This window comes from Erythrolamprus reginae, chromosome Z (assembly GCF_031021105.1).
Source record: "Erythrolamprus reginae isolate rEryReg1 chromosome Z, rEryReg1.hap1, whole genome shotgun sequence".
In the NCBI taxonomy this organism is placed as follows: Eukaryota; Metazoa; Chordata; class Lepidosauria; order Squamata; family Dipsadidae; genus Erythrolamprus; species Erythrolamprus reginae.
Window position 1 is genome coordinate 140,280,836 of NC_091963.1, and position 52,204 is coordinate 140,333,039.

At 40.2% G+C, this 52,204-nt stretch overlaps 4 protein-coding genes across 5 annotated transcripts; 1 reads left to right on the forward strand and 3 right to left on the reverse strand.

The window, feature by feature from the left end:
- The first annotated feature begins 716 nt into the window (after window positions 1-716).
- LOC139154864 (protein KHNYN-like) lies at window positions 717-25,363 on the forward strand. The gene is made up of 8 exons (XM_070729893.1): window positions 717-987; window positions 4,851-5,105; window positions 9,396-11,224; window positions 12,721-12,851; window positions 13,549-13,645; window positions 16,632-16,739; window positions 20,729-20,830; window positions 23,823-25,363. The coding sequence occupies exons 1-8, from the start codon at window positions 937-939 to the stop codon at window positions 24,145-24,147; spliced, it is 2,898 nt and encodes a 965-aa protein (XP_070585994.1). The 5' UTR covers window positions 717-936; the 3' UTR covers window positions 24,148-25,363.
- Window positions 25,364-30,002: 4,639 nt separating this feature from the next.
- Window positions 30,003-33,913, reverse strand: LOC139154865 (uncharacterized). Of its 2 annotated transcripts, none has more exons than XM_070729894.1 (2): window positions 33,734-33,913; window positions 30,003-31,098 (listed from the first exon to the last, which is right to left on the reverse strand). In XM_070729894.1, the coding sequence occupies exon 2, from the start codon at window positions 31,088-31,090 to the stop codon at window positions 30,071-30,073; it is 1,020 nt and encodes a 339-aa protein (XP_070585995.1). In that variant the 5' UTR covers window positions 31,091-31,098; window positions 33,734-33,913; the 3' UTR covers window positions 30,003-30,070. The 2 variants fall into 2 exon arrangements, with proteins under 2 accessions (XP_070585995.1, XP_070585996.1); XM_070729895.1 differs by lacking the exon at window positions 33,734-33,913 and adding an exon at window positions 33,567-33,703.
- Window positions 33,914-35,084: 1,171 nt separating this feature from the next.
- Window positions 35,085-36,275, reverse strand: LOC139152936 (arylamine N-acetyltransferase 2-like). Its single transcript, XM_070726372.1, has one exon. The coding sequence runs from the start codon at window positions 36,014-36,016 to the stop codon at window positions 35,204-35,206; it is 813 nt and encodes a 270-aa protein (XP_070582473.1). The 5' UTR covers window positions 36,017-36,275; the 3' UTR covers window positions 35,085-35,203.
- Window positions 36,276-47,442: 11,167 nt separating this feature from the next.
- Window positions 47,443-48,366, reverse strand: LOC139154183 (olfactory receptor 2G3-like). The gene has a single exon (XM_070728614.1). The coding sequence runs from the start codon at window positions 48,364-48,366 to the stop codon at window positions 47,443-47,445; it is 924 nt and encodes a 307-aa protein (XP_070584715.1).
- Window positions 48,367-52,204: the final 3,838 nt, after the last annotated feature.

The window sequence follows — 52,204 nt, forward strand, 5'->3', positions numbered from 1 at the left end:
ATGTTTCCCCCACATCCACCTCCACATTACTGGGGCAGGAGCTGGGCCAGAGCCAACCACAACAGTAGGTAGGTAGGTAGGTAGGTAGATAGATAGATAGATAGATAGATAGATAGATAGATAGATAGATAGATGGAATATATAAAATATATAATAAATAGATGGGTGGCTATGTGGATAGATGATATTGATAAATAAGATAGATGGACAGACAGATAATTTGGGCAATCAAATTATTTCTGAATGAGTTATAACAATTTGCCTTATTCATTGGGCACAGAGAAACCCAGGCACCATTGCATGGTACGTTTGGGTATATGTTTACTTTTAATAATGGGGTTTTTAGCGTTTTTTAAATTATTAGATCTGTTCTTACATTGTTCTTGTTATTGTTGTGAGCCGCCCCGAGTCTACGGAGAGGGGCGGCATACAAATCTAAATAATAATAATAATAATAATAATAATAATAATAATAATAATAATAATAATAACAACAATAATATAATAATAATAATAATAATAATAATAATAATAATAATAATAATAATAATAATAATAATAATAAAAAGAGAGAGGGGAGAAGAGAGAGAGAATGAGAGTGGGGCGAGGAAGAGAGAGACAGAGATGCGGCACTCTGTGCATGTTCAGAAACCTCTTCCTCCTCGCCAAGGCAGGAAGTTATCGGCACACAGGAACCGCCATCCCCACCCCCCCTCGAGATGCGCCGCCCAGCTGGGAAACTCCGGCTCTGCCTCAGCCGTCGGGCGCTTCCGCTTGGCAATATAAGATGGAAGCTGAAACTTGAACAGCGAAGGGTCTGAGTTTGGGAGGTGGTGGTCTCTCGCGGGTGGGGTCAGGGCAGAAGAAAGAGCCCCTCCTCCTCGGTGTCTTCCCCCAGGGAAACCAGCGCCGAAGAAGCGGCAGCCATGGGAACGGATGGAGTGGTGGTTCACAGCGTTGTGGGGGCTCCCTAGGCGACTCCAACGGGTAAGGCGCCAGGCAGAGCGCACGATTAGGGCGCGTGTTCTTCTCTTTCGGAGACCAGCACCCACCACCCTTTCCTTGTAAATGGGAGGGTCGTCCTGGGGTGAAGGGGCGGGGGCGTTTGGGCAATCCCTGTTCCCCCCTTCACCAGGTAATGGTGGCGGCGATCCGAGCAGGATCTCCAAACGCCCATTGGGCTCGTGGTGGATCCCGTGTATGTTGGGGGGGAATCCCGTGGACGAAAAGAGAAACGAATGGAGGTCAATTTGGGGGGCACGACCCTTAACCGCAAAGTGAGGAGTAGGAGTGGCACAAAGTGAGGGTGGCCAAGTCTAGTTTGCCCCGAGTCTTCGGATAGGGGCGGCATACAAATCTAATAAATTATTAAATAATAATAATAATAATTATTATTATTATTATTATTATTATTATTATTATTATTATTATTATTATTATTATTATTATTATTATTAAGAAGAGATCATTAGGATTGAGAAGGATCCCCTTCTGGTTGTCGTTGTCTCTCTTCGTTTCTTTTTTCTTTCTTTTCTTCCTTTCTTTTCTTCTTTTTTTTTGAGGGGGGGATCTTTGCTTTAATGACGTCGGGTGGGAGCGCTGTTTTTCTGAAGATACTTAAGGTCTGTCCTTTCCATAAAAACACGCAGTCAACTTTTTTTTTTTGGTTTTGTTTTCTCCTTTCGATTTGCATTGTTTTGTTTCCTAGTATGATTTGATTGTTTATTTAGTAACCCATGGCTATCATTAAGTGTGTATCTTATGATTCTTGATGAATGCCTTTTATTTTTCTTCTTGTACATTGAGAGCATATGCACCAAAGACAAATTCCTTTTGAATTATAAGGAATAAAACGAATTCAATTCTATTCTATTTGCCACACAGTATGAAAATAAGTGAGAAATCCCCTTGGCATGGAAGTGGCATGTTTTGCAGTTCCTAGCTTTTTACTTTCCAGTTAGCCAGGATTCCTCCACCCCATCTGGGTGGGTTCCCAGTCCAGTGGGATAAAGGGCAGCTCTCCTTGGTGGATCCTTTGACCACCATGAATTGGACTAGAAGACTACCAAGTTCCCTTCCAACTCTGTTATTTTATATTATTCTGTGAATTGAAGGTGGCCTTTGGTGTTAAGTTTTGTTTTCCTTTTTACAATCAGCTGATCTTTTAACCCTTGACATCCCCAGCTGATTGTTTAACTGAGGCCTGGAGTTTGCCTTCCCTTTTGATGTCCATTAGGAAAGGTAAGATTATAAATCTGAGAAATATACCAAAATTTTAAGCTTAAAAAACAACCTCTGTGAGAGAGGTTGGGATGAGTTGAAACGATCGGCCCAAAGTCTCCAATGGGGCCTTTAAATCTGATTCTGTGCTTTAAAGATTATTTCACCCAGGCACTGTCAATGCATTTATGCCCATATTCTTTCCTTGCTTTGCAATTACTATTTTATACAAGAAGTCCTCAACTTACAACATGATGGAGCCTACAATTTCTATTGCTAAGCAAGACATTTATTAGGAGAGCTTTACTCCATTTCATGACCTTTCTTGCCACAGTTGTTAAAGGAATGACTGCAGTTGATAAATTAACAATCAGGTTGTGAAGTCAGTCTAGCTTCTAATTTAATTTAATAATTTAATTTATTAAATTTATAAGCCGCCCAACTCCTTGTGGACTCTGGGTGGCATACAAGTTTTGACTTTGCTTGTCAGGAGGCCTCAAAAGGTGATCACACAGGACCTTGGGCACAGCGACGGTCGTAAATATGAACCAGTTGGCAAGCATCCGAATTTTGGTCACGTGATTGTGGGGATGCTGCACTGATCATAACTCTGAAAAACAGTCATAAGCTACTTTCTTCAGTGCTATTGTACCTTTAAACGATCACTAAATGAATGTAAATCGAGCGCTACCTTTTATAATATAACTTTTGTCTTTGAAGTCAAGCTTTTCCCCCCCCTCCCTCTTCCTGGAAGATAAGATCAGCATTATGTAGGCTTTGGGAATCGAAACTTATTTCTTCAACCTAAGCATTAGAACACTGGTGCCCAATTTGTTCGCTTGTAAAATAGTTAATGTATACAAATATTTTAAAATTATTGTGGGGCTGTATAGGGTCACATATGGCCCATGGGCCATAGTTTGGACACGTCTGATTTGAATGAAGTCAAGTGTTTAGAGACTACTATTCATGTGGGAAAGACACCTAATCTGACTTCTACAGGATTTTCTTAATTATTTGCCCGTCATTTGCTATTGTATAAAAATAAGGGTTGCAGACCAGGGCCATTAGGCAGATTTCTTTCAAACTCAAGGGCTAATTTTTATGATAAGTGCAGCTTTATTTTGCATGAGCCCCTTATCACTGTAGAAGCTGGAGTTTGCAAATCTCTAGTTGCAGTTTGCAAATACAGAAAGAAGAAATTTAATGTATTTATTTATTTATTTATTTATTTATTTATTACTTAGATTTGTATGCCGCCCCTCTCCGAAGACTAGTATCCTTATTACTAGGGGGCAGCTAGTTACAATAACAGAGTTGGAAGGGACCTTAGGGGTCTTCTAATTCAACTATCAGCTTAGTCAGGAAATCCTATACCAGTAAGGGAGAACCTTTTTTTCATTGGGTACTGAAAGTGTATGTGCGCGTGTTATTATACGTGTGTGTGTGTTGCAATACCTGTAATACAATGCCCCCCATATGTCATGACCACTTGCACGTGACCAGCCCACAACTCCCCTCTCCCGTTCCCTGACTTCCAGTGTGCCCAGAAGGCCCATTTTTCCGAAGGCTTTCCTGTAGCCTGGGGAGGGTAAAAATGCCCCCCCTGGCCTTTTGGAAGCCGGAAATAGCCCATTTCCTGACTTCCAGTGGGTGTGGCAGGCCCATTTTGTTGCCTTCCCCAGGTTCCAAAGGCTTTCCTGGAGCCTGGGGAGGGCGAAAACACCCTCCACTGCCCCCTCGGAAGCCAAAAATGCCCTCCAAGAACCTGTGCCCAAGCTAAAAATCAGCTGGTTGATGCACACATGCACGCTGGAGCTGAACTAGGGCAACGGCTCATGTGCCGGCAGATATGGTTCCACGTGCCATTTGTGGCACACGTGCCATAGGTTTGCCATCATGGTCCTGTACTATTTCAGACAAATGGCTGCCCAATCTCTTCTTAAAAGCTTCCAGTGTTGGAGCATTTATAACTTCTGGAGGCAAAGTAATTGTTCTAACTATCAAGAAATTTTAACATTAGTTCTAAGTTGCTTCTCTCCTTGCTTCTTGTCCTACCCTCAGGTGCTTTGGAGAATAGTTTGACTCCCTCTTCTTTGTGGCAGTCCCTGAGATATTGGAACACTGCTATAGTGTCACCCCAGTCCTTCTTTTCATCAAACTTCTTTTCATCAAAACTAGTCAGCTCTTCTGAATATTGCCACCTCCTCCATTCTAAATCCTCCCTCCTTTCTTTTTTAAGTCATGGCACCTCGAATAACAATAACACTTAGACTTATATAGTGCTTTACAGCTCTCTCTAAGCTCTTTACAGAGTCAGCCTGTTGCCCCCAACAATCTGGCTCCTTCATTTTATCCACCTCGGAAGGATGGAAGGCTGAGTCAACCTTGAGCCTGGTGAGAATTGAACATTATTAAGCTGCTGTGCACATTCAGCTGGATGTTTAGACTGGATTTGGCATTTTTATCAGCCTGCTGCATCCGTCCCAAGACTGTGGGATACGCAGTTGTTGATGTTTTATGGTTACTAAGGGACTGGAAAGCTTATCCAGCATGCTTTTGCTCCCTTGTTTTCACTTCATCTCTCACCCAAAGGTCCTTTTAATCAGCCTGGTTTCTCTTCCCCACAGCTTATTAGCCACGTTGCAACTTGGGTCTTCAACAGCTGGCAAACTGAGGCTTCCATCATGTCAAATAGCAGGATCCTGGATGAATTTGCAGTGGCTGAGGAGACCCAGGAGATGTTGATGCAACACCGTCCCCAGATTGAGCGCCTCTTTCAGGTGGAGCTGAATGTCATGGGGGTGCTGGGATCGGACCCCCAAGGAGCAAGAAAGATCTGGTTGCAGTTGGAGGGAAACCACGAGAACCTTCACAGGGCAAAGGTCAGGTGAACTCTGATCCTTGATCGAGGCTTAATACCTATAAAATAGTTTATCATGGTCTTCTCTTGTTTGCCATTGGGAAACAAAATCTCCAGGCCAGCTGGAGGTATGTAATCTTCTCTAAATGCAGGCCAGTGTTGTTTCATGAGAAGGCAATACTCAATACTAGCAGCCATTTTTTCCAAGGCCTTGCTTGGTGGTTTTGTTTCCTAATTCCTGTAGCTAACACCAGTCATCTGAATCTGAAGTTGGAAAAACTTGGATCCTTGTTGGAAATCCGAGATCTGTAAACTAGGATGGGATTAGTCGTGAAATGCAAAGTTTTAAACTACCAGTTATGTAGATGTGGTTGGGTGGGCATGGTGTGGCTTGGTGGGCATGGCAGGGGAAGGATATTGCAAAATCTCCATTCCCAATCCACTCTGGGGCCAGCCAGAGGTGGTATTTGCTGGCTCTCCGAACTACTCAGAATTTCTGCTATCGATTCTCCAGAGCTTATCAGAACCTGCTGGATTTCGCTCTCATTGGGATTTTGGAAAAGCTGCTTTACCAAAATAAACGACATGGATTTCAGCCTTGAAGTCACTATGAATTGAGGTTGACTTGAAGGAGATTCCACTTAAGGTTTTGCCCTCGGTAACAGAACTAAATAGTAAATATGAGTTAGTGAGAATAAAGTAGGGCAGGGTAGGGTAGAGTAGAATAGAATGGAATAGAATAGAATAGAATAGAATTTTATTGACCAAATATGATTGGACATATAAGGAATTTGTCTTGGTGCATAAGCTCTCAATGTACATAAAAGAAAAGATACATTCATCAAGAATCATAAGGTACAACACTTAATGATAGTCTAGGTACAAATAAACAATCAAATCATATTTGGAACTAGACAATATAAAGCCAGAAAATTACAATCATACAGTCATTAGTGGGAGGAGATGGGTGGTGGAAATGATGAGAAGATTTTTTAAAATAACATTGATTTTTTTTCTCCACAATTTTCACATACATATCAGTGCACATACCATAGAATACATCAATGATGTACTTTTTATCAACAATTCTTAAATCAATATCTAATTTTGCACCTATTTTATATTTAGGTTCATCAGTCTATTATCCTACCCTCCCTCTTTCTCCATCTCTTCCCTCTACCTTCTTATTCCTTCTCCCCTCCATTTCTTCTTCCTTCACCTTTCTACTTTCCCTTCCTCCTCCTTTACCTTCCCCTGAGTGATTATTATCCTAATCCATCTCTTGTTTAACAAACTGATAGCTTATTCCCATACACTTTAAAACTGTCTCTTCTAAATTTGTAATTTTGATCATTTCTGTAGAAGCAATTCTTTATTTTAGATTTATTCTGCTTATCTAACCCTGCCTCCTCAAAACCTAATTTTGTCATCTGAGTCTACCACCATTCATTCTCCCTTTTCTTCTTTTTTTAAACAATCTAGTTTAATTTGTACAGTTTTAAAATTAATCTAAATTAAATTAAGTTTAGATTTAAATTAATTTTAATTTAATTAACCTAAATTTTAATTTAATTAAATTGAAAATAAGAATAGTAGATGTGGTAATATATTCATCTTAATTAGGGCTGTTCTACCCATAAATAATAATGGAAGCTTTTGCACTTTTCCAGGTCTATTTCATCCTTTTCTTTAATCTACAATAATTATCTTCTTTAATTGTTGTGTATCTATCTGTATATTTAATTTTCCAATTAATTCCTCTTTTGTTTTTCTAATAATATTTTTCACCAAAAGTTTAGTTTTATCCTTATTGATATTTAAACCCGCAACTTCTCCATATTGTTCAATCTGTCGCATTAGTCTTGGTTCTGTCTCTAGTGGTTCTTCTAATATATACACCAAATCATCTGCAACTGCTTGAAATTTATACTCTTATTTATTTATTTGATTTTTATGCCGCCCTTCTCCTTAGGGGGGCTTACAACATGTTAGCAATAGCACTTTTTAACAGAGCCAGCATATTGCCCCCACATTCCAGGTCCTCATTTTACCCACCTCAGAAGGATGGAAGGCTGAGTCAACCTTGAGCCGGTGATGAGATTTGAACCGCTGACCTACAGATTTACAGTCAGCTTCAGTGGCCTGCAGTACAGCAGTCTACCTGCTGTGCCACCTTGGCTCTTCTTTTTTAATTTTCATACCTCTTATGTCTTTATTTTGTCTTATGTTTCTAATTAATGCCTCTAGAGTCAAAACAAAGAACAAGGGTGATAACGAACATCCTTGTCTCGTTCCTTTCATAATGTCTGCATCCTTTCATAATGTCTGCATCCTGCATTTACAATTATTTTATCAGCTTATTTACTATAAATTGTTTCAATCACTCCAATAAATCTTTTTCCAAAGTCCATGTTTTGAAGTTGCATTGACAAAAATGGCCAATTCACGTTGTTTTATGCTTTCTGTGCTTTCTGCACTACTATTAATGAGAAAATTAATAGTAGTGCAGGCTTAGTACATAATTTGACAGTGTTGAGGGAATTATTTGTTTAGCAGAATGATGGCGTTTGGGAAAAACTGTTCTTGTGTTTAGTTGTTCTGGTTTGCAGTGCTCTATTGAGGGTGGGAGTTGAAGCAATTTGTGTTCAGCATGTAAAGTGTCTGTAAGGAATATAAATCTTTCCATTTCCCACCATTCAATCAGAATAGAAAAAGCTTCTTGAATGAGAAGCAAAACATTTTCATGAAAAACCCTCCTCCACTCCAAAAAATAAAATAAGTCCAGTTGCCTTTTGAAAAGAACGTTTGGGACAATGCTTATTGGTGTTTTTTTCACCAACTTTGGAGAGAAATGTTTTAATGTGAAAGGCCAAAGTGGATTAATCATCCATCTTAATTAACAGGGCATCTTATACTGGCCTTTTGAGAAATGGATGGATGGATGGATGGATGGATGGACGGACGGACGGACAGAAAGACAGATAGACAGAAAAATAAAATAATAAAATAAAATTCTTAAGAAATTTCCTCCTTGACCAAGCAGGCGAGAATCATGTCCTCAAAACTTAGCATAGTTTCCAATCTGCTTCACCAAAAGTGTTTTTAGATTGAACAATTTCATTTTATTTTTTCTTCACTGCAGGAAAAGGGCACAAAACTTTTGGTGAGCATTTTCTGGGGGGGGAAATAGAAGAATTTCCCATGCTCTAAATTCAATTGACTCAATTTCCTGAATTACACCATTTGCTTTATTTTGCTATATAAGCAGAGGCAGTTCCTTATTTACATAACACTGTACTTTGTAATTCTGTGCAGTCTAGTGTGGACAAAATTTGGCTTATGCAAGTATTCCTAGGATCACTTGACACAGTGCAATAGTATGCAATAGTCAATAGTGTTGTTTTATGTTTTCCTTAGTTTTCCAAAAATATTTTAAGTGACTATTGCTTATTTGAAGTAGTTGAAAAAATACACATAAGTAGATTCAAAGCTTGACTCATAAGCTGTTGTTTGTTGTTGTTAGTACTACTACTACTGCAGTATTATTGTTATTGTTACAATTTATTTGCTGGCTAACTTGCCATAGGTCTACTCTAAGTGGCACATACTGTATCCATAAAAAAGGTGTAGAAAGGAAGTTTATTTATTTATTTAATTGGATTTGTATGCCGCCCCTTTCTGGGGACTCAGGGCAGCTCAAAGCATATATAAAAACAAAACAATAATGTAAATCCAATTAAAGTTTAAACTAGGCAAAAGTAAAATAGAACAATAAAACAACTAAAGGGGGGAAAAGAAAACAAAAAAATATCAATATGATTTGTAAAAAAAGATGGACAAGTGGAAAGCATAGAACCAGGTGGGTGGGGAGGTGGCATTTGCTATTACAGTAAACCAGCAACCACCTTCAGAGTTATGTTAAATCTATATGTACATCTATAAACATATACTGTAATTATGCATACACACATAACATAAATATGATTTATTTAACTGCATTATTCAAAGCAGAAGCAAAATTGTGGTGCTGTGAGCTATGACTACGCCAATTTTTAGCAAACCTAAGAAATAATACAATTACATTGTTTTTATACATTTGCTCATGAACCCAAAATGCAGAACTGGGACACAGTAATCCATATAGTATGGGTTTATGAATAAATTACCTGTTTCCAGAAATTGATTATTTTAAAATTTTATTTCTTTTGGGTAGTGTTGGAAAAAGTTCTCTTCAGATGTAACTTTTTGTTAAAAACTATTCTGTTTCAGACATATATAAAATGACCATATTGTATGTTCTTGTGTTTTCCAGGAATACATCAAAGGTCTTTGTGATCCAGAGCTTCAGGAGGAAGTGCAGTATCCTAAAGACATGCATTGCATCTTCTTAGGTGCCCATGGGTTATTTCTGGATTGCCTCATTCAAGGGACATCAGCGAACCTCACCTTTCTCCACCCGGGTACCTTGCAGATCTCAGGGTTGGCAGAAGCTTTTGTCATGGCTCAGAGCCGGATCCAGGAATTTGTGGGGAAACACCAGAAGAACCCTAAGCTTCCAGAAGAACGTGAAATTCAAGTTAAACGGTCCTTCCGGGAATTGGTGGAGAAATACGATGACAAACATACCATGGATCTTTTGATCTTGCCCACCTCAGTCAAAGAGGAATTGCTTGGTTTGGTCAAGGAGATTCAGGAAGAAGACATGGAGGGATATAGGAATGGCTACAGAACACTGTCTGGTTTCGGGAGAAATTATTCACTGGGGTGGGAAGCCAATGCTGTGAATAGTGCCAGATCTAAAACTCCAGATCGGCCTCAATCTGTCTTTGACATATCTGAAGAACGCAATCAATTCCAGGAACAGAATAGAACTAGAGGCTCCAATCCTGTATGGCCTATGGAATTTACCAGGCCACAAGAATCTCTTCACAAAACTACAGATTTGATGCAACTACCTTACTCACCTAGGCCTTGGGATGCCAGGGCTGACTTGCCTACTGTGGATACAAAACCTCAAGACCAAAAACATCTTCACGTCCCATGGGATAACTTTCCCAAAAGTTCTGATGAGGTACAATTGCACACTAAGCCACAGGGACATCTGTCTGACTTGAATGGTCCTCAACATTGGCTTGAGACCATGATCACTAAGAATTCTGGGCTTTCCAAGAGCTCTAAACCAATTCCAGCTAGCTCTGAGACTCAGATTCTACCTGGATACAAAGGCCTCACAAAAAACTTGGAGGACCTTCAGGCAGAAGAGAAGAATCCCCTTTGGGCAACAGAATCGAGTCCCGTTAGTTTGCCTGAGGAAACCACAGAGGAGGAGGAGGCACCAACGTCTGACATTTTATTGTCATCATGGACTGAAAAAGAGTTCAAAATGAGGTTAAATTTCTTTAAAACGATGGGCTATGAGGAGCATGTGGTCAAAAAGATACTATTGGAGGGTGGAGTTCAGGAGGCTCCTTCGACTATCTTGGATAGAGTCCAGATGATGGCAGCACGTAGGGAAGATACCTCCTCGTCTCAGGGAGAGCCTGAACAACAAGGTATTGCTGCTTTGTCTCTGGAAGACACCTACGATGAAAACAGTTATGTCCAGGAACTGATCAAAACAGCAGTGGCCAGCTGTGGCCATTGTCCCAGCAAGATCCCCACAGAAATACAAGCAGGAGCCCCATTGGCAAGTCTCTTGAGGCAGCTCAACGAGAAAGGGAAACGCCAAGATGTAGGTGAGAATGCGACAGGGGGATCATCAACGAAGCCAGAACATGGAGGTCAGTTTGGCATCCAGAGGGCAGCCATTTTGAATAATAGGGAATCTTCTCCTCAGAGGACTCATCCGGAGGAAAGGTGGAATGGTGCACTTTCGAATCACAAAAGTGTCTGTGTTTCAGCAAGCAATCCCAGAGTTTCTTCCACTGCTAATTTTTTATCCTCCCCATCTGATACCGAAGAGATCCAATCAGCCAAAAGCACCAGCTTGGAAGCTCTTCACCAGGCTTGTGTTTCTACAGTAACTGGAGCTCAGCGCTTTGAGGAGGCTCTCCAAACTGAGTTCAAGCTCATGTTGACCAACACACCTGGGAAGAAAAATTTGCGGATGGTCATTATTGACGGTAGCAACGTGGCCATGATGTGAGTTGGGTTTGGGGAAGAAAGTCTTATAAAAATCCATTTTTCATCACTACAACGTCCATCCACTTCCCATTCTTCTTTAGGTGTCATTAGAGAGGCCCACTAAGACTGTCTAATAACCAAATCACACAAGGTTTTCAGAATACAAATAGCCCTTGACATACAACAGTTCATTTAGTGACCATTGGAAGATACAGTGCCAACGAAAAAAGTGACTTGTGATCACTTTTCACACATGAACGTTGCAACATTCTCTGGTTGGTTCATATTTATGGTGGTTGTAGTGTCCCGGGGCCATATGATCATCTTTTGCAACCTTCTGACAAATAAAGTCAATGGGGAAGGCAGATTCACTTAACAACTCTGATACTGACTTAACAGCTGCAGCAATTCACTTAATACCTATGGCAGGAAAGGTTGTAAAATGGGGCAAAACTCAACAACTGCCTCCTATAGCAACAGAAATTTGGAAATCATTGGGGTTGTAAGTTGAGAACGATCTGTATTCTTCAAATAAGCCAAAAAGCAAGTTGAAATGCCTCCGGAAGGAGATAGTGCTAGTATCCATAGTTTGAATCTCTTCTGAAGGTTAGGGATCTCCATTGCCTTATGCCAGGTTTCACAACCTTGGCAACTTTTAAGACCTTTCTAAGGCCGCAACCCCTTAATACAGTTCCTGATGTTGTGATCCCCAACCATAAGTCTAGTGCCAATTTTCCCAAATTGGGAGAGCTTTAAGCTGATTGGCAGAAAAGTCAGAGGGACACTCCCACTGTAGATGCCTGATTGGTTGGATTGTTAAAATATGTTCTAAGGTGCTAGAATAGAAGCTTTAGTTCCTAACGCCATGGGAAATTTGATCTTAGCAATCCCTGTGAAATGATCTTTTGACCCCCAAAGGGGTCCCCACCCCCAGGTTGAGAACCACTGCTTTATAGCTTAGACTTAATTTTAAGGAGAGTCTCTAGTTTAATCTGAAGTTGTAAACAGCACCGATATTAATCTAACCAGCATATTCCTGTCCCTTCTCATCTCTCTTTCCTTCCCTTCCCCTCCCTTCCCTGCCCCACTCCACTCCTCCCTTTCCTTCCCCTCCCCTCTCCTCCCTTTCCTTCCCCTCCCCTCTCCCCTTCCCTGCCCCTCTCCACTCCATTCCACTCACTTCCCCTCCCCTCTCTTCACTTTCTCTTTCCTCTTCTCTCCTCTCCTCCCTTCCCCTCTACCCTCCACTCTTAAACTACCCATTATTTTATGGGTAATCTGAGAAAACAGGCATAAACTTGTTCCCACTTTGTCAGCCATACTTTCTCTAATATACAGGTTTGGGACTAATTTCCTCAACTTTTTTTTCACAGAGTCCTTCCTGTTTCTGTTGTTTCTTGCCTCCCACATGCTGTCATTCAAAGGGTGTCCCATGAGTGACTCAATTGATATTTCCATGTTCCTGACCTTAGACTTTCATAGATCTAAATCTCTACCTTCTTCTCTGTTCTCAGGCATGGCCTGAACCAGTTCTTCTCATGCCGAGGAATTGCTCTAGCCGTGCAGTATTTCTGGGACCGAGGCCACCGCGAAGTGAACGTCTTAGTGCCCGCTTATCGAATGGAAAAAGATTCCAATGTGAAAGGTGGGAAGTTTCTTTGCTTTTTAAATATATTTTTTGTTTTCAAAAGCAAACAGTTGAACCACCATTTGGCTGATTCTCTGCAGGAATTTTAATCATGATGGCTGAAAAACCTATTGGGTCTATGCATTTACAAAGGAATAAAAAGGGGGATGCTGGTTTGTTTTAAACATTATGTGGAGGACTTTCACCAGCATTATGTAAACAGAGGTATTTTTATGGGTGTAATAAATCTAGGGAACGGGAAGCTACATGTTCCCACCCTGGCTTTTCTAGTAAATATTAGTTATTAGTAAATATTAGTTACTGATTTGTTGCAATGTGGAATGTCCAAGCATGTTTATACTGTGAACGAGCTCATCTATCTCCATGCCCTTTTCCATTTCCTTAAGAGATCAGGGAGCCAATCAGATGCCTAGATTGAGGGTGGAACTCATCAGCATAGACTGAGAGTGGAACACACCAACCAATCAGAGTCATAAATTGAAGGTGGCTAAAAATTTCAATCTGAGCCTCTGTAATTCTTCAACCATTCTGTTGTCTACTGCTACTATCCATGGATTAATTTAAGGAAGACATCTCATTGGCATCTAGTGGCATATCATTTGCGTTGAACTATAACCAATGAGCAAATCTGCTAGTGTATTTTGACCATTGTATTTTTTTTTTGCCTGCTTCCTTACCCCTTCCCCAATCACAGAGAGGCAGTTTTTGATTGAGCTGCACGACCTAAGTATCCTGTCCTTTACACCATCCCGGAAAATTGATGGGAGAGGCATTGTCCCATATGACGACAGGTGAGCTCCATTGTTGGATTGGTTACTAAAAGCAGCCAGTGTTTTCTGGAGTTGTTCATTCTTTCAAAGCTTGGTTGTTTGCTTGCAGGCATTTCATTAACCAACTAGGCATTGTCCTCAGTGCTAGTAAATGCGAGGATTGTTCCCTGTTTATATCCATTAACTTATCCTGGCAGTGTTGGTGAGAATGTGTTCTCTTCCTTGGCTGTTTCTTAATTGTGGTATTGTTTTCTGCTTGTTTCTCTGGTGTTAATTCCTGCCTCTTTGGGTTTTAATTGCCAGAAAGGATGTGTATTGGTTCAGCACATTAGTTTGCTGGATTTGAGCACATGTGCTGGTTGGGGATAAAAAACAGTTTCTAAAACACTTCTCTCTCACTCTGTCTCTCTAGAGAGAGAAACAATGAGAAAAGCAGGTAAAGGGAAGATCGCTTAGCTAGCAAAGCACCAAATTGCTTCACTTCATAGCATCTTGTTAGAAAAAGAGCTTAGTAAAAGCTACAATTTGGAGTATAACACGCACCCAAATTTTCAGCCTCTTTTAAGGGGGGAAATGTGCATCTTATACTCTGAAAAATATGATATTTTATTTGTAGCCCAGGGTTGAAATGAAGGATCTTTGGCGCTATCGAGCTTGTTTGTTTTCTCGCAGACATTACCTAATTTGGGCAAGAAGTAGTTAATCTCATTTGTGCTACTGAGGAATGGATCGATAGCACTGATGATGTCACCTAGTTTGGATAATGAAACATTTGCAAGAAAACAAGCTCAGAGAGCACCAGGGATCTGAAGTATTTGTTCCATCTTTAAAATATTTCAAATTGCTTCTTTGAGCAGGAAATATTGCTTGTGACCAAATTTGGGGAAATTGAGATGAACAGGCAGAGAGAGCATTTGTGTGTGTGTGTGTGTGTGTGTGTGTGTGTGTGTTCTTTTTTGAGAATCGTCCAGTTATTTCAACATTTGTGAGCAGACTGGTGGATGATAATGAAGTCATTTTTTACAGGGGCAGGTAATGGGATTTTCCCCAGGGCTTTCCCAGTTTCAAGACAGTGACTGGCTTCCTTCATTTTGGTTTTTTGGATCACATGAGCCTGAACCAATTAGACACACAATGCAAATTTAATTTTGGAGTCAAATTCCCTGTCGTGCTAAGGAACAAAAAAACCTGTTGCAGGCATTAAAACAGACAGCAGGATTGATTACAGTAAAATACTGTATTAAGCTTACTAAGTGGTACTTTGGTACTCAATGCATTTTGACATGAGTTTTTTTTCCTGGTACATGTTGGTTGTTTGGTACTCAATGCACAAGCTAGAACTTGTTGAGGTCGGCTGTCTTGTGATTCACTACATTATTCTTTGTGGGGAAACTTTTGTTTGGTACTCATCATTTTTGATACTCATCATGCCTCCTGGAACCAATTAATGAGGAGTACAAAGGAACTATTGTATTTATAATGCTTTATGGTCCTCTTGCCTCACAAATAATCTTAGAAATACAAATTTGGAATTTTGAGCAGAGGTTGAATTATTTGGCTTTGATAACCCCTCCTAACTCTAAAGTAGGAGTGTCCAACTGGATTTTTTTGAAGACCAGATGAGCATTGGACCTATGGGAAAGGAGGCAGAACAGATATCTTCTGCAGAACCCTGCTGGCCAAAACGGGATGCAGGAGTCTGTGTGCAACCCCCCTGTGCCTCGTTTTCATCCTCCATGGCCTTCTGCAGCAGGCCTTCTGGTCCATTTTTGAAGCCATTTAGGGTAGTTTGGGGGGGCTGTTTCCAGGCAGTTTTCCAGGCTATTTCAAGGCCATTTCTGGGACTGGTTTTCTGGCCATTTTTGGACTGGTTTTCTGGCTGAGTACTGGTATTACTGGTATGTGTACTGACTATTTAGTTGAACTAGTTGAAAGAAACTTAGTGTGTTGGATCTTGGATATTCCAGCACATGCTTATCTTGTTGGATACAAGAAAATATACTGTAGATCAGCAATATTTGGAGAACTACTCCCAGCTAAATGTAAGGTGTACATTCAACAGTTGAGATTGGTTAAAGGTCTTTAAAACATATGATTAAGTATGGATTTTATCCTTAGTCTCTCCCAAACTATAGATGGCCATAATTTTGCTAAGTACCTAACTTCCCTAGCACTGTCTTTTGCCTAAAGATATTTATCCGTGTAGTAGGGCTTTATTGCTATTATCCTTCTCATCCTCTTCATTGTTTTATCTTTCCTCCCATCTTCTCTTATTGGTATCTTATGATTTTATCACTTCTTGTTTCCATCTTATAATTTATGATTATTGTATCTATCTTATGATTTACAATTCATGACTTATCACTTTGTTGTTTGTATGTACACTGAGAGATTACAAATTCCTTGCATGTCCAATCACACTTGGCCAATCAAGAATATTACAATTACAATATACCAGGCTGCTATTGAAAGTACAGCAAATGGGGTAGCTTCCCACTTTTATTTTCAGCTGAGATTCCAGAAAATTCCTAGGTTGTTTCTTTATTCTCATTTTCATTCTCCATCATTCAGTCTTTCCGACTCTTGGCGACTTGGTAGGCAAATGGTCTCCACGCTACGCTGTCAGATACAACTTCTTTCAATTGCTGGATGTTCATCTTCATATCAGCATCTTTCATATACCTGAATTCATGGTTTCCTGCTTTCTAGCCTTTGTAGTTGCAGACACTGTGGCTATTCTCAGTAACTCATGGATCAATAATGGTCAACTGGTTCTCTGAAAAGAGATTGTCCTCTCTTGTTGATATGGCTGTAAAGGAGAACAAGTGTGCATTATTTATAGGCAAGACCTTTGTCCTTCATGATCTTTTGCAATTTAGCAAGTGTCCGTGATGGATGTGAAACTTTCCTCAAAGAAAGTTTGAGAATTTTGAAACAGAAAAGGTAAAATTATCCTAATTAATTTCTCTCTTGCCTTTTCTTTTACATGACTTTCATTGGACTGCAGAATGATGCTGAGACTGGCGGAACAGACCAATGGGGTGATTGTCACCAATGACCAGTTCCGGGACCTTGCCAAAGAATCGAAGGGATGGGTCAAGCTAATCAAGGAGAGGTAAAGATGGATTCTTGAATTTGGGGACTCAGTGGGGTGGAACAAGAGGCTTTTTTTTTTTTTTTGAAGGACCTTCTAGATCAGAGACAGGAAAACATGGCCCCTATATGATTTCTGAACTTCAGCTCCCAGAATTCTTGAGCCGGCGTGGTGGACTCAGGAATTCTGGGAGTTGAACTCTACATATGATACAGAGGCCATAGTTCCCCACCCGTGTTCTAGACAGTGCTGTTTTTTTCTGAGATGGGGAGAAATTGGATGAGACTCTGACTTCTTCCTGTCAAGTATTTTGATAGTTGATTGATATACAAAAGTTGGAGGAATCAAAAAAGCTGAAAAATTTGTCCTCAACAGTCAGGTTTCACAAACAGGCAACAGCCCAGAAAGAGGCATTTGATATGGTCCTCTGGGACTATAATATCTAGTTTGGTCTGAGGGAAAATACACATTTCAATGCCTTTCCACTAATTATCATGCCACCCATTAAAAACTAAGATGTTAACAAGGACAATTCCAGGAGTCCTTTTGAAATGTCCAAGTTTTGGAGGGGTGGATTTCTGTTGGGAAGTGGTAGAAACCACAGACAATCAATTTCGATCTTTCCTGTGTTTCTCCCGGGAGGCTTTAATCGAGAATTAATAAAGCTAGTTATTTCTTACTCTGGAGTCATGGGTACTTCATCACTGGAGGGTTTCAAAAATAGACTGGGTAATCAATTGATTTGGATGTTATAAAATGTCCTATTTTGAGCAGTGGGTTGGACTAGAAGACCTCTGGGTTCCCTTCCAGGTCGTCCTTGACAAATGACGACAATTGAGCCCAGAATTTCTGTTGCTAAGCAAGACAATTGCTAAATGAGCTTTGCCCTACTTTATTACCATTCTTGTCACAGTTGTGAATCACTGAATTAGTGCAGTTGTTAAGTTAGTAACATGGTTGTTAAGTGAATCTGCCTTCCCCCATTGACTTTGCTTGACAGAAGGCTTCAAAAAGTTATCAGGTGACCCTGAGACATTGCAATTGTCATAAATATGAGTCAGTTACCAAGCATCTGAATTTTGACCATGTGACCATGGGGATGCTGCAATGGACGTAAATATGAAAAATTATCATGGGTCCCTTTTTTCAGTGCTGCCGTAACTTCGAACAGTCACTAAAAGAATGGCTGTGAAGTCAAGGACTACCTGTATTATGTTCTGTAGCATCCAATTCCTATGTCTACACCAGGGGTCTGCAACTTTAAACTCTGAAAAAACCATTTGGACCTGTTTCCCACAAAAAAGAAAACACCGGGAGCCATAAAACCTGGGTGGGCACTAGTCATATGACACTTCTCCCCCACAGCCACACCTATCCAGCTGGTCATTACAGCAAAGAATCAGTTGTTAAAAAACACTAGAAATTACAAAACCCTTCTGACATCTCTCTCTCTCTCCCTCCCTCCCTACCCCCTCTCTTTCTCTCTACATCTCTGTCTCCCTCTCTCCCCATCTCTCTATCTCTGTCCCGACTGTTTCCCCATTGCACACCATTGCCTTTACCTTTTCAGGGTAGGCAAAGAGTGACTGGGAGGTAAGGGCGAGGGACGGGGCCACCCAGAGAGCCACAGCAGAGAGCACAAAAAGCCACATGCGTCTCCGTAGCTACAGGTTGTTGACACCTAGTTCACCTAATTAAAAATAAAAGTTTCCCCTTTCCACCCAAGTCAATGGTCATGCTGTCCAAGCCAGAATCTGGCCAGTTGCTTAGTTACTTTGCCCCTCCTCTGTCCAGAACTGTCCTTGGGTTCCACAGTAAAGTTTTATTGTTTTGGCTACAACCCCCTTTTTTTAATTTAACCCCCCCCCCAACACACAATTTCCATGTACACATCTATGCAGATACCATAAAATATATCAAAACATACATACTTATACATTTCTATCCAATCTATTGTGAATCAATATCCTATTTTTGCATACTGCTATTTATCAGTCTGTTTTTCCTCATTTCTTTACACTCCACCCCCTCTATCTCTATTTCCTCCTCCTACCTTCTTTTCCCTTCTCTCATCCTTCCTACTTCCCTCTTCTTTTCTTCTTCTCTTCTCCATTCCCTTTCTCCTCTTTTTCCCTCTTTACCTTTCCCTGAGTGATTCTAATCATAATTCATTTTATATTTAACAGACTGATAACATATGCCCATACATCTTTTAATTATTGGTGTTCCTTATAAACTCGTATGCTTTCTACATCATATTTATACACATAACTTCTTTATTCTAAGTATATACAGCTGTTCTAATGCTGCCTTCTCAAAATCTAATTTTGTTACCTGGGTCTACCATTTTTAATCTCCATTTTCTTCCCCTTCAATCATTCTAACATAATTTCTATACTTATTCATTTTCTATCCAATCATAAAATTTCACCCACACATTATAACATTCTGTATTTTCCTCATATTTAATTTTCATTGTCAGTCTATTCCTCTCTGCACAGTCCAAGATTTTCTTGATTACTTCTTCTTCGGAAAGAATTTTTGTTGCTTTCCATTTTTGTGCAAAAGCAATTCTAGCTGCTGTAATTATATGAATAATTAAATATATGTCTTCATTAAATTTATCTGATAGTATACCCAACAAGAATATCTCTGACTTAACTCTATACACTGTTTCACCATTTTTTCTATACATATTTGAATCAAACTCCAATATTTTTGGCTTCTGCACATATCTACCACATGCGATAAAAATAATCCCAAACAATTTGTAATGAAATATTCCTTTTAAAATTTTCTTTAAAGAAGAATTGCATTTCTTTTTCTATAAATTGTTGATTAAATTCTTCTATAAATTTTTATTTGATATTTCTTGGTTTAAGATCCATCTAGTTTTCCCAACCTAACTACCTCTTTTTCCTCTCCCTCTGTTGTGTGGCAACCTCAAGCTTCCAAGATGGCGTCAGCCATAATCACTTCAGGGTTGACAGTTGGTTTCTCATTTTCTGCTAATAATAATAATAATAATAATAATAATAATAATAATAATAATAACAACAACAACAACAACAACAACCACCTAGATCTAAGGAGAAATTTCCTTTCAGTTAGAAGAATTAATCATTGGAACTACTTGGCTCCAGAAGTTTGTGGGTGCTCCAACACTGGAGGTTTTGTTTTGTTTTTAAAATTTGTTTGTTTGTTTGTTTGTTTATTTATTTATTAGATTTGTATGCCGCCCCTTTCCATAGACTCGGGGCGGCTCACAACACAATAAAAAGTTTATAACAAATCTAATAATTTACAATATAAAATATTTTTAAAAACCTCATTATTAAACAGACATACACACAAGCATACCATACATAAATTGTATAGGCCCAGGGGAGATATCTCAGTTCCCCCATGCCTGACGACAAAGGTGGGTTTTAAGGAGTTTGCGAAAGGTGAGGAGGGTAGGGGCAGTTCTAATCTCTGGGGGGAGCTGGTTCCAGAGAGTCGGGGCCACCACAGAGAAGGCTCTTCCCCTGGGGCCCGCCAACCAACATTGTTTAGTTGACGGGACCCGGAGAAGGCCCACTCTGTGGGACCTAATCGGTCGCTGGGATTCGTGCAGCAGAACAGATTGGACAGCCATTTGTCTAAAGGCCCCTCCAGCTTTGTTATACTATTAATCTCAGTTTTTTTGCCTGTATATCTTGCCTAGAGATAGGAAACGTTCTCACCTTATACTAGCTTTGCTTGAGGGCTCAAATGGCTCTCAAGAACTAGAGGAAGCTATTTGGAGACCTGATGCCAATGGATGATTTTTTTCCTTAAATCTCTGCCTGGATTTGCAAGTTGTAGGAAATCCAAGCTGGTTTACTTGTTTGTCATTTAGTGTGTTAAGTGGCTTTCAAGCCGTCATTTGTGGCTTAGCATCATCAGTGTACTTGGTCCATTAGAATTTGCCAAACATATTGTGGCTTTGCAGAATGAATGAACTCTTTATCTGGTTTTCTGTTGTGCAGCTTGTTGCAGTACACCTTCGTAGGGAACATATTTATGGTGCCGGATGATCCCTTAGGACGAAGTGGACCTACCTTAGCCGATTTCCTGAAGAAAAAAACAAGGTAAGTATTTCTGATCCACTTCTAACAAATATATCCCTTGAGCTACTCTAGCCAGGCTAGGTTTACATTTGAAATTCAACCTCATAGATGGATGGAAATAAAGTAGCTTCATTCTGGCCCAGGCAATAGCAACAGCACTTAGCACTTAGCAATAGCACTTATATACCACTTCATAGTGCTTTATAGCCCCTCTCTAAGCAGTTATTTATTTCTCTTTCTATGCCACTCTATTCACCAGGGCAGTGATGGCGAATCTATGGCACGGATGCCATCGGTGGCATGCAGAGCCATATCTGCTGGCACGTGAGCCGCTGCCCTAGCTCAGCTCCAATGTGCATGTGTGTTGCAGCCAGCTGAGCATCCGGGGGGAATGAGGGAAGCATTTTTACCCTCCTCCAGTTCCAGAAAAGCCTTTGGAACTTTGGAACGAGCCTACTGGGCCCACCAGAAGTTGGGGAAAAGGCAGTTTCCGGTGTCCAGAGGACCTCTGGGGGGTGAGGAAAGGTATTTTTACCCTCCCTAGGCATTGAATTATGGGCGTGGGTGCTCTTTCGGCACCCGAAGGTTTGCCATCACTGCCCTAGGGACTCAGGGTGGCTCACAATAAAAATAAACATGGATCATTTCAATTTAAAACAATTGCAGCCACTCATACATTCATGGGCCACCCTCGCTAGTAACACCCCCCCCCCCGAGGTCAATGGCCCCAAGCCATTGGAAAAGCTAGGTCATTATGGCTTTTCAGAAGGGGCCAATAAGATGGGGGCAGCACCGATCTCAGGAGATAGCCAGAGCAACCACAGAGAAAGCCCTCCCCCGTGGACCCACCAGCCGAAACTGTTTAGCTGACGGGACCTGAAGAAGACCAACCCTGTGGGATCTAACCGGTCTCTGGGAGGTATCTGGTAGAAGGCGGTCTCGAAGATACTCTGACCCTGAGGCATATAGTGCTTTAAAGTTAATAACCAACACCTTGAATTATGACCGGAGACCGATAAAAAGCCAATGCAGCTCGAAATCACAAGGAAGTGATTTGTTCATAATGAATGTCAACTTCCTGCAACTTTGGTGTGGCCGGTGAAGTGGCCTTCAGTTATGAGTAAGTAATCCCTCTGAAGCAGGACATTCCCTTCATAACCCAAGCATTAACCAGGATTAGCTCTGCATAGCAAATGAGAGCCATAGGCTGCTCTTAGTTGCTACCATGATGGATGTGGCCTTAGGTCTAAAGACTGGTGGTGAGAAACAGATCTGGAATGCCAGGGTGGCAAAGCATGGCAGGAGATGGGTGTGTATCTGCCAGACATTTCCCAATTTCCATCTTTCCCCTTTTTTCTAATTCTATGGAAACTACTGTTCCTATAGGCAATGGGACTTTCTGGTTTTTATTTGAAGACGTTTTGCTTCTCATCCAAGAAGCTTCTTCAGTATCTGCAAAAAAAACCCCCCAGAAAGTCCAGTTGCCTCTTGAAAAAGCACCTTTGGGACAACTGTGACCTGGATGACTGAGAATCTCCATACACATACAGTTCCTAGAATTCTTAGTGGCAACCAAGTTGAAGAACTTCTGACTTTGGAAGCCGCTCTGATGAATAGTGGTAGAGCTCCCTCTTATGGCCAGAAGTTGGAACAGGTTGGCTTTTTAGCTCCTGCAACCAATCCTTTGTTGTCAACCCTTCCAATTATTGCTCAATCCAAGGTACCCCAGGTTCCATTATGGAAGAAAGAAAATCAGAAAGGATGCCTCCCTAGCATTCCATTTCTCTATTTATTATATTTGAAAAAAAACATTAACTGAGGATAAGTTTTAATGAAAATCTTCTCCTTCATTGCTGGGAAAGAGAACCTTGAAAACCTAGGCTGGGTTCTATCCCAGGGACTGCTTCACAGAGAACTAGCAGCTCAAGAAAAGTCAGCATTCATAAGGATGAGCTGCTGCTCCTGGCAGTTGTGGCTCAGTGAGGCGAAGGGTCAGAGGAGTGGTGAGATCACATTCTTTCAATCCGGTTGAGTTCAACCTTTTGGATGCTGCACCTGGGCAGAAGCATGGAGCCAGTGCTCAGTATAGCGGTGCTCAGAATAGCAATAGCACCAAGAATGTGAGAGTATGCGTGCACGCTCTAGCTTTGATCATACACATGCCTTCCATGGTCCATAGTCTTCCACGCATGCGCTTTGATGGCAGGTGCAGCTTTCACACATGTCCTCGGAGAGGGGTGGCATGTAAGTCCAAGAAAGTAAGTAAGTAAGTAAGTAAGTAAGTAAGTAAGTAAGTAAGTAAGTAAGTAAGTAAGTAAGTAAGTAAGTAAGTAAGCAAGCAAGCAAGCAAGCAAGCAAGCAAGTAAGTAAGTAAGTAAATAATAAATGTGTTCGACTTGAAAATGTAGCTAAATAGGGTGGCATAGCACCGGGGTGGGGTGGGGCAGGTTGCTACTACCGGTTTGCCTAAACCGGTCTGAACCAGCTAAATACCACCCCTGGTTAGCTAAGATGAGGGGGTCAAACTATTTTCCAAAGCATCAGTAGGCAAGATAAAGAACAGTTGGAAAGTACCAAAGGAGAGAAGCAGCCTAGAACTAAGGAGAAATTTCCTGAGGATGGGAGCAATCAACCAGTGGAGTAACTTGCCTTTGAAAATTGTGGGCGCTCCATCACTGAAGGCTTTCCAAAAATAGACTGGACATCCATTTTTCTGAAATGATTTTGTGTCTTCTCCTCGAGCGGAGGGGGTTGGACTAGATGAACTCCAAGGTCCCTTCCAATTGTATTACCTAGTTCTGTGTCTGTCTGGTCACCACGGGCATCTAGAACTTTCAACTGGTATCTTGTGAGGGACCTCTCAGTTATGGGGAAACCTGACAGAGAACCTTGCTGTGCTTATTAGAAAATCTTGCTGCGAAGACCTGAACCCACCAAGCCATGCCCATAAAACCGGTAGTTTGATAAAAATGGATTTCACCACTGATTTTCCTTTTCCCCCCTCCCATTGTAGAACCAAGTATCCTGATTGTCACTCTTTCAACGGCCAGCCTACCCCCCTGTGGACGCCATCACATCCTATCTCGCAGACGGAGGTCCTTCACCTCCGGGACAGGAAGCCTCCTGCTGGTTCAGTAGGGGACTACAGGAGAGGCTGGCAGGACAGTCCCGTTGAGAAGGAGAGGCTCCGTTCCACAGAGGAGACGGAGTGGCTGAGGTCCATTCTTTTGGAGATTTTTGTGGGGCAAGACAGAAAAGTGGACTTTGTGCTCATCAGAGAACCTTGCTGCGTAGACCTGAACAAACTTTCAGAGGCCCTTCTCAATTTTACTTTCTGAGCCAGCCAGTGGACGATTCCTTCTGTGTTCTTGTCCCACCATAATGCGATGATCTAACCCAGCTGCCTTCTGATATTGAACTTCAAATGATTGGCGTGGCTTTTGGCAGCCATCGACCATGGAGACAATGCTTCAGGAATCAAGACTAAAGATTGGACCCTGCAAAATGCTTCGGTTGTGAAGCCTGTGGCACTACTGTTGTTTTTCCCCCGTTTCCTTAATATCAGATTAATCTCATCTTTGGATGGAGCTCCTTCTCCATTCAGGAAGTTGTGAAATTACTCTATGCATGAAGATCGGGGTTACATTTGCCTCCCTCCAATCCTCAGTTAAAGTTCCTGACCTTAGAGAAAGATTGTATATTTTAGCTAGAAATTCAGCAATTTCACACTTGAGTTCCTTGGGTGGATGCCATCTGAACCCGGCGATTTGTTGACATTTAGTTTAGAGAGGCATGCAAGAACATCTGTTTATCTCTATCTGGTTTAATTCTTCTAATTCCCTCCCTGGGAAAACTAATTCAGTGGCAGGCAAATGTTCTCTATCCTCCTCAGTGAAAATGGAGGCAAAGAAGTCATTTAGTCTCTCAGCAATCTCCTTGTCTTCTCTGATTATCCCCTTCTGACCATTGTCATCGAGTGGCCCAACTGTTTTTCTGGGTTCCTGCTTCTGATGTACTTAAAAAAGGTTTTGTTATTGTTTTTAATATTCTTTGCTATATGCTCCTCAAAATCTCTCTTGGCTTTCCTGACTGTCACCTTGCATTTGGTCTGCCAGAGTTTGTGATCCTTCCTGTTCTCCTTGGTAGGAAGAGCCTTCTATTTCTTAAATGAGTTTTTCTTCTTTCCAATATCCAATAACTGAAGATTCAGTTACTGATCTTGCTATTCAAAAAAATGACACGTAGGCCAGCCGGTTGGAAGAAAAAGCTGAGGCTCCCAATACCGATTGTATCAATTCGATTTTATATCTTTTGACTATGGTGTCAAAATAAATTTTATGCAGGGATTTTTAAATTTCTCTTATCCAATTCAAGTATATTTGGGGCACTCAGTTCTTATACAGTCTTTTATAAATAATAGGTGATTTTTTAAATTAAACATATATATATATATATATATTTAAAATTATACTTTTGTAGGACAGAGGGGGGGAAATCAAACTGTTCCTCTCAACTATTTTTTGAAAGCTAAAAATAAATCTTGTTTTCTGAAAACAGTATTGTGTGCTCATAATGCCCCCGAAGTACTGCATCTTAGAATTTTTATTTATTGATTGATTTGATTTGATTTTTTTATTACGCCGCCCTTCTCCTTAGACTCAAGGAGCCTTACAACATGTTAGCAATAACACTTTTTAAAGAGCCAGCATATTGCCCCCCACAAACCTCGGAAGGATGGAAGCCTGAGTCAACCTTGAGCCGGTTATGAGATTTGAACCTCTGACCTGCAGATCTAGTAGTCAGCTTTAGTGGCCTGCAGTAATGCACTCTATCTATTGCTCCTCTCCTCTACTCACTTTACTCGGCTCCTCTGATGTGGAATTGATATACTGTTGCTGATAGTGGGCATCAGGTTGGGGAAAGCCAAAGTTATGTAATGCAGGTAGGTCTCGACTTACGACCACAATTGAACCCAAAATTTATGTTGCTAAACAGTTTTAGGTTTTGTCCCATTTTATGACCATTCTTGACACTATTGCGAATCACTGCAATTGTCATGTTATTAACCGGTTGTTAAGTGAATCTGGCTTCCGTACCAAGTTTGCTTCTCAGAAACTTGGAAATGATGATCGCGTGATTCCAGGACACTGATACCGTCATAAATATGAACCAGTTTTTAAAGCATCCACATTTTGATCATGTGACTAGGGGGATGCAGCAACACAGGTAATCCTCGAGTTGCAATATTTGAGCCCAAAATTCTGTTGCTAAGAAACATTCATTAAGCAAGTTTTGCCCCCATTTTACCACCTTTTTTGCCATAATTTTTAAGTGATAAATTGTAATTTATCACTGCAGTTGATAAATTAGTAACACGGTTGTTAAGTGAAATTGGCTTTCCTAATGTCTTTGCTGGTCAGAAAGTTTCAAAAGAGGACCATTACTTGGGACACAGCAAAGATAAATATGAACCAGTTGCCAAGCATCTGAATTTGATCATGTAATACTGTGAAGATTGTAACTATGAAAAGTGGCCATAAGTCACATTTTTCAGTACTGTTGTAAATTTTGAGCTGTAAGTCAGATGTTTTCTCAGGAGGCAACTGGACTTTTTTGTTTTTTTTCTTTTGAAGACATTTCACTTCTCATCAAAGAAATTTCTTCTTGAAGAAACAAATTACTAAGAGGATGTAAATGACCAGCTGACTGCAAGGAATGTAAATCCTTACATTTCCCCACTATACTGTCAGAGCTGGAGAAGCTTCTTAGATGAGAAGCGAAATGTCTTCAAAAGACAAAAAAACAAAGTCAATTGCCTCCTGAAAAAGCATCTTTGGGACCAAAGAGCTATCAACAAACATCTAAGATAGTGTCTCTTGATATAAAGCAATTGAGGTTTCCTCAACCTGAAGTACCTCAAATGGCTCCACGATGAGACAATGACCTCCTGTGTTATACTTGTTATACAATCTAGGACTAGGGAGGTACTAATACCACTCTATAAAGCCTTAGTTAGACTACACATAGAGTACTGCATCCAGTTTTGGTCACCACACTACAAAAAGACATTGAAACTCTAGAGAAAGTATAGAAGAGAGCTATCAGGATGATAAGGGGACTGGAAACTAAAACATACAAAGAGAGGTTGAAGGAACTGGGCATGGCTAGTCTAGCAAAGAGAAGGACCAGGGGGAGACAGGTTAGCAGTGTTCCAATACCTGAGAGGCTGCCACAGAGAGGAGGAAGTCAGGTTGTTTCCCAAAGCACCAGAAGGTCAGAAAAGGAATAATGGATGGAAGCTGACCAAGGAAAGATTCAACCCGGAAATAAGGAGGAACTTTCTGACAGTAAGAGCAATCAACCGGTAGAACAGTTTGCCAGTGCAGGTTGTGAGAACTCCAACACTTTAGACTTTCAAAGGGAGATTAGACTTCCATTTGTCAGAAATGGTGGAGGGATTCCTGCTTGAGCGGGGGTTGGACTAGATGACCTGCAAGGTCCCTTCTAACTCAAACAAACAAACAAACAAACAAACAAACAAACAAACAAACATACTTTTGATATAACATAGAGGTGAACTGACATTTAGAAAACCTAATCCCACAGGCTTTGTCAGTCCACTTCATCTGCACTCATTGGATTGTTATTCACAAAAACCTCTATAATAGATGTATCTTCTTTAAAAGATGCTACAACAAATCTGTCAGGGTTCGAACAGATGCCCTAATAATAATAATAAGATAATAACCAACAGCCAACATGGGTTTGTCAGAAACAAATCATGCCAAACCAATCTCGTATTATTCTTCAACACCATAACCAAATCAGTAGACCAACTCAATGCTGTAGACCTAATATACTTGGGCTTCAGCAAAGCTTTTGACAAGGTAGACCATAATCTCCTAATCCACAAATAGAAAAATATGGGGTAGATTACAATACATGTAGATGGATAAACAGTTGGCTGACCAACCGTACCCAACAAGTTGTCCTCAATGGCTCCAAATCCACATGGAAGAAGGTAGGCAGTGGGGTACCACAGGGTTCAGTCCTGTGCTCTTCAACATTTTCATCAACGAGCTAGATGAGGGAATAGAAGGGGAACTAATCAAATTTGCGGACAACACTAAGATGGCAGGCGTTACCAACACCCTAGAGGATAGGCTCCAAATACAGAAGGACATAGATAGATTATCACTGTGGGTCCAAAACAACAAAATGATGTTCAATGTTGAGAAAAGCAAAGTCCTTCACCTAGCTAAAAAAAACCCTAGACACACATACAGTCTGGGAGGAACACTACTTAGCAGTAGTGACTGTGAAAGGGATCTTGGAGTCTTGGTGGATAACCAATTAAATATGAGCCAGCAATGTGCAGCAGCGGCTAAAAAAGCCAACGCAATCCTAAACTGCATCAACAGATGCATACACTCCAAGCATAGGAGGAATTAATACCACTCTATTATGCCCCAGTCAGACCTCACCTGGAGTATTGCATTCAGTTCTGTTCTCCATACTTCAAAAGAGACATAGAAATTCTGGAGAAGGTGCAGAAAATAGCAACCAAAATGATAAGGGGATTAAAAAGCAAGACATACGAAGAGAGGTTACAGGAACTGGGCATGGATAGCCTTGAGAAAAGAAGGGCCAGGGAGGACATGATAGCAGTCTACAGGTACTTGAGGGGTTGCCACAGAGAGGGGGCCACACTGTTTTCCAGGGCACCAGAGGGCCGGACGAGGAACAACGGTTGGAAGCTGACCAAGGAGAGATCCAACCTGGAGATAAGGAAGAACTTCCTGATGGTCAGATCAACCAGTGGAATGGCCTGCCAGCGGAGGTTGTGAATGCCCCAACTCTGGACATTTTCAAGAGAAGATTGGACTGCCATATGGCTGGGGAGGTGTAGGACTCGATGGCCTGCAAGGTCCCTTTCAACTCTAATAAGAGAGAGAGAGAGAGAGAGATGTACAATTTATGCATGGTATGTTTGTGTGTATGTTTGCTTAGTAAATGGGGTTCTTTTTAAACTTTTTAAAATATTTTAAATTTATTTGGATTTGTTACGATTTGTTATATTTTGCTGTGAGCCGCCCCGAGTCCGTGGAGAGGGGCGGCATACAAATCTAAATAATAAATAAAATAAAATAAAATAAATAAACTCTTACCAGGAAGGCCATCACTACTTGACAGTCGTAAAATGCAACATCCCATGACTGCATCAACGTTTAACAGTAGTGGTAATCCCAGTTCCTGTCATTAGGTAAATCTCATGCAGTTCCCATAGTCATGTGATCATTGTCTTACAATCTGCTGGCTTTCTCAAAGACTTTGCTTGGTGGAAGCTTGCAAAAGGCTTTCACATGGCTGGGATGCTTGCCATATTGTCATTGCAAGCCAGTTGTCCAGCTCCTAAATCGTACAGATGGATGGTCCTTGACATGAAACAATTGAGCCCCAAATCTCCATCGCTAAGTGATTTTGCCCCATTTTACGACCTTTCTTACTATAGTTGTTAAGTGAATCACTGAAGTTGTTAAATTAGGAACACAATTATTAAGTGACTGGCTTCCCCATTGACTTTGCTTGTGAAAAGGACACAAAAAGTGATCACGTGACCCCGGGACATTGCAACCAGCATGGTTGACCCCCGGTTACATTGGGGAAATACAATTTTTTTTTACAATGGTTCTGTGGGCATGACTTGGTGGGCATGGTATGGTATGGGGAAGGATACTACGAAATCCCTATTCCTGCCCTACTCCTGGGGGAAGGACATTGCAAAATCTTTGGATCCAGCCAGAGGTGGTATTTGCTGGCTTTCTGAACTTTAGGTGGTCATGGACCACCCAAAATTTCCACTACTGGTTCTCCAGAACCTTCTGGATTTCACCCCTGGTTGGTTGCCAAGTGTATAAATTTTTATCATGTCACTGTGACATGTTGTGACAGTCATCAAGTGTGAAAAATGGCGATAATCCCCCCCCCCCTTTTAGTGCCGTTGCAACTTTGGTCACTAAATGAATTGTGGTAAGTTGGGAGCACCAAGGGATGTTGAAACGGCTGCAACTAAACAAGGATTGTTGTAAATCCACCACCCCCGCATTCAACCCCTTCACACCTTCAGTTGTCAAACAAGGGGTTGTTTTGAGACAACTTCCTGTAACTTGCAACAGAAAGACACAAAAGGAAGTACAGAAGTACATACATTTATTTACTTCTTCCTAGCCCTGTTAAAAGCTTCCGTCCTGAAGAATGTCTTCAAACCTCAGCTTGTGGCAGAGGAATGTTTGTAGGGGGAGAAGGATTGCGGGTGATCTTCAGTGACCGGCAATACAAGATGGGAGTCTTACCCAACCCTAGGCAGTAATGCCACCAGTAAAGCTTTTGCCTGGGCTGCAGGATCACTCGAAGAGGTTCTTCTTCCTCTGCTACTTCTTCCCATTCTTCTTGCCCTGTTTGAAGTCCTAGCCCTCCATAGATCGTAGGGAGGGCAAAATGATGCTGGAGAAGAGACACCGTCAGGGATTCTGGATTCACCGATTGGTCGATGTGAGCTTTTAGCCCCAGTTCCAACTTAGAATAGCCAACCTTACGGGATATTTCATTGGTGCTGGGCATGGGCAGGTCGGTTGGGTTGGAGAGGAGCTTGAGGCACTGCCACTGACCGAAGGCAGCACCGTGGGTGATGGACAAACCACCTGGGAAGAATGAGACCACATCTGGGTGGATTGCAAAGGACTCCTTCTTGTGTCCTTCGGTGGTGGCAAAACGGGTACCACAAAGCCGCTGCTCCTCATCTACCCTGAAGCAAGCCAGATGAGCAGAATCAGAACCATAGTAGAACAGCCCATTGAGAAGAGTGGGTTCCAAGTGGATCTCCTTAATAAAGGCCCCAGTGGCCAGATCAGCCACACATAGGACCACTGCTCGTGACAGGAAGAAGATGAAAAAACATCCCTCACAGAACGCATAGTGGTCTGCTCCGCGGCAGCTGGGGTGCAACGGGAAGGCGTCCGAAGGCGGCTCAGAGTTTAGGTCTGACACTTGACAGAAGGAGTCCCCGTGGAGGAGATAGATGGTTGAACTGCTGGGGTCTCCCACATAGTGGTCCTTTCCGCAGCAAGCAGGGTGGAGAGGCTGTATTTTGAGATCTTGTCCTGAGCTGAAATCAAGTGTTTGAAGGAAATAACCCAAATCTGAGCGGATCACGAAAGCGCCGTGGCGAGTGATGAAAACCCCTGAGCCTGGGCAAGCCGTCCGGGGAATGATGGAAGCCATAGAGGAGACTGTGGATTACAAATGATAAATTGATGAATAACCATTGTACCATCTTCCTGATTATACTCCTGATTATACAGTGTTCCCTCGCTTTTCGCGAGGGATGCGTTCTGAGACTGCCCGCGAAAGTCAAATTTCCGCGAAGTAGAGATGCGGAAGTAAATACACTATTTTTGGCTATGAACAGTATCACAAGCCTTCCCTTAACACTTTAAACCCCTAAACTGCAATTTCCCATTCCCTTAGCAACCATTTGAATTATTACTCACCATGTTTATTTATTAAAGTTTATTAAAAAAAATATTTATTAAAGGCAGACGAAAGTTTGGTGATGACATATGATGTCATTGGGTGGGAAAAACCGTGGTACAGGGGAAAAACCCGCGAAGTATTTTTTTAATTAATATTTTTGAAAAACCGTGGTATAGACTTTTCGTGAAGTTCGAACCCGCGAAAATCGAGGGAACATTGTACACAATTAACAGAACAAATGGATTAATATAATTAAAGAATTAATATAATTAAAAAATACCATGAACTTTAAATTCAAAAGGTGTTCAAACAAATCTATCAAATCTGGGATGTAATAATAATAATAATAATAATAATAATAATAATAATAACAACAACAACAACAACAACAGCAATAATAATAATTTATTAGATTTGTATGCCACCCCTCTTGGAAGATTCAGGGCGGCTAAATATAAAAATATATTATACACTAGTTCATGGGCGTAAAAAATTGCTGCGTCATGTTGCCGTCATGTGACATTTTGCTACATTTTCCTCACTGGTGGAGCTGAGGTGGGCGTGGCCTGTGCATGACGCATCCGTCCTACTTTAGCTCCTTGCAGGCTTCATGACAGTTCATAACTAGTTCAGGATCGCAGAGCCATGACTAAGTACATTTGGAAAGCCACCCAATGGGTACACGCGGAAACCATGATTAAGCCACAGCTGCCTGGCCCCAAACACTAAAGCATAAACTCGTTTGTAAATCACATTGCTGACAGGCAGAGTAATTCCGGGAAGACCCGCATCTAAAAATTGCCAAGGTTGGGAAACACAATTAGACATTATCCTCAATTTGATCAGTGATCAATTAAAAAAAACATTTTAATTAAATATTTGTGTTTTATTTGGTGTATGAACATTTTGTGTTCAACATATACATACAGACCTATTTATGTGTATTTGTTTACATGTCTCTGTGTGTATCTATATATGTGTGCGCTTATTAGTATATGTGTGTGTATATACATACATACATACATACATACATACATACATACATACATACATACTTATACAGACATACTGTTTATGTATGTGTAGGGCTGTGTATATGCACACATATATGCATACATAGAGGATTGTTCATTCCTCCATCTGTTGGTCCATCCATAATCTATCTACCTATCATCTCTAAGTGGGGTTTCTAACCCTGACTGCAACTGACAATCCTCACAAAGGCTTATAGAATAGAATAAGAATAGAATAGAATAGAATAGAATAAGAATAGAATAGAATTCTTTATTGGCCAAATATAATTGGACACACAAGGAATTTGTCATTGGCCCATATGCTCTCAGTGTACATAAAAGAAAATATACATTTGTCAAGAATCCTGAGGTACAACAATGATTGTCACAGGGTACAAATAAGCAATCAGGAAACAATACTAATATAAATTGTAAAGATTACAGTCATAAGTGGGAGGGCATGGGTGATAGGAACATGAGAAGACTACTAATAGTGCAGAATTAATAAATAATTTGACAGTGATGAGGGGTGTGCATAAGCGCACCATTGTACCTGCCGTCTCTGTCCTACTGTCTTCTTTTATCATTATTTACTACTTATGTTATGCTTATACAAACTACAATTTTATACTTGTTCGACTAAATATTGATTAATTAGTTAATTAATTAGTTAATTAATTATGTTTTTCTCTAAATATTAATTAATTATGTTTTCTCTAAATATTAATTAATTAATTATGTTTTCTCTAAATATTAATTAATTAATTAATTAATTAATTAATTAATTATGTTTTTCTTTCCAAATCAGGGCTGCCCATCCTTCTTTTGCCAACTTCTTAGCACAACCCCACTCCAAACTCCTAACTCTCTTCCATCTCCTTTTCAGGTAGAGAATTAACCATTTGGTTTCTCTCTCTCTCTTTCTCTCCCTCTTACTCTCTCCTCCCCACACCCAATTAGGACAACCCACTTTCTAGCCCGACGCAGGGTCACAAAATCGAAACATTTGGGGAGGATTAGAGAAAAAGCTACTATCCAATGCAGGGGAACTCCAACCTTGGCCACTTTAAGACTTGCGGACTTCAACTCCCAGAATCCCCCAATTTAAAGTGGCAGAGATTGGAGACCCCCTTGCAATACGGGACGGTCGCCCACTGAAGCCAAATTGTCATTTGGTTGTTGCTGTTAAATGCAAAACAAAAACAACCCACCCCGCTAATGCGTTGCGGTTTTCCTGTCCCTGCTCCGGGAGAAGCCCTAATGCGGCCCGGCTGGCAGGAAAGGGAGCGGCGAGGCAGATACGCAGGCCTAGAGGCAGATGGGGAAAAGTCTGCGGATCGAAAGGGAGAAAGCGGCGGACAACCCGACCGATTCTCACCTGCTCAAAGGCGGCGTCAAGTCGGCGGGGACGCAGCGAGGACTGGGGGCCACGCAGCGGCAAAAGGAGACCCCCGCGACGGTTTCCGGGCTCAGGCGTGCGTGCGAGCCAGCCGCGCTCGGCTCCTCCTTTCCCAGGGGGAGGAGGAGGCCGAACGGGAGCGCGCGGGGAGAGGTGGAGGAGGAAAGCGTGGCCGGCAGGCGCTGCAGCTCTAAAAATCCACTTACGGGTTAGAAGGAAGGAGGGAAGGAGGGAGGGAGGGAAGAAGTAAGTAAGTAAGTAAGTAAGTAAGTAAGTAAGTAAGGAAGGAAGGAAGGAAGGAAGGAAGGAAGGAAGGAAGGAAGGAACGAAGGAACGAAGGAAGGAAGGAAGGAAGGTCAAAGAAAAAGAAAGGAAGAAAAGAAGGAGGAAAAAGTTAGAAAAAAGATTAGGACAGAAAGAAAAAGATAGGTAAGTAGATAGGAAAGAAAGAAAGAAAAAGAAAGAACAAAGAAAAAGAAAGGAAGAAAAGAAGGAAGGAGGAAAAAGATAGAAAAAGAAGATTAGGACAGAAAGAAAAAGAAAGGTAAGTAGATAGATAGGAAAGAAAGAAAGAAGGAAGCAAAGACAGAAAGACAGATAGATAGAAAGGAAGGAAGGATGGAAAGAAGGAAGGAAGAAGGAAAGAAAGAAAGAAAGAAAGAAAGAAAGAAAGAAAGAAAGAAAAAGCTGAAAATGATTGTGGCAATTGGTCTCAGTTTATGTGACCCGCTGTCCTCTACTTCCTTTGGCTTTTGGCTGGACTGGTGGTGGTGGGGATTTATGGGTGGTGCATTGGGAAGAATGTGCCTGGGCTGGGAATTGGATTCTTTGATGGAATCTTTTCGTTTGCAAGGACAGATGGGGGACACAGACACACTCTGAGCAGGTCACTCTTTAGGTGAAGATTTGGAAGCACCTCTGTTTCTCTCTTTGCCTGTGCCCTCCTCCGCCACCCCTCTTTCTCTTTTAAAGCTGAACAGAAGCCTAGACTGTCAGACTACTAATGCATCTTGGTTCATCTTTTATGTAGCAATTATTGATGTGTACAAATACAGGCAAAATCACATGCAGGGTTCCTTAAAAATCCAAACGATGATCCAGTAATTGCTACAACACTAAAGTGCTAATCAGTACAGTAGGGTATCCATACTTAATTAGTTGAAATATTTCTTAACCTCTACTGAATCACAAGCGTGATCCCGGGCGTGATTTTCAATATATCCCTCATCGATCAATCTACCCAAATCCATATTTGATTACAATCTAAAACTGATCAACCTTGGCTTTCTCCAGGAATTAGGTAGCCAAAGAGCCTTAATAGATCAACCTGCCCAATTCCATATTTCATTACAATTTAATAGAAGAGAAGAGAGAAGGGGAGGGGGAAGAGGAGAGGAGGGGAGTGGGGAGGAGAAGAAAAGAGATAACCCCTTTGGCTTCTTCCACTAGTTAATCTTGTTGAGGTGGCGTGATTTTTTCATCCTTGGGTTCAAAGTTCTTCAGTTTGATGCCAAATTGATCAAAGAGAACGGCTGGGATCTCGGTGTCCTGCAAGACCGTTTCCGTGCGCTCCTTTCCGGTGGTGAAAATGAGCCGCTGACCCATGTAGGTTAGACGTCCACCAGCTGCTTTGTGCAATGAACAAAAAGATTTGCAGGCGAAGATGGAACAAGGTGAAGTCTGGTGGTAAAGACACATGTCATAGAAGTCTTCCAGTTGCTTCTCCTCTAGGGTAAATTTATAGAGGAATCTCTCCGTCTCTCCAGAAATTTCCCGACATCCCAGTACCCAGGTAGCTCCCTCCAAGCTCAACCAAAATATGCCTCCTTCTTGAACTTGTTCCAACTCTGGCTTCAGCTCTAACGGTTCCAGGAAACCTTCTCCGAACCCAACATCGCACAGGAACTGCTGTCCGTCCAAGTCTACCAAAACGATCAAGTGGTCCAACGGAGGACCATAACACTGCGTGAAGCGGTTACGAACCCGTGCGGCTAAGATTTGGGTGCGAAATCCTAAAGCTTGCAACAACCACTGGAAAAGTCCGTTCAGTTCGTAACAAAAACCACCCCGGAGGTTTTGGACAATCTTCTCATACAAACGAGGCAATTCCAGGCTGATGGGCTCTTTACAATGGATGCTGAGGCTCTCAAAGGGTACGGAGAAGAGATGGCAACGGTGGAGGCACTTGAGGGTTTTCAGAGAAGGGCGAGCGGCAGAGGCATCTTGGAAGCCAATCCGTCGGAGATAACTTCCAACATCCATCTCAGACTCGACGGAAGATCTTGAAAAAAAGTGAATGCGGAAGTCTTTCAGGATTCCTTCTTTTCAACTCTTTCCAAGATCTTATTCTGCTCTTCTGATCACTTTCAATAACGAAGTTCTAAATTGCGGTTGAGTCTCCAAGACACCCTCGTTCCCAAATCTCTTCTCCTTTCCTGCCCAATTTCCTTCCCCTCTTCCCAAAAACCTTTCCCATTGAAATTTCTGCTGCGAGTCTTGCTGTGTACACGGCGGCTGATAGTTTCATTCATTCCAAGGAACCGAAAGAGGAAGTGGGGAAAAGTTAGAACCTCCCACTTGCTTCATTCTGTCATTTATGTATATTAACCCTTTTTTCACCTCAACTCTCTTTAGGCCACTGAATTTGTCAGGGAATACAATGTTAGGGAAAGTTCTGCTTTTCAGGTTTATTTTGCAAAGATATTTTTGGGAAGTAGATTTAATTGAACTTGCTTAACACATGGATATTTATGGAGAGCAACCAAGGTTGGTGCCATTATCTCTGTTGGGTGTGGAGCATAATTCCTTCTAAGCTGAGCAGTGAGCAATCGCTCACTTAAAAATCACCATCAACTCAGAGTTTTCCAAACCTGCCCAGAAGCCGAGAGGGAAAGAGTGAGAGGGAAGGAGAGAGAGAGGAAGAGAGGAAGAGAGAGAAACAGATAGAAAAAAGAGAGGAAGGAAAAGAGAAAGAAAAAGAATGGGAGTAAGGAAGAGAGAAAGAAAATCAAAATCTAGTTTGAAACTAGCTCAACTATTTAAGTGGCATTTTGATATTGATAGAGTTGCCCTATTATGAGCTCACTGTTATAGACACACAGTACAGTATTTTATTTTGAAATTCTCTGAGGCAAAACAGGGTAGGTTTTTTGTTTGTTTGTTTATTTATTTATTTATTTATTTATTATTTCTGCCACCTAGTCCCGAAGGGACTGCCGCTCAGACACTATACTTTTCCGCCCCCCCCCCCCCCAAAAAAAAAATTAGAGGGAACACTGGTGTGGAGTCATGATAGAGGACTCTCTAAATCTTTAAACTTGGCAACTTTAACACTTGTGGACTTCAATTCCCAGAATTCTCCAGCCAGAGAATTCTGGGAGCTGAAGTCCACTAGTTTTAAAGTTGCCAAGTTTGGGGACCTCTGCTCTAAATTACTCAAGCTGAGCTGTTTTAATTCTAAGCAACACTTGATTGTGTGCATGGATGCCTTCATTTACTTGGATAGTGATCTGAGACTCTCCCCCGCTGTTACACATACACAACTTTCCCTTTTGTTTTTCCTATCTTCTCCTTCAGTCATTCAGTCACCACAGAATTCACAGATGAATTTTACATCATCCTGGTTTTATTTTTTTATTTTCCTTACTTACTTACTTACTACTTACTTACTTACTTACTTACTTACTTACTTACTTACTTTCTTAACTTACTTACTTACTTACTTACTTACTTACTTACTTACTTACTTAATAACTTTTTTGTTTGTTTGTTTGTTTAACCAAGCATTAGATAACAGATGTAAGTATAAACATGATTGTGAATACATGAAATGGATACAAATAAATGGGAATATTAGGACAAGAGTGGTAGGCATGCTGGTGTGATTAAAGATGTCTTAGGAATGGGTGAGGTTGACAGTAGACAGTCTATGGTCAAAGTTTTTGGGGTTTGGGGATGAAACCACAGAGTCAGGTAGCGCATACTGCTCCCTCCCATATTTGGATGTACCAGGTGACTCAACAGAAAAAACATGTAATCTTTCCCTGGCCTAACTGATAAAAGGGAGTAGAACCTGTGGCTTAGAGGGTAAAAGCACTGCCTAGCAAGGCAAAAGCAGCCCAGGTTCGAATCCTAAAAGGGTATGACTGGCTGACCAGAGCCAAAAAGCTTGAAATAGATCTATACTAGTCCCTTTATTTTTCTATCAGTTCTTTGCAGGTATGGTGTATAGTAAGTCCCAGTGAAGGTATGGCTAGTTGATGAGGCCAGAATAAGACCGAAATAGATCTACCCTAGTGTCCCTTAATTTTCAAATTCAGGGAGACGGATGGCACCATTTCATATGTGTGTGTGTGTGTGTGTGTGTGTAACAAATCTAATATTTAAAAGAAAGCATCTAAAACCCCATCATTTAAAAACCAGACAACACAAGCATACCATACATAAAACTATATAAGCCTGGGGGAAATGTCTCAATTCCCCCATGCCTGGCGATATAGGTGGGTCTTAAGCAATTTATGAAAGACAAGGAAGGTGGGGGCAGTACTCAATGTTATAAACATTATTTGTTTAGTGACTGAATTTACCACGACTTCTGACAAAAGGACTTATAACCATTTTTCACACTTAGTGACCATTGTGGCATCCGATAATGGTTTTATGACCAAAAATTGGGTGCTTGGTATCTGGCAGAATTCTCAAATTCTATTTCTTTATAGTGCTTATAAAATAGGAGACTCATCAGTCTAGCAGCCTAATTATTGGAAACAATTAGATAATCTCTAAGGAAAGACTTAAAATAGACATGGTGGCTCAGTGGCTAAGACATTATTATTATTATTATTATTATTATTATTATTATTATTATTATTATTAATTAGATTTGTATGTCGCCCCTTTCCGTAGGCTCGGGGTGGCTCAAAGCAATAATAAAACAATGTACAACAAATCTAATATTTAAAAGTAACTAAAAAAACCCTTATTTAAAAAAACAAGACATACACACAAACATACCATGCATAAATTATATAGGCCTGGGGGAGCTAACTCAATTCTCCCGTGCCTGACAGCAGAGGTGGGTTTTAAGGAGTTTACGAAAGGCAAGGAGGGTGGGGGCAATCCTAATCTCCGGGGGCAACTGGTTTCATTTAGCTTGTTGATCAGAAGGGTCAACAGTTTGGCAGTTCAACTCCCTAACACCACCTAATGGAGTGAGCTCCCATTACTTGTCCAAGCTTCTGCCAACTAGCAATTTGAAAGCATGTAAAGATGCAAGTAGAAAAATTGGGATCACCTTTGGTTTGAAGATAACAGCTTTTCATGTGTCTTCAGCATTTAATCATGACAATCACATGATCATAGGGACATCTTCGGACAGCCCTTGCTCTTCAGTTTTGAAATGGAGATGAGTACCGCCCCCTAGAGTCAGAAACAACTAGCACATATAGGGGGAACCTTTAAAGAATTTAGAAGAAAATTGGTCCTAGTCCTTCTGTGATTGTGCAGCGACTCCAGGCTACCTCCACCCTTGATCCTCCCTCCATGCCAGGCTGGGTGCTTCCCAATACCACCTTCAAGTTAGATTCATGTCCTTCCTGGCTGGTCAAGGTGGCCTGGTAGGTGATGTGAGTCGATCCAAGTGTTGGTGCTCCTTAATGTAGGGGGTATTCCTGTCCCCTTTCAAAGGGGTGCTAGTTTGTTCCTTCCTCAAGAAGCCATCTTGTATCTCACCATTCTGAATATGTGTCATTCAGTACCCCTATAAAGGAAAGGTGGTGGAGAAAATGGTGATGCTCTTAGATGGTCTGGCAGAAGTAAGATGAGGTAGTACAGTGGTACCTCATCTTACGAATGCCTCTTCTAACAAACTTTTTGAGATACGAACCCAGTGTTTAAGATTTTTTTGCCTCTTCTTCTGAACTATTTTCACCTTACGAACCCAAGCTGCTGCTGCTGGGATGAAGGGGTTTCTTTCCCCCCCCTTTTTTGAAGAAAGAAAATGGAGGGGCGGCTTGGAGGGGGAAAGAGTTTGCATTTTAAAAAGTAGGAGAACAGCGTGCTTGCACAGGCACTGAAAGGGTGTCTTTTGAAGAAAGAAAAGGGAGGAGCGCCCCCCTTGCCTTTTTTCCTTCCCACTCACCCTTTAGCCTAGCCTTGCTTCTTCCACCCACCCCCTTTAGCTGCACCTCCCTGCCCTCTGTTCGCCTCCCTTCTAAAGTTTGGGATTTCCCTGAAGGATTTGCACGCATTATTTACTTTTACATTGATTCCTATGGGAAACATTCACCTTACGAACCTCCTCCTGGAATCAATTAAGTTCGTCTCATGAGGTACCACTGTACATCTATTCTTGACATCTTAATGGTTTTTGATATAATCAATAATTTTGGACATGTGTGGGGTTGGGTGGGTGGCAGAGTCTTGTGTTGGTTCATCTCCTTGCTCCAAGTTTTGTTGTTGATACAGGGAAAACAATCCAGATCAAGAGAAGGGTTGGTCAACTTCATATTGAAGTTCATATCCCCCCTTCATTGTGTTTTCTGACCTCTGTTGTATGATGAACTGGGTTGAATGTGTACAATTGTGTAGTTGGTGATTTTATGTCACTGGCTATGTTTATTAATGTTTTAATTGACTTTTAAATTTTATTATTAGATTTGTAATGTATTGTATTATTGTTATGTTGTGAGCCACCCTGAGTCTTCGGAGAGGAGCGGCATACAAATCTAATAAATTATTATTATTATTATATTGTGCACCAACTATGCTTTTTCATGGATGGGGAGGCTCTTCATTCAGTCACTCACACCCTGTCTATTTACTCTTTGGATTATAGTGTTTCCTCTACCTAGGGCTATTTCTCAAAAAGTATCCAGAAGCTTCAGATGTTACTGAAGGTGACTCTTAGGGATTCCAAGGATGACACGTGTAACACCTATGCTAGACAAGCTACATTTATTAGATTAGATTAGATCAGATTACTAGAGTTGGAAGGGATCTTGTAGATTATCTAGTTCAAGCCACCATTGAGGAATCCTTACACCATTTCAGACAAAGGCAGTCCAATCTCTTCTTGAAATCTCAAGTGTGGAGCTCCCACAACCTCCAAGCCATTCCACTGGTTGATTACTCTCAGTGTTAGAAAGTTTCTCCTTATTTCCAGGTTGAATCGCTGCTTGGTCAGTTTCCATCCATCATTCCTTGTCTGGCCTTGTGGTGCCTTGGAAAAACATTCTGACACCCTCCTCTCTGTGGCAGCCCCTCTAGTATTGGAACACTGCTATCGTGACTCCCCTGGTCCTTTTCTTTGCCAGACTGACCATGCTCAGTTCCTGCAACTGGTCTTCATATGTTATAGTCCAGTGATGGTAAACCTTTTTTTCCTTGGGTGCCAAAAGCAGTGTAAATGTACTATTAAGTACACACAAGTGCCCACACCCATAATTCAATGCCCCCTGCACCTCCTCGTCTTTGGAATATTGAAGAATAACTATACTAATCTCATACTTCATATCACTTAGGCGGCTAGGATCATCTTTGCCTAATTTTGGCTAAAAGGGCTAAAAACTCTTAGTAATTAATAACAATAAAACCCCCTAAATTCAATCAATATTTTCATACCATCATGTTCCAGAGATCAGAATTGCCCCCACTCTCCTTGCCTTTTGTAAGCTCCTGAAAACCCACCTCTGTCATCAGGCATGGGGGAATTGATATATTCCTTCCCCCTAGGCCTATATAATTTATGCATGGTATGTTTGTGTGTATGTTCGGTTTTTAATAAGGGTCTTTTAATTATTTTAAATATTAGATTTGTTATATGTTGTTTCAGTATTGTTGTTAGTCGCCCCAAATCTACGGAGAGGGGCGGCATACAAATCAAATCAAATAAAATAAAATCAAATCAATCAATCAATCATTCAATCAATCAATCAATCAATCAATAAACAAATAAATAAAACACAAACCATGTATTAGAAATGATGAAAGGGACTAGAACAATTTCATCAGAATCATAATCTCATACAATTTTAATGGAAATTTTGAGAAGGAAAAGCTAAGAAACTTTTGTATTCCCAATAGTAAAATGCAGAATCCCTTAGTGATGTGAATTATATGCTCATAAATTATAAATAATTACAAGGCATCTTCAGAGCGTATGTAACTTTTCCATGGCAATTTATATAGTCTTTCTGTTAATGAACTGCTAAGCGTCTCTAAATAGAATTTATTTATTTATTTATTTAGTCCAATACACAATGAGGGTTTTAGTGGGTGTATATATATATATATATATATTTGTTTTCGTAAATTTTCACGGGTATATGTATGTAGATTGTTCTGAGTTCGGGTTTTGCCCTGTGTAATGTTTTGCATGTCTATGCGACGTTTCGGTGAAATCACATTCACCATCTTCAGGCTGGAGTTCCAATCTCTGTGTTGTTGTAAATGGAATATTAGCAAACTGACATTTCTTTCTAGTATGTAGTGTGGGGGTGGAGATTTGCTTTGAATGTAGCAAATAGATTGGGTGACTATGCTTCAGTGATCTGATTGGTTGGTGCAATCATAGTTGTTAGGAGGAATGACATGAAGATTTTATGAAGTTTTTTGTTTAAGGCTGATTTCCAAATATAAAATTCTAAAATCATAATAATTAGAAGGATTGACATGTTGATTATTATGAAGTGTTTATTTTGTTTAAGGCTGGTTTCCAAATCTCTGGCAGGCGGGAGGTATCATCCCTTTTATTTAAACAAAGGGGTCTCTTTTCAATTTCGATAGCTTCTAGAGAGATTCTTTTATATAAATTCTCTGTTTTGTGGAGTAATTTAGTTTTTTCAAAGTCAATTTCGTGCCCTGTTTTTTTAATGTGCTGGACAAGGGAGGAGGTCTTTTCTTGTTTTTTGACTGCATTCACATGTTCTGCTATGCGTTGGCTCACTCTTCGGTTAGTTTGTCCAATGTATGTGGCTGCACATGTTTTGCAAGGGATTTCATAGATTCCTTGGTATTCCAATTGGATTTTATCTTTGGGGCTCCTTAGGATATTAGATATTTTTTGGTTAGTGCAAAATGAGGTTTTGATGTTATGTTTGTGCAGGATTTTACTAATTTACTAACCCTAACCCTAACCCTTACATCAAAGGCACCACGGATAAAATTAGTAAAATCCTGCACAAACATAACATCAAAACCTCATTTTGCACTAACCAAAAAATATCTAATATCCTAAGGAGCCCCAAAGATAAAATCCAATTGGAATACCAAGGAATCTATGAAATCCCTTGCAAAACATGTGCAGCCACATACATTGGACAAACTAACCGAAGAGTGAGCCAACGCATAGCAGAACATGTGAATGCAGTCAAAAAACAAGAAAAGACCTCCTCCCTTGTCCAGCACATTAAAAAAACAGGGCACGAAATTGACTTTGAAAAAACTAAATTACTCCACAAAACAGAGAATTTATATAAAAGAATCTCTCTAGAAGCTATCGAAATTGAAAAGAGACCCCTTTGTTTAAATAAAAGGGATGATACCTCCCGCCTGCCAGAGATTTGGAAACCAGCCTTAAACAAAATAAACACTTCATAATAATCAACATGTCAATCCTTCTAATTATTATGATTTTAGAATTTTATATTTGGAAATCAGCCTTAAACAAAAAACTTCATAAAATCTTCATGTCATTCCTCCTAACAACTATGATTGCACCAACCAATCAGATCACTGAAGCATAGTCACCCAATCTATTTGCTACATTCAAAGCAAATCTCCACCCCCACACTACATACTAGAAAGAAATGTCAGTTTGCTAATATTCCATTTACAACAACACAGAGATTGGAACTCCAGCCTGAAGATGGTGAATGTGATTTCACCGAAACGTCGCATAGACATGCAAAACATTACACAGGGCAAAACCCGAACTCAGAACAATCTACATATATATATATATATATATATATATATATATATATATATATATATATATACACATACATACATACATACATACATACATACATACATACATACATACACACACACATAGTAAAATACATGATGAAGGTTATAGAGGAGATACTCACAGTAAAATATATCTAAAGAAGATATAGTGATAGAACATATCAATGAAAGAATAGAAGAGATATAAGAATAGAAGAAAGGTATAGGAGATATAGGAGAGCAATAGGACAGGGGACAGAAGGCACGCTAGTTCACTTGTACTCGCCCCTTACTGACCTCTTAGGAATCTGGATAGGTCAACCATAGATAATCTAAGGGTAAAGTGTTGGGGGTTTGTGGATGACACTATGGAGTCCGGTAATGAGTTCCATGCTTCGACAACTCGGTTACTGAAGTCATATTTTTTACAGTCAAGTTTGGAGCGGTTAATATTAAGTTTAAATCTGTTGTGTGCTCTTGTGCTGTTGTGGTTGAAGCTGAAGTAGTCGCCAACAGGCAGGAGGTTGATCTTGTGGGCAATACTTAGATCTTGTTTAAGGCGTCTTAGTTCTAAGCTTTCTAGGCCCAGGATTGAAAGTCTAGTCTCATAGGGAGTGGAGGAGTGAAGGGCTCTTCTGGTGAAATATCTTTCAACATTTTCAAGGGTGTTAATGTCTGATATGCGATATGGGTTCCAAACAAATGAGCTGTCTTTGAGGATGAGCCTGGTAAAAGTTTTGTAAGCTCTGGTCGCGTTGATGGATGATCTCTGGCTCCACTCCCAGAATCCCCTTGTGGGATTCCCCACCTCGTTTTGTGCCTCCCGCCTGCCAACAGCTCCCCAGCTGTTTTGGAAGGTGACAGCCAGGCAGGGGTGCTTCCCGGTGTTCTCCAGAGCCCAAACCTGAGCCCGAACCTTTGCTGAAATTTCGAGTTCGGCATTTGGGAGAGCGCCGGGAAGCGCCACTGCCCAGCTGTCACTTTCAGAAACAGCCAGGGCACTTCTCGGTGGTCTCCCGACCACCAAACTCAGAAGTTCGGCAAAAGTTTAGGTTCAGGCTCCGGAGAACCCCGGGAAGCAGCCCAGCTGTTCTGGAATGTGACAGCTGGGCAGTGGCACTTCCTGGCGGTCTCCCGAACCCGAACCTGAACTTTTTCTGAACTTTTGCAAAACTTCAGGTTCGGGTTTGGTATACCGAACCGCACAAAGTTCGGTACAAACACGAACATTGTGGGTTCAGTTTGCCCAACACTACTTGTCATAACTGGAGGAGTACCTCTAGTTCCCTTTATGGTTCCTTAAACAACCTTATGCTCCATCTTGCTCCTCTAGAAAGCACTCCTCCTTTTTGGTCTACCCCACCCTCAAAGTCTATTATTTTGGCTTCAGGAAACAGGATTATTATTGTAAATTAAATCCATGCCCCTTTCCTCCACAACTTATATCACTTCTAGATATTCACAGGGTGATCAGATAATGTCCTATAATTATGTCTGACAATTTTGGTAGTTAAGGAGAATGAATCAAAATTTTGATTTTACACTTCAAAAAATGAAATAAACATACTTTGAAATATGGTGCATCTTAAATCAATGAGATATTCTGGAATATGCTTATGCTGCAATAAAATTGATGACTTTTCATTTTCAATGTAAATTAATATTAATTCATTGTAAGGTCTTCCAAGGAATATTTCACCACCCTTAATATTGAAATATTGTAGACCTCTGTCTTAATGTACAGGAACGATGGACAAAATACAGCATATGCCAATTTCTTCACTGGCTAGCATATATTTGGGGAAAAGTGTTGATTTGAATGTTGCCATCTATGAATTTAAATTCTGTCAGTACATGATACATAACGGCATTTGTGGTTGCCATGTATGTTAAGCTACCAATTGTATTTTGTATTTTTACAGTTACAATATCTCTTTAAGGACTTTGGCTGGTTCACCATAAGAGGGCACCAGCACTCTCTCTTGTTGATAACACTGGATAGCTCATTCACCTTTTTGCCTTTGCCTTGTGGGGGAGTATATTTTGCTTCCTGCAGCTATGTGCGGTTTGTAAATATTTGTGCTTGTAAATATGTATATATGTAAATAATACTTGTTCAGCATACTAAGTCTGTGTCGTTACTGGCTGTATCACACATCCACACTCTTCCTTAAACTCTGCTCAGCATATGTCGAAGGTCTTGTAGCCTAGCTGCACTGAGATATACCAACAAATTCCATACTGTTTTTTTTAAATAAAAAACTGAGTACCGTAAACTAAAAGTATATTATCTACTTGATTTTTCCCTTTTTAAAAAACCACATGTGGAATTAATATAAATTCAAAGGATGGGTGCTGTGCATTTTTCTATACAGTACATTTTAATTCACCAAGCAGTAGAAACCTTTGAAATGATGTTGCCTGAAGTTTTAAAGCAGGGGGCCATAAACTCTAAAGATGAATTGACTCTTTCATGGGGTTTCAAATTGTTTATCAACACACAAACATTTATTATAGGGAAGTATTTTAATAAATACTTCTTTAACTCATAGTATGGGTTCTAACAGTATTTGCTATTACTACTACTACTACTGCTACTAATAGTAACAGCAATTAATATTCCCCTTGATCCATGCAAATCAAATATTGATCACTCTAACAAAAGCTTGTTTGAAGAGATATTCTAATTTTTCCATTAATACACATACACTATATATACAAGCATACATATAATATATATTATGCACACAGAAAGAGCATATACTGTATATGTATACTGTATATGTACAGTATATGCATATATCTAAAATACATTTTTGCTGATAATGAAAAGGCAGGGAGACTAGCGTAGATCTATTTCAAGCTTATTTTTTTCTCATCAGCAAGCCATATCCTTGAACTTTGGGAATCTTCCTGTAAGGCAGTAAATTTAATCTCTAGACCACAGGTTCTCCTCCTCTTAGCTCGTGCCAGCAAAGAGTTGTATGGAGGGGGGGTGTTTCCTGTCAAATCACCTTGGTATACCCAAATATGGGAGGGAACATGCTGCTCTCTTTTTAATCTCTATTTCAAGCTATTTAGCTCTCATCAACTAGCCAGTTAACATTCTGACTATTCTGCAATAATTCAACAACATATTTTTGGGGGGTGGGAACAGCAGTGTCACCATTTACCAAGTACAGTAGTACCCCTAGATACGAGCATAATTCGTTCCATAAGGGAGCTTGTATCTCGAGGCAACTCGTATTCTGGAACAAATAACTTTCCCCCCCTCCGAGATAACCAAAAGCAAGGATTCTAACCAAAAGCAAGGATTCTTGCGCCACCTAGTGGACGCTCGGCTCGTATCCTGAATTTGAGAGTAGAACAGAAATGTCTCTCCCCTCCTAGCTCGTATCTGGAAATACTCGCATGTAGAGCAGCTTGTATCTAGAGGTACTACTGTATATTCTTCCCTATAGCGTGTAGACAGATGTATTTGGATGTATTTATGAACCTTCCATTGGAAGAAGACAGAGCAATAAACCTGCCACAGATGTGGGCACATTTGCATTCACTCTGATACAACATAAAGATTAGGTGACAGTTGTAAGTATTCAAGATACCCTCTGTTTGAAAACTATCAGTTGAGAAATTTTAATTTTCTCATTATTTTCAAACCTCTCCCCAATTTTTAATATCTACTTATTAAGTTAAAAAACATTTAGTCAAGATGTAGAATATTTTATATTTTTTCCTCAAAGAGTTTTCAACATTTTGAGGGCTGCTAAATGGATATCTTTGTTCCTTAGAGTGTAAATGACAGGGTTAAGAAGGGGAGTGATTACAAGATAAAAGACGGCAATTTGCTTGTCACGGTCAGTGTTTGCATCTGACTGGGGAACAATGTACATAGAGATGATGGTGCCATAGAACAAGGTTACTACAGCAAGGTGGGAACCACAGGTGGAAAAAGCTTTGTGCCTTCCTCCTGTTGAACGCATGCGCAATACAGAATCCAGAATGTACCCATAGGAAGCCATGATAACAAAAAGGGGAACGAGAACAATGAAAGTTGAGAGACCAAAACCAATGACTTTGGTGATTCTTGTGTCACCACATGCAAGTTTTAGCATAGCAGGTGGTTCACAGATGAAATGGTTGATGATGATCCCACAAAAGGGATGACAAAAGGTGCAGAGGACATAAATTGCAGAGAACACAAAACCAATGGTCCAACAAGATATGGCAAGTAAGAGTTGGTGCAACTTGTCCATGGCTAATGCATATACCAATGGATGGCAGATGGCCAAGTAACGGTCGTAAGCCATGGCTCCTAATAGCAAACATTCAGTACTACCCATAGCCAGAGTCATGTAACCCTGCAGAATACAACGTGTTAAGGAAATGACCCCATTTCCAGACAAAAGGTGACTCAACATCTGTGGTAATGTGCTAGTAACATACCCAATTTCCATGCCAGCGAGATGGCCAAGAAAGAAATACATGGGAGTATGCAGTTGAGAATCAACCCATACCAGAATGATGATAAGAGTGTTTCCAAAGATGGTAAGCAAGTAGATAAAGAGGACAGTCACAAAAAGTAGGAGTCGGGTTTTGGGATGGCTGGTGAGCCCAAGTAAGATGAATTCTCTGGTGATGGTGTAATTCTCAGATCCCATCTTTCCTTCTGTTTGAGAAGAGAAATGAGGATGGGTCAAGATGAATGTCCCTGAAAATAGAATGATTTTTAACAATAGAATTCCTCCAACTGCAACATTTAAGGAGCACATTCATCTTCTTTTCAAAGAATCCAGATTTTCAATATCACTCATATGTTTATATGGAAAGGCTGATTTTTGTGGCAGCAACTTCATTTTTAGTGAACCTGTGTATAAAATATGACATTGGAAATAAACAGCAAATAATGCATTGTTTACAATGTTAGAATGAATGAACATCGTGAATATTAAACAAATAGCAAATAATTTTTTCCCTGAATGCCATCACTTTGCTAAAGAAATAATTCCCTCACCACTGTCAAACTATTCACTAAGGCTGCATTACTATTACTGTTAGTCTTCTCATTGTTCCTATCACCCATCTCCTGACCACTTATGACTTTATGACTGTAACTTGTTGCTTGTATCCTTATGATTTCTATTAATAGTGATTGTTTCCTGATTGCTTATTTGTACCTATGATGATCATTAAGTGTTCTTCATGATTCTTGACAAATGTATATTTTCTTTTATGTACACTGAGAGCAAATGCACCAAAGACAAATTCCTTGTGTATCCAATCACACTTGGCCAATAAAGAATTCTATTCTATCCTATTCCATTCCATTCCATTCCATTCCATCCTATATTATTCACAATGTTAGAATGAATGAACATCATAAATATTAAACAAAGAAATGGGAGAAAGGGATTTATATCTGCACTGAAAATAATCTTTTATGATTAGTCACCTATTTTTTTATCTCACTACCCAAGAACAAGGTGCAAAAAATTGAAATTGAAAATAGTAGACAAACATTTTGAACTTCACAAGCATCTATATTCTCCAAAGCCTAGACGTGTATTACTTCATGGCCTATGATCCCTGTTTTGTCTTCATGGGCTTACCCAAGAAAAGGACTTTGAGCTTGGAATTATGAATAAAGATATCTGATTACCTGCTGAAATAATTGCCTATGGACATCACAAACACCAGTGAGATCATATACACACAATAGGAGGTTGGAGTGCATTCATAGAATGTTTTGCTACATCCTCATTTTTGAGATAGGAAGAGGTGTTGATTTGTACCAAAACTAACAACCACCGGATAGCTGTTATGAGATGATCCTCACCTGAGTTCCTTTAATGAAAATACTAAGGGACTTCTAAATGAAGTTGCATACCATACGATGGAGAGGTACATACTCAAGATCTCATCAGGGGCCAAACCCAAAATTTAGAAATTTGTTGCAGAACTAATTTTAAAAGATTATCAAAGCAGTAACAAAACAGAAATATGAATGGGACATTGGTATGTGCCCTACACATGCAATACATGGGCCTGAAAAAATGACATTTTATAACTTCACATACCGCATGGTCAACCATCTCTAAGATGGAATGGTGAAAACCTGGTCCCAGCTGGAAACACTAGAACATGGGCACGACATATTATAAGTAATGAAACGATTCAATGAATATAATAATTGAAGTATCAAAGTAGACATTTGCACTATGTTCTAATTGCTCAACCACTTTAATAATTACTCCATCCCCAAAATTTTAAATATTTCTCTAGAATTTATCCAACTTACATGGTGACTTCATTTAGCATACACTCTGTCTTAAGTATCATGATGTGTAGAAGGTTTGAAAGTTTCCTAACGACATAAAAAGGATATCAAGCTTCTCCCTTGAGAATGCTACATTCCCTGTTGCACTTTTCTATAGATCATTATAAATGTATAACTCCTTGTCTCTCAGGGGTATTTGATATACGATCTCTAGTAAACATAAATTCCTACCCACCACAGTATTCCCTTTCAGGTTAAACACTATTATATTATGCAAAAACCAGCAAAGGAATAATAAACCAAAGGAAAAAAAATCATGAGATAAGAAAAGAGAGAGAGAAAAAAAATGTGCTGGCACCACAGACAGACATAGTTAGTTTGCATCAAGACATGTTTCTTTAAGACATTGCATTAGGGAAATGTAGTCAGATTGCACTCTGGGTAATGTAGTTTTGCATGTGACAACACCTGTGTATTCATATTGGTTCTCGCCTGTAATGAGGGATAATTGGAGAGACCATTCCAGTGGGTTCTTTATTTTTCACTAAGCAAGCCAACATGCAAAAGCAACATATAGAACAGCATGAGGGCAGAGCTGGAGATGATTCAACCTTTTTTACCTGTACAATGGGAAAGGTTACACTGCAGAAGAATCACATCATAACACTGAGTTATTGTTGTGGATGCCTGTAATAAAGTAATCTGTGATATCTTGTTGTGCTGAGTTAATACTCTGGGAAAGCCCACCCGCTCAAACAGTATAGAAAATAACAAATTAATTTACACCAATACCATTCACCGAACATTTTCTTTTCTTTTCTTTTTTCATGTTTTCAGTTTGAATAGAATTTGAATAGAATGTATTAATTTGCAGTCTTTTTTGTAAAAACGATAATTCAATAAATACAATAAGTGATTCGGCATTGTTATATCATTGAATCTTTTTTTTAAAGTTACTTCACATTTTATATATTTGAACATGATATTATGTTATTACAGTGGCTAAAATACTTATACTTTTCTATATACATATTTACATGTTATGCTTCCATTTTATTTTTGTTTTTGTTTTTCTATGCTCGATCCATTGGTACCAGCAGATCAGATTTAAATTTGGATATATCTTTGTCAATCATGTTGCAGCCAAATACTATCTATAACACATTTTGTAGTAATTTTGTATGTAATGATACTACTTTTGATAATTTAAGATTTCTGTTCCAAATCTGCTCACAATCTGTCAAGTAAATATTATGTCCTATGTTTTGGGCCCAGGCTGTCATTGGTCCTTTAACCACTTCTTCATTTCTTTTGTATAGTAATAAATAATTGTAAATAATTGTAAAGTTTAGGTAGACTCTTATTTTCTGAGCCTGTCAGAATTAGACTCCTCCCCAGCTTCTATACTCCAGATGAACTATGATATAGCAAGACAAACCTTGCAACAAAGGGTGGAGGTCATCGAGAGGCAGGAGAACTTAAAGAAAGTTCCACTGTTTGTGGTCCCAGATACCACTAGATGTGTTGTGGCGCCTGCCAGATATTTTAGACAGCTTGAACCAGCAAACCAGCAAAAAGCATTTGCTCTTAAACCGTGCCATGTGCTTCCATCCACCCGTTTTGTATGGCAAGTATAAAAGAATGCCATTCACTGAAAGACTTTGCCCTTGTGGCTCAGGAGAGGTGGAGACTGAGGGACACATGCTCCTGAGATGCTCCTTTTATACAGACATTAGGAAAAAACATATTCTGCCATTAATTGCAAGGTATTCTGGCCACTCAGACACTACCTACCTCCAGTAGCTGCTTAAGGATGAACAGGCCATAATTACAGCACAGGTGGCCAGATTCTGCACAGCAGCAATGGGGATTTGTCACAAATATGTGCCTTCACCATAGCAATCTATATATATGTACCTGTATGTGTATATGTATATTTCCATGTTTTGATTGTTTAATTCTTCCCTATTGTTCATTTTATCTAGAATATCTTTATACTTTAAAATTTTAATTCTGTCAAATGTGTTTCACTGAACATTTTCTAACCTTTCTTGCAATTGTTATTATAGGAGATAATGAAGCTAAATCTAGAGAAGAGGTCAAGCAAGTCATGAGTCAAATATAGCCCTAAATAGTGATGGGCGAACCGAACTCACACAAACATGAACCTGAAATTTTTTGAAACTTCGGGCAAAGTTCGGCGTCACGTTCGGAGCTTTGAC

Bases quoted from the DNA above. Each gene is read 5' to 3' on its own strand.
- LOC139154864 (XM_070729893.1), top strand. From the start codon at position 937: ATGGAGTGGTGGTTCACAGCGTTGTGGGGGCTCCCTAGGCGACTCCAA. The intron at 11,225-12,720 runs GTGAGTTGGGTT...CTCTGTTCTCAG, and splicing joins GGTAGCAACGTGGCCATGAT to GCATGGCCTGAACCAGTTCT. The intron at 13,646-16,631 runs GTGAGCTCCATT...ATTGGACTGCAG, and splicing joins ATTGTCCCATATGACGACAG to AATGATGCTGAGACTGGCGG.
- LOC139154865 (XM_070729894.1), bottom strand. From the start codon at position 31,090: ATGGCTTCCATCATTCCCCGGACGGCTTGCCCAGGCTCAGGGGTTTTC.
- LOC139152936 (XM_070726372.1), bottom strand. From the start codon at position 36,016: ATGGATGTTGGAAGTTATCTCCGACGGATTGGCTTCCAAGATGCCTCT.
- LOC139154183 (XM_070728614.1), bottom strand. From the start codon at position 48,366: ATGGGATCTGAGAATTACACCATCACCAGAGAATTCATCTTACTTGGG.